Raw genomic sequence first — 72,089 nt, forward strand, 5'->3', positions numbered from 1 at the left:
GTGTTTAGACACTAAAAAAGAATCCCACCGCACCACTCGAAAGTAGCACTGCCTTGCTCATTTTCCCATTTTTCATTTTGTCCTTTTCTGTCCTCTCTTATCTGGTTCTCTTGGTTAGTTATTACAACCAATTACAACCTTGCCATGTGTCCCCCCTTCCAACCTCCCCAATCTACAAATAACTGTTGTAATGTTACTTGTGTTCAAATATCTAGACTACCTCACTATTGTTCTGCTGTGTTTTATTTTTTGTTGTTTTTTCCCCCAAGATGGCGGTGCGTGCATACGCAGAAGCTGCTCTCTGTCCCAAACAAACGGTTTTTCGTGTTTTTCCTCTTATAAATCAGTGTTTTAGTCCGTCTTTGTCATGTCTAAATGTTTCAGGACGCAGATGCAAGCTTTTGCTCCACATCGGCAGAACTACTTTCACTGAGTTAAACTCTACTCTCACTGAGGAGCTACGGAACTGCGGGTTGCTGTGGGTGCATACACCAGCTGCAACCCCCACTCCTGAGTCACGCCCAGAATGGAGGCGCCACGAACGGCGGAGGAGGAAGCCGAAACGGGGTTAGGGTTAGTTTATGGCTTTGAATTGCTGGTCCTTTTATTTACCGAGGGAATTCACTGCCATACTGCTTGTGACAGTCTATATTCCCGCAAACTCCAGCAATAACAGGAGTGAGTCGCTAAATGAGCTATACCATCATATCAGTGAACAGCTGATGGCCCACCCAAATGTTAGTCTCCCAACCAGTTAGGAAACAGGTACGTGTGGCCAGAAGGGTCCCTTGAGGCACTTAAAGACCAACAGTTCAATGTGCAACTGGCTGCTGGACCTTCTGACAGGGAGACCACAGGCAGTATGGGTCGGCAGCAACACATCCAGCACCTTCACTCTGAACACAGGGGCCCCTCAAGGTTGTGTGTTTTGCCCCCTCCTCTTCACCCTGCTGACCTATGACTGCACACCAACATACAGCTACAATCTCTTCATCGAGTTTGCAGATGACTGTAGTATATTTAAATAGTACCGAAGTCAGAATTCCTTTTAGAGGACCAAGTGTTTTGAGATCAGTATTCAGGCCAACCATCTTTTCTTTGTATTTCTAGATCAAAGGAATTCCTTCAGCCATTTGTATGTTTATTAGGGTTTCCTTCCTTTGTCAGACAGTAACCTGTCTTGGGTTTACAACAGCCATTCCGGTCTTCAAAGAGGACTGTTTTTCATCTTATAAGATAAGGGTACCCTTTGTGGGCCTGGCCAGTCTGTTAGACGCCAGCAGGCGGGTGTGGGTAATTCACGGACACAGAGTGCCACCTTGTGGCCAGCAGAACACTCCAAATATGGTCATGTGGAGCGACCAGATTCCGGGTAAACCCAGGGGCTTTATCCCACGCCCAGATAAATAAACCTTTATAAACTGGCATCCAAGAGTTTCAATAAATCGAATTAGCCCAAAAGCCAAGTGTCTCAAAGTCTTCATTCATTCCTGCCCAACGGAAGCCGGTTTTCTCCCGGGGGACCATGGACTCAGAACCACAGGCGAAAAAATCCACCTCACGACACAACTGTGGTGGGTCTCATCAGCAACGGGGACGAGACAGACTATAGGAGTGAGGTGAGCTGCCTGGCCGGGTGGTACACGGACAACAATCTCTCCCTGAATGTGGAAAAAAACAAGGAGATTATTGTGGACTTCAGGAGAGTGTACTCCCAGCATGCTCCCCTGAACATCAACGGTGCTGCGGTGGAGAGTTCCTGGGAGTGCACATCACCGAGGACCTCTCCCTGGACCAGCAACACCTCATCACTGGCCAAGAAAGCTCACCAGCGTCTTTAGTTTCTGCACAAGCTGAGAAGAGCCAGAGCCCCGACCCCCATTATGTGCTCATTCTACAGAGGAAACATAGAGAGCATCTTGACCAACTGCATCCCTGTGTGGTACGGTGCCCGCACCGCATCCTGCCGCAAGACTCTCCATCGCATAGTGAGGGGAGCTGAGAAGATCATCGGAACCTCTCTTCCCTCCCTGCAGGATATTTACAGCACCCGCAAAGCCCTCCGCATAGCGGGGAATGCCACCCATCCGTCACACAGCCTCTTCAGTTTGCTGGCATCAGGCAGGAGACTGGGGCACTCCGGTTTCCTCCCACATCCCAAAAACATGCGTGGTAGGTTAATTGACAACTCTACATTGCCCGTAGGTGTGAATGTGAGTGTGAATGGTTGTTTGTTTATATGTGCCCTGCGATTGGCTGGCAACCAGTTCAGGGTGTACCCCGCCTCCTGCCCAATGACAGCTGGGATAGGCTCCAGCACGCCCGCGACCCTAGTGAGGAGAAGCGATTAGGAAAATGGATGGATGGATATAAAAATGACCATTCCATTGTAAGTGACAACGACAACAAGCAAAGCGATGTTACTCTCTTTAATGATGTGTCGATGTCACAAGAATCCGGGTAGTGATAACATTTACGCTTGTAAAGAATATCGACCTCCATTAGAAGACAAAGACTGGCCTATTGCTTGAGTAAGACCCCATGTCACAGGATGTCTGTGTCAAATTAAATGAACACTTAACCAGATAAAACTCGTTCTTTCCCCCTTGTAAAGCCTCTAATTGACAAAGGCTTCATTGTGGAAGACTCCCGGATGGCCAGGAGACCTACAGGTCCTCTCACGATCCTCACCCTGCAACTGGGGGGAGAAGGAATGGCTTGATGACCGTGCAAAAAAAAGGAACAGGGGCCTCATGTGCAAAAGGTGCGTACGCACAAAAACGTGGCGTCCTTTGAATTTACTTTATTTGAACATGTACATCGGTTGCACATGATTAAAATGTGTTTAAATATACATAATTTACCCCTCTTTTTTCAGCATGTGTGTCCACTCCAGTATATTAAAATAATAAATGGAGTAATCAAAAAGGAGTCCAAGTTTTTGATATCCTCTTTGATATGCTGAAGTGCTTCTATTTGAATTCAAAATATTGATTACAAATACCACACATACAACATTTACGCATGGACCTTTATCTCACAGGGCTGAGTGTAGGTTCCTGTATGAACACATTTGTTATGAGTCTTAAAAATACATGGTATTAAGCTTGTGGGGTGATCATAGTGAGCCACATGTCCTCCCATCACCCCTGAGAGAGCAGCGTCACCCGCGATCGCAGCGCTTCTCTCCTCGAACGGGGTGAGGCTCTCTGCGCCGGTTCTTCTGCCTTTTGTTGGCCACACTTCGGGGGTGGGCAGCTGTCCTTCGCTTCAAATCCACCGTAATGTTTGACCACTTCTTTTTTAGTTCAGCATGTGCGCGCTGTTCTGTCTCCACAGCATTGACAGCCGCACACGCGCCGTCCCATTCACTCCTCTTTCGTGTGTTGTTAACGCCAGAGGACAGCGTGCCAAAGAGGATTTTCTTGCGTGTCTCCACTTCATTGAGCAACTTCACATTCAGAAAAATTATTTTACTTCATTACCTTGCTCATTTTATTTTTTTTTGTGATCATGCAGAGATCGGAATTTCAGGTGCAGGGTTCAATTAAATGTGATTTGTATATTCAAATGTGGGCGTGGACAGGGAGGAGTCGGCTCCTCCATGTGCGCTCATTTCCACGTTGATTGGAATGTACGAAGGAAATGTGCATGGATTCATGAGTACGCAGAGTTTCATACATCTGAATATTTTTGTGCGTACGACGCTTTCTGGATTTGAGCGTACGCCATGTTTTAGGAGGAAATCCACGCAAGTCTTTGTACACGAGGCCCCAGGTCCGAGGGGATGCCGTGGATCCTGAAAACGTGCTCAACCAACAGCTTAGCAGTCTCCAGGGACAAAGTGAGCCATCTTTGAAATCCTGTCCACCACACTTAGGACCACAAAGATGCCCTGACAAAATCCACAGCAATATGGGACCACAGGCGGGAAGGATTGGGGAGCGAACAGAGAAGGTCGCTGGGGATCGATGAGAAGTCTTGCAATGGGCACAGACTGGGCAGGTAGCAACAAATTATTTAATGTTTTTGTGAAGACCTGGCCACCAGAATCTCTGGGAAACCAAAAAACTTGTCCGACTGACTCCCGGGTGACACGCCAACTTAAATGCATGCCCCCATTGAAGCACCTCCGGGCCCAACGCTGCCGGGGCAAAACGTTTGTCGTTCGGCCAACAGTCAGGAACCTGTACCATTTGTCAACCCCTTGGCCACCCATTTCTCAACTTCCTATTGGAGTCATCCCACAATATGGACCACGGGTATGATCGTTTCCAAAGGTTGGCCCTCAGATGACGACTCGTGGATTCTAGAGAGTGCATCTGGCTTGATATTTCTCAAACCTGGCCTGTAGGTGAAGACGTTTAAGTGAGTTCGGAACAGGCCCCATCAAGCTTGATGGGAATTTTGTCTGCGTGCAGAACAGAGGTAGGCAAGGTTTTTATGGTCCATGAACACCTGGAACGGAACAGCAGCCCTCTCCAGCAAGTGCAAGGACAATAGCCAGCAGCTCCCTATTATCCAAATCATAACGCTGCTCAGCTACACTGAGGTGAAGAAGAAGAAGGCGCAGGGGTTAAGTCTGTGGTCGACCGGTGATCTCCGGGACAGGACAGCTCCCACAGCTGAATCCGAAGCATCAACCTCAACAAAAAAAAATTGCAATTCGGGGTTAGGGTAAATCAGAATGGGAGCACTAGCACACAACGGGTTAAGATCATCAAAGACCGATTCAGCTTCTCAGGTCCACCTAAAAGGGACTTTTGAGGACGTAAGCTTTATCAGCGGTTCCGCCCTGCTATTGAAGTCACGAATGAATCGCCTATAGAAGATGGCAAAACCCAGAAATCTCTGCAGTTGCTTCCTTGGCCACGTCACCACAGCCTGTATTTTGTTTGGATCAGCTCTAAATTGGCCAATCTCTAAAGTGAACCTCAGAAACTGAACCGAGGTAGAATCTAAGTCACATTTCTCAGCTTTTACATACAACCGGTTTTCAAGGAGGCGTTGCAGAACTAGGCGGATGTGCTGGATATGTTCACGACGGTTCCTGGAACATATCAAAATGACATTGAGATAAACAAAACAAAAGCGGTTGCTCATGTCACAGAGGACATCAGAATCAGAATCAGAATCATCTTTATTTGCCAAGTATGTCCAAAACACACAAGGAATTTGTCTCCGGTAGTTGGAGCCGCTCTAGTACAACAGACAGTCAATTTACAGAACACTTTGGAGACATAAAGACATTGACAAAAACAATTGTGCAAAAAGATGCAGAGTCCTCTAGCACTTAGAGCTGTTCGAATGACTAATATTGCAATAGTCCGGTGCAATGACCATTGTGCAAAGGGCGCCGAGACTTCAAGGAGTGTATGCGGTTTAAAGTGACGAGTAGTGCAATCATCTGGGACAATGATGGTTGTGCAAATGTTACAGATACTCCTCAATCGGTGTGCAAATGGAGCAGATGCTACTCTGGCATGAGTGGCCAGTATATGCAAATAGTGCAGCATGGCGAGACAACTACAGTGAGTGCACGAGTAATACATAATTGGCCTTGTTGTAATGGAATTATAGGTTAGGTGTTTAAGAAGTTGATCGCAAGAGGGAAGAAGCTGTTGGAATGTCTACTAGTTCTAGTTTGCGTTGATCGGTAGCGCCGACCTGAGGGTAGGAGCTGGAAGAGCTGGTGACCGGGGTGTATACGGTCCGAGAGGATTTTGCACGCCCTTGTCTTAGTTCTGGCAGCGTGCAAGTCCTCAATGGTGGGTAGGGGGGTACCGACAATCCTTTCAGCACTTTTGATTGTCCGTTGCAGTCGGAGTTTGTCATTTTTTGTAGCAGCACCAAACCAGACTGTGATGGAAGAACACAGGACCGATTCGATGACCGCTGTGTAGAACTGTCTCAGGAGCTCCGATGGCAGACCGTGCTTTCTCAGAAGCCGCAGGAAGTACATCCTCTGCTGGGCCTTTTTGAGGACGGAGTTGATGTTGGTCGCCCACTTCAGGTCCTGAGAGATTGTAATTCCCAGGAACTTGAAGGTCTCGACGGTTGACACAAGGCAGCTGGACAACGTGAGGGGCATCGTTAATTAAGCTCTGAAAAACAGCAGATCCATTAGTCGGCCCAAACGGCAAAACGAGGTATTCAAAGTGGCCCAATGGTGTGTTAAATGCGGTTTTCCACTTCTGTCCTCCTCTAATTCTCACCAGGTGGTATGCAACGTGGAGATAGAGTTTTGTAAAAATAGTCGCCGAATGTAATAAAGAGAAGGCAAAGTCCATGAGCGCACATGGGTATGTGTTTTTAACAGTAATGTTAAGACAACGGTAGTCAATACATGGACATAGTGTGTAATCTTTCTTGTCTTTAAAAAAAGAACCCTGCACCCACGGGAGAAGGTTAGGGACGAATGAACGCCGAAGCCAGAGACGAGGAGATATATTCTGTTCAGGAATAAGGTCAATCGCGCCATCAAATGGGCGGTGTGACGGAAGTGACTGAGCCTCATCCTTTCTAAAGACCTTTCGCAAATCATGGTACTCAGCAGGTTCATTGGCCAAATTAATCTGCTCTCTCACCTTGTTAGGTGAATGACAAGATCCTGCGGGCCAAAGGCAGGTAGCGTGACAAAAAAACACTCACATTTTCAATCCTTGGTTTCTACTAATTAATATATGGATTATGAAGTTTCAACTATGGGAGACCTAAAACTACCGGCACACAATGTGAGGGCATCACATTCAAGCGCATGGCTTCGTGGTGATTGCCCAACAGTCTAAGCGATAAGGTATCAGTACAATGAGTGACCACGCCAGAGGGTGTCCATCAAGGGCAGTAACCTCCTTGGGAACATCCAGAATCAGAATCATCTTTATTTGCCAAGTATGTCCAAAAAAAACACACGAGGAATTTGTCTCCGGTAGTTGGAGCCGCTCTAGTACGACAACAGACAGTCAATTGACAGAGAACACTTGTGACATAAAGACATTGACAAAAAAAAAACAGTCACTGAGCAATAAAGGGTTGCTAGTTGTCTGGTAATGCTGGTACATTTATTTATTTTTTTGACAATTGTGCAAAAAAAAAAAGTCCTCTAGCACTTAGAGCAGTTTCAATGACTCATATTGCAATATAGTCCGGTGCAATGAACATTGTGCAAAGGGCGCCGAGACTTCAACCGAGGAGTGCGATAATCTGGGACAATGTTGATTGTGCAAATGTTGCAGATACTCCTCAATCTGTGTGCAAATGGAGCAGATGCTACTCTGGCATGAGTGGCCAGTATTGGTCAACAACAGATATGCAAATAGAGCAGCGTGGCGAGACTACTACAGTGAGTGCACGAGTAATACATAATTGGCCCCACAGAAAAGTGACAACGAACTCATGTCAAAAAATTGCCAGCATGTTGTAATGGACTTGTAGGTTAGGTGTTTAAGAAGTTGATGGCAAGAGGGAAGAAGCTGTTGGAATGTCTACTAGTTCTAGTTTGCATTGATCGGTCGCGCCTCCCTGAGGGAAGGAGCTGGTAGAGCTGGTGACCGGGGTGCGGAGGGTCCAAGAGGATTTTTGCACGCTCTTGTCTTGGTTCTGTCCTCAAGGGTGGGTAGGGGGGTACCGACAATCCTTTCAGCAGTTTTGATTGTCCGTTGCAGTCGGAGTTTGTCCTTTTTTGTAGCAGCACCAAACCAGACTGTGATGGAAGAACACAGGACCGATTCGATGACCGCTGTGTAGAACTTGCCTCAGCAGCTCCGGTGGCAGGCCGTGCTTTCTCAGAAGCCGCAGGAAGTACATCCTCTGCTGGGCCTTTTTGAGGACGGAGTTGATGTTGGTCGCCCACTTCAGGTCCTGAGAGACTGTAATTCCCAGGGAAACTTGAAGGTCTCGACGGTTGACACGAGGCAACTGGACAACGTGAGGGGCAGCTGTGGCGAAGGATGCCTCCTGAAGTCCACGATCATCTCTACAGTGTTGAGCGTGTTCAGCTCCAGGTTGCGTCGGCCGCACCGCAGCTCCCGCCGCTCCGCTTCCTGTCGATATGCAGACTCGTCACCGTCCTCGATGAGGCCGATGACAGTGGTGTCATCTGCAAACTTCAGGAGTTTGACAGTCGGGTGCGCTGAGGTGCAGTCGTTCGTGTTCCAATTTAAACAAAGGACAATTCAGTGTTTTAACGATAGAAAGGTCCACAAAATGTGCCTAAAAATGTCCAAGTCATGTATTGTATTTAATGTAACAGCGTTACATTAAAATATTTTTATGAACAAGCGAAATAGTCCTAAAATTCTGCAGATGCAGAATGACATGACACTATTTCACAAGTAGTCTCTGGCAATGAAATCATCACTTCAAAATCTCTGCATCTTTAATTGTGTGCTATTGTGAATGTCAACAAAAAAAACTTACTGGACTTTGAAAACAATAGTAAGACAAAGCATTAATGTGGTACTATCAGTAAACCAACAGAAAGGACCATGTGCTTTTTTTTATAAAATATTGCTCTCGCATCAAACCAGAGTACCATTTATCCTACCTTTTACAATGCAAGTCCTCCTTTTGTTGGTCTCAGTAGCAAACTGGCTTGATCAGACTTACTGTGGAGTAAAATACAACACATTTTGCTTTCAGTTCAATAAATCACACTGTCTTGTAAACCACCAACTTTCAACAAAACACTGGTCACAAAACATACTCAGAACAGAACAGAAAACTGTTTGAAATGTTTATTTCTAACAGATCTGCTTGAAGTTCCTGTAATGGAGATTTTTTTGTAAAACAGCGATGTATTTGAGTGACTCGGTGTCGCTGTTGTAATATTGAAATTAATGAGCTGGCAAATTATGTTATTATTGTCATTACTATTATTATTATGCTTGATGTCATGATCTGATGTTAACGGGACCCAGAAGCAAGCGGAGGCTGAAAGGGTTGCGGTGAAAGGTTTATCGGAGCGGATATTAAGGACGGATCCACGGGGCCTATTGGCAGGTCGTCGAGGCGGGGAACGTGCAGCAGGCGGCGGCGTGGCGGAGGAGGTCAGCGCAGCAGGGAACACGGAGGCAGTACTGAGGAGATGGAAGAACACGGGGGGCAGCAGGGAAGCTGAGGCTGGCATCTCTTACGTGCAAGTGGAGAGCTGTTGTACCGCAGGAGGGAGGATTTCGGCCACCTGGCAGGCTTTAATGCAGGCTGATCGGCGACAGGTGCCGATCACTGCGAAGAGAGCGATACTGGTGGGGCAAGGTCAGGACACTTTATGGTAGATACAGGACAACACAGCGTCCGGAGAAAGCGTGCAAGAGCAGCGGCAAAGACGAGGGTTACATTATCAACAAATACGAGATGTAACTTAGTTCAAGTTCAATTAAACTACCTGGATACGGAGCTACGCATGGCGTTTCAAACACGGACAAGAACATTCCAGTACCCTGACCTGATAAGGGGGCGACAGAATAAGTAGCATCCGGGCATCCAATAGCAATCTTGGTTACCTGAGCATACACGTTCGCCACAGTGTTACTGCAACTTATCGAAACAACGAGTTTAAATGTCCTCATCGGTATCAGCTACAAAGTCAGCAAATTCAATTTCCAAAAGCCAAAATCGATCAAGTCATCGTTCGGTCTTACCTGTGAAAGGGTCATCACATAAGGTTTGGCACATCTCCAAGCAGCAAATAATTGAGCTCCGCTTTGCCACATCCGATATGGAGGCGAGGTCGACGTATCATTCAGCGCTCAATGGGACAACTATGGCACATAATGCTACATGGCTATTGCCACACTGCCAATAAGAACGCTAGTACTCAAGAGGAGAGGACGTCTGATACCCGTCGCTTCCCACACACGGAAAAAATATGCCATTTGTTGACTTGCAGAGCAACTTACCAGCAAGCTCATTCTCCGAAGAGTTTCTGAAAAAGCTGTGCTCATTTGCTGCGGCTGTTTTGGGAAAGCCAGTTGACGTAAGTAAATTCACTGCGGTCAAGCCAGCCGCCGCAAATTGTGTTCATACGAGGCATTACGGTAATATGTCGCCAACTCGCTGCGAAAGCCACCTTCAAAATAAAAGTCTGCCAATAGTACGGACGTCAATGCTCTTCGGTTAAGGAATGCAACCAGCAAGGTTCATTTGAATCTTGAGATGCATTACAAAATGTAGTTTATTTAATATCTTTGGAAAAATAAATGGTTTTATATAGCGCTTTATCTACACCGTCACAGTGCCCAAAGCTCCAACGACCGGAGACAAATTTCTTGTGTGTTATTTGGACATACTTGGCAAATAAAGATGATTCTGATTCTGATGCGAGGCGCTGCCAGGCCCACTGGGAGAGAATTAGGGTTCAGTGTCTTGCCCGAGGACACTTCGACATGCGGACAGTCGTAGCAGGAATTCGAACCTGTTCTACCTAATGAGCCAAAGCCACCCCAACATAATCCCATTGGTATCGCAAGACAAGTCCAGCTCTGTGTGACAGACCACCGAGGACTCCACTAAAAGAGGTTTGATGAAGATCTGATATTGTATTTCAAAATAAAAGTCTCTGAAAACTGCATATTTTGCTGTCATTACCCCTGACGGAAAAAAATCTGTTTAAAAAAAAAAAATCGCAACAACAGTCCAGTTCTGGGGGGACACTACACCACCTCAGGTCTCCAACAAAAGAGGTCCCACCCAAATCTGATGTGGCATTTCAAAATAAAAGTAGCCTGAAATTGGTCTCGCCTCCACGCACCTCCACGCACAGCTTGGGCTCTAGAACCAGTCCTCTCGAGAGGGGTTGGACTCTCTTCCACTGTGGAGTTGCCCGTGGTGAGAGGCGCCGAGCAGGTGTGGCTATACTTATTGCTTCCCGGCTCGGCGCCTGTACGTTGGGGTTCACCCCGGTGGACGAGAGGGTAGCCTCCCTCTGCCTTCGGGTGGGGGGGACGGGTCCTGACAGTTGTTTGTGCCTATGCACCAAGCAGCAGTGCTGGAGGTGCTGGAGAGCGCTCCGGCTGGGGACTCCATCGTTCTGCTGGGGGGACTTCAATGTTCATGTGGGCAATGACAGTGAGACCTGTAAGGGCGTGATTGGACAATCCCCGAACCCGTTGGTGGACACCAACGGTGAGGGATGCCGTTAAGCTGAAGAAGGAGTCCTATCGGGCCTTTTTGGCCTGTGGGACTCCTGAGGCAGCTGATGGGTACCAGGTGGCCAAGCGGAATGCAGCTTTGGTGGTCATTGAGGCAAAAACTCGGGCATGGGAGGAGTTCGGTGAGGCCATGGACTTCCGGACGGCTTCGAGGAAATTCTGGTCCACCATCCAGCGTCTCAGGAGGGGGAAGCAGTGCACCACCAACACTGTGTATAGTGGGGATGGGGCGCTGTTGACCTCGACTCGGGACGTCGTGAACCGGTGGGGAGAATACTTCGAAGACCTCCTCAATTCCACCGACACGCCTTCCCATGAGGGAGCAGAGTCTGGGTTCTCTGAGGCGGGCTCTCCTATCTCTGGGGTTGAGGTCACTGAGGTGGTTAAAAAGCTCCTCGGTGGCAAGGTCCCGGAGGTGGATGACATTCGCTCTAAAGGGTCCGGATGTTGTGGGGCTGTCCTGGTTGACACACCTCTGCAACATCGCGTGGACATCGGGGACTGTGCCTCTGGATTGGCAGACTAGGGTGGTGGTCCCCCTTTTTAAGAAGGTGGACCAGAGGGTGTGTTCCAACTACAGGGAGATCACACTCCTCAGCCTCCCTGGTAAGGTCTATTCAGGGGTGCTGGAGAGGAGGGTCCGTCGGGAAGTTTAATCCCAGATTCAGGAGGAGCAGTGTGGTTTTCGTCCTGGCCGTGGAACAGTGGACCAGCTCTACACCCTTGGCAGGGTCCTCGAGGGTGCATGGGAGTTCACCCAACCAGTCTACATGTGTTTTGTGGACTTGGAGAAGGCATTTGACCGTGTCCCTCGGGTGGTCCTGTGGGGGGTGCTTCGGGAGTATGGGTTAACGAACCCCCTGATACGGGCTGTTCGGTCCCTGTACGACCGGAGTCAGAGTTTGGTCCTCATATCTGGCAGTAAGTCGGACTCGTTTCCGGTGAGGGTTGGACTCCGCCAAGGCTGCCCTTTGTCACAGATTCTGTTAATAATTATAATAATTTAATGACTGCTGTGTAGAACTGCCTCAACAGCTCCTTTGGTAGACTGAGCTTCTTCAGAAGCTGCAGGAAGTACATCCTCTGCTGGGCCTTTTTGAGGATGGAGTTGATGTTGGTCTCCCAATTCAGGTCCCGAGAAACAGTAATTCCCAAGAGTTTGAAGGTCTTGACGATTGACACAGGGCACTTGTACAGCGTGAGGGGCAGCTGTGCCGAAGAATGCTTCCTGAAGTCCACAATAATTTTTACCATCTTGATTGTGTTCAGCTCCAGGTTGTGTTGGCCGCACCAAAGCTCCAGCCGCACCACTTCCAGTCGATACGCGGACCCGTCACCGTCTTTGATAAGGCCGATGACTGTGGTGTCGTCTGCAAACTTCAAGAGTTTGACAGCCGGGTGCATTGAGGTGCAGTCATTTGTGTAGAGACAGAAGAGCACCAGAAAGAGGACACGTACTTGGGGGGGCCCTGGTTCTGATGGTGCATGTGGATGAGGTGGTGTCCCCCAGCCTCACCTGCTGTGTCCTGCCCGTCAGGAAGCTGTAAATCTTCTGGCAGATGACAGGCGAGACATTGAGCTCGAGAAGCTTGGAGGAGAGGAGTTCGGGAATGATGGTGTTGAACGCAGAGCTGAAGACCACAAACCAGATCCTCGCGTAGGTCCCTGTGCTGCCTAGGTGTTCCAGGATAAAATGCAGTCCCATGTTGACTGCGTCATCTACAGATCTGTTTACTCAATAGAGAAACTGTTGGGGTTCCATCAGGGGTCCTGTGATGGGTCCAGCACGAGGCGGTCAAAAGACTTAATGACCACAAATGTCAGGGCGACAGGTCTGTAGCCATTCAGTACTGCAATTGCAGGTGTCTTGGGGACTGGGATGATGGTGGAGCGTTTGAAGCAGGATGAGACCTCACCCAGTTCCAAAGATTATACTTGCGGGTATAAATACCCGCAAGTATGATCACTACATGTCGCAGTCTGCTCTGTGTAGTTGGAAGCCGGGAAGCATTACGCCGTCGTTGGAGATGCGTTCACAAGGCCAAGCCTCCCTGCAGCAGAGGGCGGCAGCATGTCCAAAGTATTTACTGGTCTTTGTGTGGAGATGAAACGTGTCCATTTTCTTAGGAGAGAGAGACCGTAGAGTTTTGCGGTGAATCGATGGAAGTGGCGTTCAAAATTTACCATGTCGAAGCTTAACCTGCACTCTGGCATGCTTTCCTCTGTGGCGTCATCTTCTCCTCCTCCTCCATGTGCCATAGAGTGCGGCCACTTTACTCCAAGAAAAAACTTTGTGGATTTGTGAAAGTTGGCAAAAGAAGGTTCAGAGTAGACTCCCTAATGTTTAGCAAGTCTGCCCTAGTGTATGTAAGTTGCGTAATGTCTCCAAAGACGAACGAAAAGAACAGAAACATGGTCAACACTAAAAAGCGCTTCACCGAGGTTTCCACCAGTGTTGGCGCCATCTTGGTTATAATAGAGGACAAATTTCATGAAAATGCATGTGTTCATGACAATAAAGATGATTCTTCTGATGTGCTAGTTATCAGAAGCTAAAGCTGATAACGTCTTTAGTGTTAAAGATAACGTCTCTAGTGTTAATCTTTGCATCCAACAATACTGCAGCCCTGCTAAAATTGTGGCCTTGACAATATAGTGGTTCTGTGTAGTCCGGTCGTTGCTCGTGAGGAAAGAAAATGGCGGCTCTTCGTCCTGGTAGTTTCCAAGTCTTAGGTGGAGAAACTTGATGTCAGGACAGTAAAATAAACCAAACTGTGACAAAATCTGAAATGCTTCCTTAAAGACACATATTCTGTTACTGGCAGCTACATTAAAAAAAACACAAAAAGAAAAACGAAATATCCATCCATCCATTTTCTGAGCCGCTTCTCCTCACTAGGGTCCGCGGGCGTGCTGGAGCCTATCCCAGCTATCATCGGGCAGGAGGCGGGGTACACCCTGAACTGGCTGCCAGCCAATTGCAGGCCACATACAAACCAACACCCATTCGCACTCACATTCACAACTAGGGGCAATTTAGAGTTGTCAATTAACCTACCAAGCATGTTTTTGGGATGTGGGAGGAAACCGGAGTGCCCGGAGAAAACCCACGCAGGCACGGGGAGAACATGCAAACTCCACACAGGCGGGGCTGGGAATTGAACCCCGGTCCTCAGAACTGTGAGGCAGACGCTCTAACCAGTCGTTCACCGTGCCGAAAAATTTCCTTCCATCATATAAATATGGGGAGAATTCGTAGAAAAGTGAATGTCTCAGTAACAGATATTTCAAGTGTGAGAAAGGAAGCGTCTACCACAAGTAACGCCTTTCTCCTTGGGGTTTGATACATCTTGATACATCTTTTTAATTCACTTCGGAATTCTCCTAACAGTTCTTTCGGCGTGTACTGAAATATTGTTTTTTAAATTTATAGTGTGATAATTGAGATCTTTCAAAATATCACTCCCATATACAGACATACAGAATTACTTCTAATTCTCTTAGACAAGCTGTAGGCAGTTAATATTACTTTACGGTTTTTGATTGACAATGTTATTCTCTTACAGAGAATGCACTTGATTGTGAAGCCGGGGTTACCAATGATGATAGCGGGGTCTTGCTCTCCTTGCGTGGTGATGTCGATATCTGCTATTGGTGTAACTGACACTGCTGACAAGAATAAGGACCACAGTGCCAAGCTCTTTGAGTTTCTTACCCGAGAGCTTGCTCTGACTGAAGACAGGTGAGTACCTGAGCTTACTGTTTTGTTGTACATGCTATACCTCACCATACCTTCACCGCACGATCCCTGGCAAGGATTTCATTTAAACCAAGGAGGTAAAGCAGGGAGATTAGCAATGTGGTTTTTGAACACAAACAACATTCTCTGAATCAATTCACCTCATGCCCAGTGGGGGGCACTTTGTGTGTGATTCACATAATATGGACAGAAGCCTCACGCTGTCAAACAACAATTGAGTGGTGACCATTTTTGATTCCCGTGTAAATCCGGAAAACTGGAAATGGACAAAAGTACTGACTTTTTTTAAGCAACAACCCATGGTTAAACTTGTTGTGTCAAAACGGTCACAATGCCGCAAACACGTCTCAGTGATTGAGTGATTGTAAAAATGTCCCTTTGAGTCATTACACTTTGGCTGCTTTGCCCAAATACTCAATTTGGCTTCACGGCTGCACTTAAAAACCCTGCAGTCACGCAGCTTGTCGGCACAGTGAGGTCCGTCTCCACTTTTCCAAAATGTTTTTGTGCAAATTTCTTCTCAGCAAAATTTCCAAGAGGAAAGAAATAAAGTTGACATGAACTCTACTCCCCTCCTTTAACCGTCAACTTATTGTGGTGGATGGGGTTTGTGTGTCCCAATAATCCTAGGAGCTAAGTTGTTTGGGGCTTTATACCTCTGGCAGGGTCACCCATGGCAAACAGGTCCTAGGTGAGGGACCAGACAAAGCACAGCTCAAAAGACCCCTATGATGTTTAAAAATATTGGAAGACGTTTACCCTTGCCCGGACGCAAGTCACCAGGGCCACCCTCTGGAGCCAGACCTGGAGGTGGGGGTCAAAGGTGAGTGCTGGTGGCTAGGCCTGCATCCATGGGGCCTGACCGGGCACAAAGTGTAACTTGGGTCCCCCTTCCCATAGGCTCACCACCTGTGGGAGGGGCCATAGGGGTCGGATGCAGGGACCTTGGCGATGTGATCCTGGGCTACAGAATCTGGCTCGAGGGACTTCGAACATCACCTCTCTGCCAGGGAAGGAGCCAGAGTTCGTGTGTGAGGTTGAGAAGTTCTGACTAGATATAGTCTGGCTCGCCTCCACACACAGGTTGCGCTCTGGTACCAGTCTTCACGAGAGGGGTTGGACTCTCTTCCACTCTGGAGTTGCCCACATTGAGAGGCGTCAAGCAGGTGTGGGTATACTTATTGTCCCCCAGCTCGGCACCTGTACATTGGGGTTCATCCCGATGGACGGGGACTTCAATGCTCACGTGGGCAATGACAGTGAGACCTGGAAGGACGTTATTGGGAGGAACGGGCCCTCCGATCAGAACCTGAGCGGTGTTGTGTTCTTGGACTTCTGTGCTCATCACGGATTGTCCATAACGAACACCATGTTCAAGCATAAGGGTGTCCATACCTGCACTTGGCACAAGGACACCCTCGGCCGTAATTCGATGATCGACTTTGTGGTCGTGTCCTCGGACTTGCGGCTGAAAGTCTTGGACACTTGGGTGAAGAGAGGCGCGGAGCTGTCAACTGATCATCACCTGGTGGTGAGTTAGGTCTGATGGTTGGGGAAAATGCCAGTCCGACCTGGCAGGCCAAACATGTTGTGAGGGTCTGCTGGGAACGTCTGGCAGAATCTCCTGTCAGAAGGAGTTTCAACTCCCACCTCTGCCAAAACATTATCCACATCCCGGGGGAGGCGTGGGACATTTAGTTTAAGTGGACCACGTTCCGTGCCTCCATTGGTGAGGTGGCCGACAGGAGCTGTGGCCTGTCGTGGCGGCAACAATCGAACCCGTTGGTGGACACCAACTGTGAAGGATGCCGTTAAGCTGAAGAAGTAGTCCTATCAGGCCTTTTTGGCCTGTGGGACTCCTGAGGCAGCTGATGGATACCGGTTGGACAAGCGGAATGCAGCTTTGGTGGTCGCTGAGGAAAACACTCGAGCATGGGAGGAGGCCATGGAAAATGACTTCCGGACAGCCCAGATGAAATTCTGCTTCACCATCCGGTATCACAGGAGGGGGAAGTAGTGTACCATCAACTCTGTGTGTAATAGGGATGGGGCGCTGTCGGTGGGGAGGATACTTTTGAAGACCTCCTCAATTCCACCAATGCGCCTTCCCATGAAGAAGCAGAGTCTGGGATCTTTGAGCTCTGCCATCTTTAAGGTTGAGGCCACTGAGGTGGTTAAAAAGCTCCTCGGTGGCAAGGCCTCGGGGGTAGATGAGATTCGCCCGGAGTTCCTAAAGGCTCTGGATGTTGTAGGGCTGTCCTGGTTGACACTCCTCTGCAACATTGAGTGGATATCGGGGACAGTGCCTCTGGATTGGCAAACTGGGGTGGTGGTCACCCTTTTTAAGAAGGGGGACTGGAAGCTGTTTTCCAACAACAGGGGGATCACACTCCTGGTAAGGTCTATTCAGCGGTGCTGGAGAGGAGCGTCCGTCGGGAAGTCGAATGTCAAATTCAGGAGGAAATTCAGGTTTTCGTTCTGGCCATGGAACAGTGGACCAGCTCCACATACTCGGCAGGGTCATCAAGGTTGCATGGGTCAACCAGTCTACATGTGTTTTTGTGGACTGTGTCCCTCTGGGAGTCCTCTGGGGGGTGCTTTGGGAGAATGGGGTATCAAACCCCCTGAGATGGGCTGTTTGGTCCCTGTTTGACCAGTGTCACAGTATGGTCCGCGTTGCTGGCAGCAAGTCGGATTCCTTTCTGGTGAGGGTTGGACTACGCCAAGGTTGCCCTTTGTCACTGATTCTGCTCATTTTATGAACAGAATTTCTAGGCGCAGCCGAGGCATAGAGGGGGTTGGTTGATGTGCAGATGATGTGATTCTGTTGGCTTCATCAAGCCGTGATCTTCAACTCTCACTGGAACGGTTCACAGCCGTGTGTGAAGCAGTTGGGATGAAAATCAGCACCTCCAAATCTGAGACATAGTCCTCAGTCAGAAAAGGGTGAAGTGTCCTCTCCAGGTCGGGATGAGATCCTGCTCCAAGTGGAGGAGTTCAAGTATCTTGGGGTCTTGTTCACGAGTGAGGGAAGAACGGAATGGGAGATCGACAGTAGGATCGCTGCAGCGTCTGCAGTGATGCAGACTTTGTATCGGTCTGTTGAGGGGAAGAAGGAGCTACGCCGAAAGCCGAAGCTCTCAATTTACTTTTTTCATCTCGGAGGGGCTTAGAGTAGAACCCCTGCTCCTCCACATTGAGAAGAGACAGATGAGGTGAGGGCCATCTGATTAGGATGCCCCCTGGTGAGGTGTTCCGGGAATGTCCCACCGAAAGGAGACCCCGGGGACAACCAAGAACACGCTGGAGAGACTGTCTCCCAGCTGCCCTGGGAATCCCTGGGTTCCCCCCGGAAGAACTGGATGAAGTGGCTGGGGAGAAGGAAGTCTGGGCTTCCCTGCTAAAGATGGTGCCCCCGCCACCGGGACCTTGGATAAGCGGGAGAAAATGGATGAACCTTTTCAGTGTTTATGCAGAACTGTGATGTTTTTACTTTCATACTCCATGTGCACAACCAAAACGTTGTTGTGCAGTTTTTTTTTTCCAGATGTTAATTGCAAAAAGTGTGAGGTGATATACCACATATGTTCCCATGTCCATGAAAATATAAAAAAATTGTCAACAGGTACTTTCATTCAATGTGGACAGCAAACAGCCGCATATTTGCAGTTCGGCACCTGCGGATTCTCCTATTCACAGATTATTATTATTATTTATGAGGATGCAAGGGCCACTGACATTCTTCGGATCCTATTTATGAAATGCACTAAACCATCAAGCACTTATGTTGTTTTATATATATTATCATTATTTAGAAAAACTGCTGCATCACCATGGCCCAGATTTTAGACACTCCTGCCCTACAGTAGGAAAAACATGAGGAAAAACTTGCTTGCATTGTCTTTTTTATGAGGAACTAAAACAAAAACTGTAATCCTTAATGTGCAAACACAAACAATCTGAGATGGGACGCAGGCTGAGGTAGAAAATTTGGCATCACTGCAGCTATGTCCAGTGCGGATTTCCTGACTGACCTCTCCATAGATATGAGCAATAGGAAGATACGACATGCCTCTTTGAGCTTTGTGCCTATAGCAACTCAAAGCTAGTGGGGGTAAAGTGTCAGCGCATTCTAAGTTGGTGGTCAGCAAGAAAAAAAACACCAGTTGACTAACATGCATGTGATATGGTGATCATTCACGAATACGTTTGATAGACACACTATAGGCTTTAATTCCTTGTGCTGGGACCACAAAAACAACACAGGTTATACTAACATCAACTCACAGGTTCTTACAGGTGTTTAGACACTAAAATAGAATCCCACCGCACCACTCGTCAGTAGCACTGCCTTGCTTTGTTTCCCCACATCCTGTCCTGCCCTTTTCTGTCCTCTTATCTTGGTTAGTTATTGCATGTCCTCACTGGGTGTGTCACCCCCCCAATCCACAAATAATAACACGATTTGACTGTTGTAATGTTACTTGTGTTCAAATATCGAAACTGTCTCACTATTCTTCTGCTGCGGTTCTCACCCCTAGTCCCCTTGTCCACTCTGTCCCTTTGTCTGTCCCCTAAAACCCTTTTCTGTCCGGCTGCGTTTTCAATAATCATCAGAATAATTGAAAAAATAAGGAGAGGGAGTATTTCAAACTCCCATGTTGCACAGCAAAACTGTTAAAAACTGTGAAAAAAAATAATAAAAATAATAATTAGGCTACTGGTGGTGCTCAGCCCAAACTAAAACAATAAACTAAAACAAGAAAATCTTCTGCATCTTCTATGTTGGCATAGGTTCAGCCTGGATAATTTTACTTGGAGTGGGATGCTGCACTAGTCTCAACAGCAAAATCTATTTGTATAATCAATCTAGGGGTATAACCACATTCTTGCAGAACGAGGACTGGTAACCTGTCATGTGCAAAAAATGTGTGCAGTGCGGTAAAATGGCTTGACCTATTTAAGTTGATAAAACTGCAAATATTTGGATGAAAAAACAAGCATGTAGGGTTGGACAATATGGCCTGAAATTCATATCACTATATATCACGATATGAACATAAGTGTAAATTGATTTTTAACTGAAGTATTTCTGCATGCGTTGTGTGGTCCTTTAGCAAAGAAGTAGAAGTAAAATAATGTATAATGTGAACATTTATTGTGCAGAGCTCTTAAGTCAAAATCTTGTGCAAACACACAAATACCATTGCTGATATTATAAATATTTAATACACTGTATGTTAATCAGTGGCAGGCAGTTTATAATTGGGGATTTATAATGGGACCTCGGCCCATCGTGGAGATTTAAGTGACCTAATCCAGCCCTTAATACCACCACTATCGTGTCGCAATTTTACAAAATACACAAAAACATTGCTGCACGGCATCTTTCACTACTTGATGACGAATTAAACACTAATAACACACACGTACTGGCTATTGATAACAGGGTACTTATACATGTGTACATCTATGCCACCATTCACTTGTCATTAAAGCACACAGCCAAACACATTTAGAATCCTGGACACACACTATCTTCTACCAATTGCATCACAAGTTTCGCTCCTCCAGCCACTATTACGTTTACCACCCAATGTCCAAATCACGTGACAGCTCAAATAAAAATAACGCATAAGTAAACATGAAACAAAAAAATTCTCAAGGTACCCAAATTTAATAGATTAACCCTTTATAGGGGCGGCACGGTTGTCAACTAGTTAGCACTTCTGCCTCACAGTTCTGAGGACCAGAGTTCAAATCCCGGCCCCGCCTGTGTGGAGTTTGCATGTTCTCCCCGTGCCCGTGTGGGTTTTCTCCGGGCACTCCGGTTTCCTCCCACATCCCAAAAACATGCATTAATTGGAGACTCTAAATTTCCCGTAGGCATGACTGTGAGTGCGAATGTTTGTTTGTTTGTATGTGCCCTGCGATTGGCTGGCAACCAGTTCAGGGCGTACCCCGCCTCCTGCCCGATGACAGCCGGGATAGGCTCCAGCACGCCCGCGACCCGAGTGAGGAGAAGCGGCTCAGAAAATGGATGGATGGATGGATGGATGGATGGACCTTCATATGTCAACCCAAATAAGTGAATGTTCCATAAAGAGTTCAAAAGTCAGGACATTAAATGTTTGTAGAACAATCATCATACAGTGGATGAAAAACGTATTGCAACACGTCACCATTTGTCTCACTAAATATACAACCCCAATTCCAATGAAGTTGGGACGTTGTGTTAAACATAAATAAAAATAGAATACAACAATTTGCAAATCATGTTCAAGCTATATTTAATTGAATACACTACAAAGGCAAGATATTTAATGTTCAAACTGATAAAAAAAAAAAAAAAAAGCTTTTTTGGAATGTGTTGCAGCCATAAAATTCTAAGTGAATGATTATTTGCTAAAAACAATCAAGTTGATCAGTTTGGCAGCAGATTTCTGTCAAGAATGTCTCAGTACATTTGCCCATTCTTCCTTCCTCCAATAATGTAAAGTTTATCAGTACGATGTGCTGAAAAGCAGCCCCACACCATCATGTTCCCACCTCCGAACTTCACCGTTGGTGTGGTGTTTTTAGGGTGATGTGCAGTGCCATTTTTCCTCCAAACGTGGCATCGAAAAAGTTCAACGTTGCTCTCATCAGACCAGACTATATTCTCCCAGTATTTAACAGGCTTGTCCAAATGTTGTTCAGCAGACAAACAAGCTTTGATTTGCTTTTTCTTCAGCAATGGGGTCTTTCAGCAATGGGGTCTTCCATGGTGAGCTTGCATACAGGCTATGGCGGCGGGGTGTTTTCTTTGTGACAACAGTACCTGCTAATTCCAGGTCTTTTTGAAGCTCTCCACAGGTGGTCGTTGGCTCTTGGACAGTTTTTATGATTATTCTTTGCACAACTGTGTCAGAAATCTTGCAAGGAGGACCTGATTGAGTCAAATTCATGGCGGTATGATTGGCTTTCTTTTCGGTATCTATTCTGGCCCCAACTGTGCTCACTGGAACATTCTGAAGCTTAGTTATGTGCCTGTAACCAATGCCATCATTATGTTTTGAAACAATTAGTTAGCGATGAGACAGCTCTCTGCTCTTACCCATTATGAGATGTGTCTTGACTCACACCTTGGCAAGGAGACTTTTTTGTAGGCCATCTATTAGAACTGAACCAACTGATATTCATTTGCACTGACAAGGGATTGCTGTTGGATTATTGATAGGTTTTAGGTGTTGTCTTGGCTTTCCATATCCTTTTGCCACCTCCCTTTCTTCATGTGTTCAATAACTTTTTCCTGTGTCATTTCACATTCTTAAAGAGAACTTAATTTCTGATCTTATTTGTTCTACCTTCTTTGTATGTATGGATTACTTGGGTTGTTCCCAACATCTGGTGAAAATTTCAATGTGTCAATAGCACCTTTCGAAATATATTTAGTGAGAAAAATGATGATGTTAAAATATTTCAGCCGCTGTATCTTATCACTATGATAATGCTAATAGTGGTGTTGTATTTGCAGTCTGTCGGATTGGCTCTAAGTAAATCGATAAATTCAGGTTTTGTGGCAATCAGTTATGTGTCAAACATAATAATAATGTAACGTGTGATGCGACTTGTGCTGCCAGGCACAAAAATACAACAAACCACTCCAAAAAACAAACATAAATCAGAATCAGAATCATCTTTATTTGCCAAGTATGTCCAAAACACACAAGGAATTTGTCTCCGGTAGTTGGAGCCGCTCTAGTACAACAGACAGTCAATTTACAGAACACTTTGGAGACATAAAGACATTGACAAAAAACAATTGTGCAAAAAGATGCAGAGTCCTCTAGCACTTAGAGCAGTTCGAACGACTAATATTGCAATAGTCCGGTGCAATGACCATTGTGCAAAGGGCGGTGAGACTTCAAGGAGTGGATGCGGTTTAAAGTGACGAGCAGTGCGATAGTCTGGGACAATGTTGGTTGTGCAAATGTTACAGATACTCCTCAATCAGTGTGCAAATGGAGCAGATGCTGCTCTGGCATGAGTGGCCAGTATATGCAAATAGTGCAGCATGGCGAGACAACTACAGTGAGTGCACGAGTAATACATAATTGGCCCCACAGAAATGTGACAACGAACTCAAGTCAAAAAGTTGCCAGCTTGTTGTAATGGAATTATAGGTTAGGTGTTTAAGAAGTTGATCGCAAGAGGGAAGAAGCTGTTGGAATGTCTACTAGTTCTAGTTTGCGTTGATCGGTAGCGCCTACCTGAGGGAAGGAGCTGGAAGAGCCGGTGACCGGGGTGCAGACGGTCCGAGAGGATTTTGCACGCCCTTGTCTTAGTTCTGGCAGCGTGCAAGTCCTGAATGGTGGGTAGGGGGGTACCGACAATCCTTTCAGCAGTTTTGATTGTCCGTTGCAGTCGGAGTTTGTCCTTTTTTGTAGCAGCACCAAACCAGACTGTGATGGAAGAACACAGGACCGATTCGATGACCGCTGTGTAGAACTGTCTCAGCAGCTCCGATGGCCGGCCGTGCTTTCTCAGAAGCCGCAGGAAGTACATCCTCTGCTGGGCCTTTTTGAGGACGGAGTTGATGTTGTTCGCCCACTTCAGGTCCTGAGAGATTGTAATTCCCAGGAACTTGAAGGTCTCGACGGTTGACACAAGGCAGCTGGACAACGTGAGGCACAGCTGTGGCGAAGGATGCCTCCTGAAGTCCACGATCATCTCGACCGTCTTGAGCGTGTTCAGCTCCAGGTTGTGTCGGCCGCACCACAGCTCCAGCCGCTCCGCTTCCTGTCGATATGCAGACTCGTCACCGTCCTTGATGAGGCCGATGACAGTGGTGTCATCTGCAAACTTCAGGAGCTTGACAGTCGGGTTCGCTGAGGTGCAGTCGTTCGTGTAGAGAGAGAAGAGCAGCGGAGAGAGGAGACAACCTTGGGGCGCCCCAGTGCTGATGCTGCGTGTGGATGAGGTGGCCTCCCCCAGCCTGACCTACTGTGTCCTGCCCGTCAGAAAGCTGTAAATCCACTGGCAGATGGCAGGTGAGACGCTGAGCTGGAGAAGCTTGGTTGAAAGGAGTTCAGGGATGATGGTGTTGAACGCTGAGCTCGAGTCCACGAACAGGATCCTCGCGTAGGTCCCTGCACTGTCGAGGTGTTCTAGGATGAAGTGCAGTCCCATGTTGACTGCATCATCCGCAGACCTGTTCGCTTGGTAGGCAAACTGCAGGGGGTCCAGCAGGGGACCTGTGACACTCTTGAGGTGGTCCAGCACGAGACGTTCAAAGGACTTCATGACCACAGATGTCAAAGCGACAGGCCTGTAGTCATTCAGACCAGAGATTGCAGGTGTCTTGGGGACTGGAATGATGGTGGAGCGTTTGAAACAGGATGGAACTTCGCACATTTCCAAAGATCTGTTAAAGATCTGAGTGAAGACTGGAGCGAGCTGGTCCGCGCAGACTTTGAGGCAGGATGGGGACACATGGTCCGGTCCTGTCGCTTTGTTAATCTTCTGTTGTTTGAAGATGCGTCTCACATCCTGTTCATGGATGGTTAACGCAGAAGTCAGAGGTGTGGTTGTGGTCGCGGGTGCGGCCGGGTGGGTGTGTGGAGTGAAACTGTCCTTTTCAAATCTGCAATAGAAGGTATTCAAGTCGTTGGCTAGTGTGCTATTGTTCTCAGCTTGGGGGGATCGTCGCTTGTAATTAGTCAGCGATTGGAATGCACGCCAGACTGATTTCGAGTCGTTCGCGCTAAACTGTTTTTCCAACTTTGCTGCATAGATCCTCTTTGCAATGTTAATTTCTTTAGTCAGCTGGTTTCTAGCTCGATTATACAGGGCCCTGTCCCCGCTCTGATATGCATCTTCCTTACCTTGGCGAAGCTGCTTAAGTTTAGCAGTGAACCACGGCTTGTTGTTGTTGAATGTCCGAAATGATTTTGTTGGTACACACACCTCTTCACAGAAACTAATATAGGATGTAACAGTGTCCGTATATTCATCCAGGCTGCCAGCTGAATTTTCAAAGACACTCCAGTCTGTGCAGTCTAAACAGCTTTGAAGTTCCATCTTTGCTTCATTGGTCCACTTTTTGACTGTTTTCACTGTAGGCTTCGCACATTTAAGTTCTTGCTTGTACGTCGGTATTAAGTGAATTAAGCAGTGATCAGACGAGCCCAGGGCTGCACGAGGTATAGCACGGTATGCGTTTTTTACCGTAGTGTAGCAGTGGTCTAAAGTATTATTTTCCCTGGTAGGACAGTCGATGTGGTGCTTGTATTTAGGGAGTTCGTGGTTGAGTTTAGCTTTGTTAAAGTCCCCGAGAATAATGAGGGGTGAGTCAGGGTGTTTTTTTTTCAATTTCGTTGACTTGTTCGGCGAGCATTAGCAATGCGGCGTTCGTGTTAGGTTGCGGTGTAATATAGACTCCAGCCAGTATAAACGATGCAAACTCACGTGGCGAGTAAAATGGTTTACAGTTCAGAAACAGCGACTCCAAATGCGGGCTGCAGTGTGTGCTGAGCACTGTGACGTCCGTACACCATTTTTCGTTTATATGGAGGCATATCCCGCCGCCCTTCGTTTTCCCCGATGATTCCATGTCGCGGTCCGCTCGATGAATGTTGAAATAAAAAAAAAAAAAAAAACACTCCAGACATCACCCCTCCTTTTGATAAAGTGACGCATGGTCCCACCATGTTCACTTCAGCAAAATACAAAAGCAGAAAAACATTCTCGACAACCAAAAAGCGGCTAATACGGGACGGAATTTGGCCCACTGGGTATTGACTCAAATACTGGAAAAATACCGTCATCAGCGTCCGTGCGTAGTGTATGCTGGCAGTTTTGGTTCAATTGAATCGGCGGATTCAATTGAATCGGCGGATTGTTCCTGATTAACCCTGGTAGCTCAAGAGGATTTGACTTGGGACTTGTGAAATGTCAAGGAAGCGGAAAAGAGCATTGTGCATGAAGTTAAACAAAAAAAATGCCCAATTAGTCGTGCGCCGACAAATAAACAAAAGGCTTGCATCCTTCTAATCGTGCTGAAGTTTACTCCCCCAGAGAAATGTGGAGCGTTTTGGTGAAGAGAAGAGTCAACATAATAAAAGAAAAATCATAAAATATTCTCAAAATATTGTAATGAAATGCAGTTTGCAGCACTTAACATTAAGGATTAAAATAGCTTTATGTTGAAAATGTTAAAATTGTACTGTTTAACTTTGAATGCACACTGATAATTATCCCAATCTAATAATTTATCCATCCATCCATCCATCCATTTTCTTCCGCTTATCCGAGGTCGGGTCGCGGGGGTAACAGCTTTAGCAGGAAAGCTTCCTGGTCCCCACCCACTTCCTCCAGCTCTTCCGAGGGGATCCCGAGGCGTTCCCCGGGGTGTCCACCCGGTGGGGAACCTCTCACCAGAAGCGGCTCAGAAAATGGATGGATGGATATATATGTGGATATATATATCTCAAGACAAAGGTTAATTTAGTTTGGAAGCAGCACCTTTTAGTCTGTTCAGTGACAGTTTTGTTGTTACATATTCATCTCAAAGGAATTATTTTAATGTTACATTGTTGAACATTTGAAATGTTTTGTTAAAATGTTTGTAGGGTAGTCTTTAAAGGGTCATTGTCATTTGATTTGTCTTGATATTGAAGGAGATATAATTTAATTGAAATCTGAATTTCGATTTGTTCTTTTTGGGGGGTGGGGGGTGGAATCAGTGATTTTATTGTAAAACCATATCACCTAGCCCTGTGATTGGCTTATGTGTGAGAAGGGAGGGGTCTGTTTCTGGGATAAGTCTCTGTTTCAGTGAAAGAGGAAAAGGAAGTGTGACTATTCCGCAAGTCTGTGTACACTCTGCGTCCTTAAATGTTCTGCTTGCACCCCTAAAATGTCAAGTTAGGGGGCACTGTTCTAGTAAAAAAAAGCTAGGCTGGAGCCCTGGGGAGCATACCTGTAACCCAGCCAGCTGGGTGGTACACACCACTGCAAATGGATTCCAATCCTGTGGGAAACTCATTTAGGGCCCAACACTGACCTTTGGGGGACGCCACAAACATGATGAAGAGCAGATGATGAACATCACCCAACTTGACATATTTGTTGCTTCTGTAATTAGCTTTTGAGCCAGTCTAAAATGCCTGTAATTCAATACCTTTGCAGTTTTTAATCATGGTTGAGTGTATCAAGCTTTCTTAATATCAATAAATGTTCCAATAGCATGCTTACTCTGATCACTATTGTTTATTTCTTCAGTAGCTTCTGTTTTTGCCAGTGATGTTGAGCTGCCGGAACTGAAACCATATTGACTGTCGGAGAGTAATTTCTGCTTCACTCTGAACATACACAGTATATTATTGAATAGTTTTACAAATAGTCTGAACCTGTACCCAATTGGAAGGGTACATGACCGCAGAATACATTATTTAATACTTATTAGCGACTATACAATACAAACCTGACAACTTATTTTCCCCATCTTTTTTAAAAAATTTATGGTTTTGGTGTTCCACTGTTATTTATCACACTTATTTTTCTACATAAGAATACTCTTGTATTTTAACAGGGGTGTGTTCACTTTCATGCTCTCTGAGGCCTCATCAGACCTCATATGCATTTAATAGCTGGGTATTTTCATTATTTAAAGTTTTGGTAAACGCTTGACAGCTTTTTTTTCTGATTCACAGGATTTCCCTTCAGTTCTACAATTTGCAGCCTCACCAGGTTGGGAAGAAGGGAACAGTTATGAGCTTCCTGTAAAGCATATTTTGTAAATATGTGAGAAAGAAAGGGGAAAAAAAATAAAAAGTTTCAATCAGCTGCAAATTTCCTGAATTTTATTCAAACATACTGTTGTGTGTGTGTGTTTTTTTTTTAACATGACTGCATTGGCTCTTCTGTCGAGTTAAAAATCTAGCCCTTTTCAAATCATTTTTCATTATTATTATTTTTTTTTACACATCAACACATTACAACATAAGACAAAGATAATGACATTCAAACAAACAAATCTTTGTTGTAAAAAAATAATAAGGGACAAAGTTTTGTAAAACATTCAAATGTTCTGCCGGTAATTCATGTCCTTGTAAGAATTATGGGAACAAGAAAGAAGAATTTTATTCATTATATACTTTTTAAATGAATTGGTTAACTTTATTCTGTCAAATATCAGAATCGGCATCAAACAATCAGTATTAGTCGGGCCCTCGTTTTTACATTTGAAAATCTAGAGTGCCTTTTGTTTTTAAAAGGAAAAAGTAGAGTATTTCTGTGTTGTGAACTCGGCAAACCATGAATCTCTGACCACTAGCCACGAGTGCTGAGGCCACCTCATTAAGCGGTTCACGTCGGGCTTCAAAGATGATTATATTTGGAATCAATGACTCTTTTTGAGGCGGCACGGTGGCGGACCGCTTAGCACATCTGCCTCAGAGTTCTGAGGACCGGGGTTCAAATCCCGTCCCCGCCTTTGTGGAGTTTGCATGTTTTCCCAGTGGGTTTTCTCCAGGGACTGCGGGTTCCTCCCACATCCCGAAAACATGCGTCGTAGGTTGATTGAAGACTAAATTTCCCGTAGGTGTGAATGGTTGTTTATACGTTCGCTGGTATCGGCTGGTGAACAGTTCAGGGTGTACCCCGCCTCTCGCCCGAAGATAGCTGGGATAGGCTCCTGCACACCTGTCACCCTCGTGAGGATAAGCGAAGATGGATGGATTGTTTTTGATGAAATCGGGGAAAACAGCATTGGCAACATGCAAGGTTTGCAACTCAGAGACACAACATAAAAACGGTTTTATTTATATTGCACTTTTCATACATTAGAAATTCAACACAAAGTGCTTTACAACGATAAAAGCAGACAATTAAAATAGCAAGACATACAAAAACCGACATCGCCCATCCCCACATACAAACGCGAACGCATCCATACGAACACACGCACACCCGCACGTACACACACACAGCACATATTGACTTATAGTGTAGAGACATGACAAAGCACTGAGGATCCAGGTGTTGAAAAACAACCTGCAGGAGCCATCCACGCTGATAGGTGCTACAGCCCGTAGCCACAGAGGATGCCACCACAGAGACCACCACGACCAGGGTAGACTGGGGGGAACATTGTGCAGGGCCCCCCTGTTCCCCAGGTCAGGCGAATTTGCAGGCGGGCAGACCGAGCGGACGTCCCAGCATGGGGGCTCCAATGAGGAGACACTGGAATTATAGCACAGGATAAAAACTGAAGGGTGATAGGAAATACAGTAAAGAGGATAAAAATAAATACATTAATGAGTCGTTAAATGTGTAAAAGAAGATTCAATCTAAAGGTTTGCTCACTACATTTTGAGTTAGTTATTACGATGCAGAAGCTGTGTTACGTCAATCACGCAGGGACATGGAATCAAGTTTTGTGATAAGCATTTATTTTATTAAAGTTTAAAAAAAAAAAAAATGGAAGAATTCGGACCAAAAAAAAAACAAAATACGAAGAATGGAACACAGAATTTAAACTGTGAAGCATAATTGAGGGTAAGGAAATAAAAGCCAAGCTCAAAAAATGTGAAGCATAATTGAGGGTTAGGAAATAAAAGCCAAGCTCAATACAATAGCTAAGATGGAGGGAGGCAACCTTTCCCCGAAAGTTAGTTTCATCCATCCAAAATATAAATATTGCATCAAAAAACTATAGAATACACCTTTTGTCAAACTCTTTTGATAGGTTATGTTTTGACAGCTTTATGCCCTTGACCTTTGACCTTTAGGGGTTTGTTTTGATCACGTGACATCGTCACGTGATTCACCACATCTACCAATGAAACAAACAGTTTTACATCGTATGTTTTCAACATTACAGCTATTCACTCGTATTGATGAAGGTCGAAAACAGAGAGCTTACCATATCAGCATGAAGAAGGAGAGCTTTGGATGGCTAACGTTCCAGTCTGCATTAAGATTAAGAAGTCAACGAAGTCTGCATTAAGACTAAAACACATAGCGATACAGTTTAAAACACTACAAAATTGGGTGTTTTCTTATATACACTACGTGATGAATTGTTGTGCTGTTGCAATCATTGAACAGACCTATCCCAGACTTTTTGGTTTCAAAACTATATGCGGTAATATTGTAAGTCAATTACACGACTGATTGAACCGATACTTTAGTTGTGAAGCGGGAAAATGGCAGTAGTTTTCACAACACCATAGGAATATTACAATATGCTGATTTCCCAAATATTATGGATGAACAAATCTAAACATTTGAACTCAAATGACTAGAATATGGATTCATGATTACATTTGACTCGCAATACAATTGTAAAGACAGAACACATAAAACACTATAAAATGTAAATAGTGAGCCTCAAGTCAGACAAAATCCAAGGGGGGAATCCAACAAAACATTTCTCGTTTTAATTTGACTGACGAAAGCCAATTTTATGTCGACAGCTGTAATTCCTGTTAAAATCTGTCCCATCATTCCCAGATGTGTCATAAATTATTGCGCTTGTGCAATCATTTTGGTTTCGAAGGTTACCCTCCAGGTATATTTCTATGCTGCTGCTTACAGGACACTGGGACAGACACGCTAGCTTTGTTTGGTCAAACTGACCTCACTACGTTATGAACACACGCACTACAGACATAAAGATAACATTCAGGTCGAGAACAGGCGAGAACTGGTTTGATAGGAACCGGCTGAAGGAAGGGACTGTTACCTGGAAAGCAGGGCCACTCGGCTTCCGGATCCCGTGAGAGAAGGAAGAGAGATCAGCATGCTCTGTTTTTTTTTTTTTTGCATTCAACATTTAAAAGGCAAGTAAAACTGACACATTCAATATGGCGGATGTACTGACGCATCCCTAGCAATAGACAAACACGTTCAGTAGTAAAGTTATAGAAAGTGGAGCGCGCTCTGTCTCTGGGTGCCACGGTCTCGTGGCGCGGTGGGAACATCGGACTGAATTGCCAAACGGACCCCAAACACGAGGCTGGAGCTAGGATTGGTCGACGACTACACGACGTCACGGCGAGAAGCAGTTTCCCCCACAAAACAAGCGAACTCGAACTTTTGCGGTCTCTGTCTTCCATGGGCGTTGTTGTGAACCAAGTGGACGAGAGGCCAGCGCTTTGTTTGACTTTGTGTTTTCGACTAAATTGTTCCACTTTTGTTCCTTTTGTTCCTAATCATCGAAGTGCGACCTCGACCAGAATAAAAGAACCGGGCAAGAGAGGTTTGTACGGCCGGCAGGTTATACCCGGGCCGTGACTTTTATTTGTTCCCTTTTCCTAACCTCTAACAGTACTCACCATTGACTTCAAGGATTTCTCTGTAAGTTTGTTAGCTTCATACAGCATTAAAACATAAAAAAAAAAAAAAAAATGCATATACCAGCAAAAATGGGGTCTCTCGAAGAAACCTGTCCTTTTTTTTTTTTCTTAAACAACAAACTTCTGTGTTTTATTTTTACTTTATTTTTTTTAGTCGGACGGCTCTTTACGGTAAAAATACGTGATGGTGAATGTAAACAATAGAGCTCGCTGTATTTCATGCTGGAATTGTTTTAATAGCAAATACGGTGTATTGTAAGACGGGGGATTCTTACATTCTTATTACAATAATGTGTTCATCCTGTATCTGATATGACTGCAGCTACGAGACAGCATTTCTAAAATGCTCCAAGTTGCCACAAGATGCGTAACTCCTGAAGTTTGCAGATGACACCGCTGTCATCGGCCTCATCGAGGACGGTGACGAGTCTGCATAGCGACAGGAAGCGGTGCGGCCGACGCAACCTGGAGCTGAACACGCTCAAGACTGTAGAGATGATCGTGGACTTCAGGGAGCATCCTTCGCCACAGCTGTCAACCGTCGAGACCTTCAAGTTCCTGGGAATTCCAGTCTCTCAGGACCTGAAGTGGGCGACCGACATCAACTCCGTCCTCAAAAAGGCCCAGCGGAGGATGTACTTCCTGCGGCTTCTGAGGAAGCACGGCCTGCCATCGGAGCTGCTGAGACAGTTCAACACAGCGGTCATCGAATCAGTCCTGTGTTCTTCCATCACAGTCTGGTTTGGTGCTGCTACAAAAAAGGACAAACTCCGACTGCAACGGACAATCAAAAGTGCTGAAAGGATTGTCGGTACCCCCCTACCCACCATTGAGGACTTGCACGCTGCCAGAACTAAGACAAGGGCGTGCAAAATCCTCTCGGACCGTCCGCACCCCGTTCACCGGCTCTTCCGGCTCCTTCCCTCGGGTAGGCGCTACCGATCAACGCAAACTAGAACTAGTAGACATTCCAACAGGTTCTTCCCTCTTGCGATCAACTTCTTAAACACCTAACCTATAATTCCATTACAGCAAGCTGGCAATTTTTTGACTTGAGTTCTGTGGGGCCAATGATGTATGACTCGTGCACTCACTGCAGTTGTCTCGCCATGCTGCACTATTTGCATATACTGGCCACTCATGCCATCTGCTCCATTTGCACACTGATTGAGGAGTATCTGTAACATTTGCACAACCAACATTGTCCCAGACTATCGCACTGCTCGTCACTTTAAACCGCATCCACTCCTTGAAGTCTCGGCGCCCTTTGCACAATGGTCATTGCACCGGACTATTGCAATATTAGTCGTTCGAACTTTCTCTAAGTGCTAGAGGACTCTTCATCTTTTTGCACAATTGTCAAAAAATAAATAAATAAATGTACCGGCATTACCAGATAACTAGCAACCCTTTACTGCTCAGTGACTGTTTTTTTTTTGTCAATGTCTTTATGTCACAAGTGTTCTCTGTCAATTGACTGTCTGTTGTCGTACTACAGCGGCTCCAACTACCGGAGACAAATTCCTTGTGTGTTTTTGGACATACTTGGCAAATAAAGATGATTCTGATTCTGAATGCTTCGGGTGTCAGAAACTGCCAACTTTTCAAAAATCACTTCCAGAATCATTTGTCCAATTTTGTCTGAATTTCTATATTTTTAAAATGGTGTCAAAAACATTAGAAGGGACAGTTGTTGCAGTCTACCTGTATGATCTAATGGGATGAAAATGATTCTGCATCATGTTAAATTGCAAAACATAATCATTACTCTGTTCTTTCTAATTGTAAATAAATGATGGCTTCAATATTTATTTTATAAAGTAAACAAAATATGATAAAGTGACTCGCGTGTCGCATTTCATCACCACACATGATGTGAGCATAAAAGCGGTTGAAATAGTAAGCTGTATTAAATGTTCATATTTTTTATCAGTTACAGTAAAAATGTTGATATGATTCACTTGATCGAGAGTTTAATGCCTAACAAGCCTTTAACAGTTTCACTGTCGTGCTGGCTCAGCATCAGCCTGCAGGTTTTCGTATTTCAGCCTTGCTGCCAACAGCAGTCAACAGCTTTAGACAGACAACATTTAGGTTTTCTATACTGATATATATATATATATATACTTTGAAGACCCAAAATCCTGTTGTAAAACAAAGACAGGTTATTGTTCAAAAAGACAAAGATAACCCGAATAAACGCACAAATGGCCGTAGGAATTTCTTGGATGGAGAAATACAAAGAAAAGATGGTTGGCTTGATAACTGATCAAAACAGTCAAAAGAATTCTGACTTCAATAATGCTTAAATATACATTATGACTTATCATTTGTAAATATTCAAGTCTGCTTGTGAGTTGGTTACCTGGTAGGCTGGTCTGTCAATAAATCCATATCCGCTTTTGGGTACTTCAGCCACCACAGTTTCCATAGCGTAGTGGTTGTCATGTCCGCCTAACACGCGAAAGGTCCCTGCTTCGAGACTGGGTGGGAACAGCTTGTTTGTTGTCTTTCTTGCATGTCAGGGAGCTGATGTACGTGTTTTGCTGGTCACGTTGTAAATCTCAAGTGGAATAGAAGTTACCAAAACGTAGTGTGAACAAGGCCTGTTTTTTTTTTTTTTTAATTATTATTTTAATTAATGGCGGCACGGTGGGCGACTGGTTAGAGCGTCAGCCTCACAGTTCTGAGGACCCGGGTTCAATCCCCGGCCCCGCCTGTGTGGAGTTTGCATATTCTCCCCGTGCCCGCGTGGGTTTTCTCCGGGCACTCCGGTTTCCTCCCACATCCCAAAAACATGCGTGGTAGGTTAATTGACAACTCTAAATTGCCCGTAGGTGTGAATTTGAGTGCGAATGGTTGTTTGTTTGTATGTGCCCTGCGATGGGCTGGCAACCAGTTGAGGGTGTACCCCGCCTCCTGCCCGATGATAGCTGGGATAGGCTGCAGCGCGCCTGAGGAGAAGCGGCTCAGAAAATGGATGGATGGATGGATTTTAATTAATCTGCCTTGAAAAACTAAAACCTTGAAGCTCGAGTTCCTGCGCGGACACCATGAATAGTGCTGCCAGTGAAGTGGAATCAGGACAGAGAGACTGTAGACCAAATATGTCGAACTCAGGCCCACAATTTAATTATATTTGGCCGCAAGACCATATTAAATGTGTATTAGAGCTGGCCCGCCAGTATATAGCACATGCGCCACAAATATTACAAATCCCAGAATGCTTCGCTAGTTGGCCCCTCAGTCTAGACCGGGAAGCGCCCCTTCCTTTTCTGTTGCAGTCGTTCACAACTATGCTAACAGTGTCCTCAAGCAAATTTACACTCCTTTTTTTACCCTCTTCCATCTCCTCAGACAAGGCCTTCAACCCTGTTCCTCTACCTGCACCTGACCATGACACCAAGAGACGGACCTGCTCTTAACCCCAAGAGACGTGGATGAAGACATAGCCGCCGGATCTGGGGCCGTGGCCGGGATGTCACCCGGTGCGCAAGAGCGGGCAACGCCGCCGCTTGACGAGCAGCTCTCGTAGAACTCTCTCACCGCCGGCCGGCGTTCCGGCGGTGAAGATGGAGCCGGCCGTCACGTGCGGAAACAAGGACCCGACGGCCCTCGCTTTCACACGTGCAAGTACGTTTATTCCCCAACCTACAGTGGAGACTCTGTATCAGGACATGGACAGGGAGAGGACCTGGTTCCAATTTCAGGCATCCGCCGTAAATGACTGTCTGCATGTAAGCATTTTGTGTGTCTGTGTGTGTGTGTGCATATTTTAAAATATTGTGTGTGTCTTTGTAATACTGTAAAAAAGAGTGTGTAATTTTGTAAATTCTGTGTGGCTGTAATGTTCTTTTTTTGTTCATTGTCGAATGTTTTTTTCTCGCGTTAATTTGTTTTTCATGTGAAGGTGTGTCTTTGCATCACAGAGGAATGCCTTTTCATGAGGGTTTTATTTAAAAAAAACTTTTCACTCATCTTTTTTAATCATTTACTTTTACTTATCATTGTATTTACTTTTTGTATATCAAAACCGGCGGCACGGTGGACGACTGGTTAGAGCGTCTGCCTCACAGTTCTGAGGAGCAGGGTTCAATCCCCGGCCCCGCCTGTGTGGAGTTTGCATGTTCTCCCTGTGCCTGTGTAGGTTTTCTCCTGGGCACTCCGGTTTCCTCCCACATCCCAAGAACATGCGTGGTACGTTGATTGACAACTGTAAATTGCCCGTAGGTGTGAATGTGAGTGCGAATGGTTGTTAGTTTGTATGTGCCCTGCGATTGGCTGGCAACCAGTTCAGGGTGTACCCCGCCTCCTTCCCGAAGATAGCTGGGATAGGCTCCAGCATGCCCGCGACCCTAATGAGGAGAAGCGGTAAAGAAAATGGATGGATGGATGGATGGATGGATGGATATATCGAAATCTTCACCCTACACTTAAATTGTGGTTAAATGTCATGTTCATCGAGGAAGAGTGAGGCAAAGTGGATATCCTGTGTAAATACAAATTTGTGTTTTAACTTAAATTTAATTTTTCTCAGTTTTCTTTTTTATGTGCAACCACTTTAAGCCTACCATAAAGGCGATTAGTTGCAATGAAGCCGAGATAGAATAAAGACGTTTAATTACAATGAAGTCTAGAATAAAGACTAAAAAAAAAAAAAAATGTTGGAAAAAGGTTGATGCACTTCCCATGGGTTCACCACCTGTGGGAGGGGCCATAGGGGTCAGGTGCAGTGCGAGCTGGGCGGGGGCCAAAGGCGGGGACCTTGGCGATCCGATCCCCGGCTACAGAAGCTGGCTCTTGGGACGTGGAATGTCACCTCTCTGTCAGGGAAGGAGCCCGAGCTGGTGTGTGAGGTCGAGGAGTTCCGACTAGATATAGTCGGACTCGCCTCCACGCACAGCTTGTGCTCTGGTACCAGTCCTCTCGAGAGGGGTTGGATGCCGGTCCAACATGGCAGACCCAACCGTATTGTGAGGGTCTGCTGGGATTGAGATTGAGATTATGGATGTCCTTTGATGTTGAGTTTGTCACATCAGCAAAGATGAAAGAGCAAAGGTACATTTAAGCTTGAACGTGGGCTCAAGTCAGGCAGTCTGTGTGTGGAGTGCCTGGCGTGAGTAGTAGTTGACAGCAGCTCTTGAATGAATGTGGATTCTGTTTCCCCTCATGGAAAGTGTTGTGAAAATGTGTGGAAGGACAGCAGAGTACGAGGAGGAACTTTGGGGACTGAAAGAGGAGAACGAGCCACAACGTCAACAACTGGACGCTGTTTTCATTCTGCAGCCTGTCATTGTGCTGCACAGAACAGGTTGGTTCACTTCTCTCTGACTTGTTTAGGAAATGCTCTCCATTTTGAACAGTGTGACTGTGTTTATTTATGGGCACTGTGTGATGTTACATTCAGTGTAACATTGTAAACATCCAATACTGTGACCGATATTTATAATTGTTTTAACATTTTTATTCATATAAATGTAAAAGGGTTGTGGGCAATGCTGCATTATCAAAGTTCAACAGTCTCAAAGTGTGTGCACGATTTTTGGAGGTTTATAAAACAAGGGGGGCTTCCCCATTGAACTGGGAAGTCATCCCCATTCAGTTCACACAGATGATGCGACACACAACATGTTAAGACCATAGACTTCAGTTTGCTCAGGTGGCAGTCAGTGTGTTTTAACAGGCATCTCCACCTGCCCTTCAATCTTCCAAATGCATGCTCAGCTGTTCTTCTGGCTCTGCTTGATTTGTTATTGTACATGAACTGGTGGGTGGCAAGGCTGCAATTGTCAGTCAAAGGTTTAGGCAGCCATCTGAGAGCAGAGATCATCAAGTGTCCTCGGATACGCCAAAATTGTTCATCCACTGGCTCGGAAATACTGCTTCCCACATTCCGATGCTCTAATGTGCTTCCAGACGCTGCGGGGAACACGAGCCGATCGGTAGGAAGTGCATCTCGAAAACAGAAAACGTTGGCAGAATAAGTTCAGCTCCTCCACAGTTAGTCTCTTCATATGTTTTGTGTAACTACCAGTATTGGGTAGATAGATCAGTACTAAGTGCCTATCCAAAACACAAAATGGTAAAGAAAAATTAAACTGTCAATATTTTGTCCATCAAACCTATTCATCCATCCATCCATCCATCCATTTTCTGAGCCGTTTCTCCTCACTAGGGGAGTGCTGGAGCCTATCCCAGATGTCATCGGGGAGGAGGCGGGGTACACCCTGAACTGGTTGCCAGCCAATCGCAGGGCACATACAAACAAACAACCATTCGTACTCACAGTCACACCTACGGGAAATTGAGAGTCTCCAATTAATGCAAGGTGTAGCCGGCCTCTCGCCTAGAATCAGCTGGGAGAGGCTCCAACTCGCCCGCGACCATAGTGAGGATAAGCGGAAGGGAAAATGGATGACATTCCATCATATCGTATATGCTGAATAAAAGGTTCATAGCAGGTTAAAAAAAAACAGGGGCAGCGATCATGTACTGTATACGATGAGATTGTACTTTTATATTTTACTGTGTTTATTTTGTATTTACCTATACACACAATCACAGCCAAACACACGCACACTCAAACAGGCACACAATCACACACACACGCACACACAACAATCTTCTGATTTCTGCCATGGAAGTTCAGTTGAGTGGATAAATAGTCTCAATTCAAGAGATGCTACAATACAATAAATATCATGCACACAGTAGACTGCATTTTGACATGAAAATATCTAGAAATGACATTTTTTGCCACATACTGTAACGGTCACAGTTTACAATAGGCACTTCTTTCCATGCGTAACCAAGGATAGGCACCTCAAAAAAAAATCCAGATATAGATGAATTTGCAAATGCCGAACTGCGAGGACGCAGAGTCCACTGTCTTATTATTATTGAAACTTGTTTCATGCACGTTATTATTTTTAAATTGTTCACATTTTATTGTTGTTGTTGACCTGCCTATTTTTATTATTTCCAATAAACCTTAACTCATCCGACTCTCCTAATAATCTTGAGTATGATTGTAAACCATAATAAACAACATTTGAGAATTGACTTGACCAACCCATGTGTGTTTGTCTTCTTGTGTCTTGCAGACATCGCTGAAGAGCTTCGTCCTGAGGGGCAGGAGTTCGAGCCCCCTCACATTAAAGAGGGTGTGGAGGATGAAGCGGTCCACCGCATCAAAGAGGAAGAGAAATTTGAGCTCACTCCCATTAAAAAAGAGGATGCGGAAGAGCACCCCTATATCAAACATGACGTGGAGGAGGACATCACCAAATTTACATCTACTGGTGTCCCTTTGAAGAGTAAAGATGAAGGTCAAAGTGAGGAGAACAGAGGGCCGGAGCCTCCAAGCAGCAGCTCAAGTCAACACATGACAACAGAAAGTGATGGAGACCACTGTGGAGAATCACAAGCAGACGGACTCTTAGCTCCACTGTCAGATTGCGATGATACAACATCACACCCTCCTCACACTGATGAGGATGATGATGGACAGTGTGAAGGTGATATAACATGTCACATTGAAAACAAACGATGGAAAAGTTCTCAGTGTGGGAAAATATTTGCTTTTCAGAGCAATTTGAAACGACACATGAAAATACACAAAGGAGAGAAAGATTTAGCCTGCTCAGTGTGTGGTGAAAGATTCTCTGAAAAGGGAAAGTTAAAAATACACACAAGAACCCACACTGGTCAGAAACCTTTTTCCTGCACAGTTTGTGGTCAAAGATTTTTTGAAAAGGGAAGCTTAAAACGACACACAAGAACCCACACTGGTGAGAAACCTTTTCCCTGCTCAGTTTGTGGTCAAAGATTCTCCATAAAGGGAAGTTTAAAAATACACACTGGAATGCACACTGGTGAGAAACCTTTTGCATGCTCGGTTTGCGGACAACGATTCTCTCGTAAGTCTCAGGCTAAAACACACAAGTGTGCTGGTGAGAACAGCAGTGATGAAGAAGCTTTAACTGAAAAAGTAAATGTTTAATATCAAAGGAAATTACGATCATACTGATTTACAACATTCTACAATCTTGTATTCTGTCTACCATCTTTTATTTTATCAATCTTTTAATTTTGTTTGGATCTTCTAAAAGCCTCCTGAGGGCACATGTCGAGAATTACCACTGGTGCCAAAATGCTTTTCTCCAATGTTTAAAACGAGCAAATGATTGATCAAACTAGATTGTGAAGAGATTTTTAACTTTTGGTGAAAATATTAAAAAGTGTAAATGGGATCCTTAACAAAATAAAATTATTCAAACATTGAGACTCACTCAATTGTCTGGTGTATCAAATCCATTTTTCACATTGAAAAGAATCCGATCCGCCTGTCGATCTCCCGTTCCATTTTTCCCTCACTCATGAACAAGACCCCAAGATACTTTAATGCCACCCTTTTCCGACTGAGGAACGTGGCCTCAGATTTGGAGGTGCTGATTCTCATCCCAGCCGCTTCACACTTTGCTGCGAACGGCTCCAGTGAGAGTTGGAGGTCACGGCTAGATGAAGCCAACAGAACCACATCATCTGGAAAAAGAAGAGATGCAATACTGAGGGCGCCAAACCGGACCCCCTCTACGCCTCGGCTGCGCCTAGAAATTCTGTCCATAAAAGTTATGAACAGAATTGGTGACAAAGGGCAGCCTTGGCGGAGTCCAACCCTCACCGGGAACGAGTCCGACTTACTGCCGGATATGCGGACCAAACTCTGACTCCAGTCGTACAGGGACCGAACAGCCCGTATCAGGGGGTTCGGTACCCCATACTCCCGATGCACCCTCCACAGGACTCCCCGAGGGACACGGTCGAACGCCTTCTCCAAGTCCACAAAACACATGTAGACTTGTTGGGCGAACTCCCATGCACCCTCAAGGACCCTGCCGAGGGTGTAGAGCTGGTCCACTGTTCCACGGCCAGGACGAAAACCACACTGCTCCTCCTAAATCTGAGATTCAACTTCCCGATGGACCCTCCTCTACAGCACCCCTGAATAGACCTTACCAGGGAGGGTGAGGAGTGTGATCCCCCTGTAGTTGGAACACACCCTCCGGTCCCCCTTCTTAAAAAGGGGGACCACCACCCCAGTCTGCCAATCCAGAGGCACTGTCCCCGATGTCCACACGATGTTGCAGAGGCGTGTCAACCAGGACAGTCCCACAACATCCAGAGCCTTTAGGAACTCCGGGCGAATCTCATCCACCCCTGGGCCCTGCCATCGAGGAGCTTTTTAACTACCTCGGTGACCTCAAACCCAGAGATAGCAGAACCCGCCTCAGAGAACCCACACTCTGCTTCCTCATAGGAAGGCGTGTCGGTGGAATTGAGGAGGTCTTCGAAGTATTCTCCCCACCAACTCACAACATCCCGAGTCGAGGTCAGCAGCGCCCTATCCCCACTATACACAGTGTTGGTGATACACTGCTTTCCTCTCCTGAGACGCCGGATGGTGGACCAGAATTTCCTCGAAGCCGTCCGGAAGTCTTTCTCCATGGCCTCACCGAACTCCCCCCATACCCGAGTTTTTCCTTCAGCGACCACCAGAGCTGCATTCCGCTTGGCCAGCCAGTACCCATCAACTGCCTCAGGAGTCCCACAGGCCAAAAAGGCCCGATAGGACTCCTTCTTCAGCTTGACGGCATCCCTCACCGTTGGTGTCCACCAATGGGTTCGGGGATTGCCGCCACAAATTGAGTCACGACAGGCACCGACCACCTTACGGCTACAGCTCCGGTCGGCAGCCTCAGCTCCGGTCGGCCGCCTCAGCAATGGAGGCGTGGAACATGGTCCACTCGCACTCGATGTCCCCCGCCTTCCCCGGAATAAGCGCAAAGTTCTGTTGGAGGTGGGAGTTGAAACTCCTTCTGACAGGGGATTCTGCCAGGCGTTCCCAGCAGACCCTCACAATACGTTTGGGCCTGCCACGTCGGACCGGTATCTTCCCCCACCATCAGAGCCAACTCACCACCAGGTGGTGATCAGTTGACAGCTCCGCCCCTCTCTTCACTCGAGTGTCCAGCACATGCGGCCGCAAGTCTGATGACACGACCACAAAGTAGATCATCCAACGACAACGTACAGGTGCCAAACCGGGGGGCAATAAGTATACCCACACCTGCTCGGCGCCTCTCACCGTGGGCAACTCCAGAGTGGAAGAGAATCCAACCCCTCTCGAGAGGACTGGTACCAGAGCCCAAGCTGTGTGTGGAGGTGAGTCCTACTATATTTAGTCGGAACTTCTTGACCTCACACACCAGAGCCAGCTTCTGTAGCCGGGGTTCGGATCGCCAAGGTCCCCGCCTTCGGCCACCGCCCAGCTCACACTGCACCCGACCCCTATGGCCCCTCCCACAGGTGGTGAGCCCATGGGAAGGGGGACCCACGTTACCCTTTCGGGCTGTGCCCGGCCGGGCCCCATGGGTGCAAGCCCGGCCACCAGGTGCTCGCCTTCGAGCCCCACCACCAGGTAAATTGCTAACCTAGTTGAGAACTGGGCCGAAATGACGTCTATGGGGATTTGGTGGAGTTTGAAAACGTGATTCAATTGCTAACCTACTTGTTAATCACGTTTTCAAACTCCACGGAATCCCCATCGACATCGTTTCGGCCCAGTTCTCCTCCCTGGTCTGAAAAGAATTCTGTAAGGCAGTGGGCGCAGAAGCCAGCCTGTCGTCAGGGTATAAGCCACAGACCAACAGCCAGACGGAGCGGCCCTTCGCTGCGTTGCTGCACGCAACCCCATCTCCTGGAGCTCATTCCTCCCATGGATTGAGTACGCCCACAACTCCCTCACCAGCTCTGCCACAAATATGTATCCGTTCATGGCCTGCTACGGTTTCAAACCTCCTTCGTTTAAGGAACCGGAGCATGCAGTGGGGGTTCCCGCAGTGAGGGATCACCTGAGAAGGGTCAAGTCCGTGTGGAAGGACGTCAAGGGCGGCCTTAGTCCGATAAAAATAAACGCCTTGCGGACCTTCGTTGTTCTACTGCACCTAAGTACAAGGTGATGTCAGTCCGTTTGGCTTTCCTCCCGCGACCTCCCACTCCAAACAGAATCCCACAAACTCACTCTGTGCTTTATCAGTCAGTTTCCCATCACTAAAATAATCAACCCCACGTCCGTTCCACTTCAACTCCCGCAGTCTCTAAAAATTCATCCAACCTTCCATGTGTCATTGCTTAAGCCTGTCTCCACCTGCGCCCTGAGCCCTCTGGCCGTATCCCCTCCGCCCCATGTGGTATTTAAAACGATCTGGCCTTCACGGGCCTTCTTCGCGCATCGTTGACGTGAAGCCTAGGGGGAGGGGTTACCAGTACCTGGTGGACTGGGAGGGGAACTGAAGGCTGAAGGCTAAAAGAGTACAAATTATTTACTTATTCAAAAAAATATATATATATATATATTGTTTTTTTTTTTTATAAAAGGCCAATACATTTTAAAAAACATGGATATTATGTTTGTGTGTTCATTGAAGTTTCGGGCCAATTATACATTACTCGTGCGCTCACTGTAGTAGTCTCGCCACCCTGCACTACTTGTATTGCAGGGTGTTGTTGACCAATACTGGCCACTCATGTGTTTCAGAAGTATCTGCACCATTTCCACAATTGACATTGTCCCAGATTATTGCACTACAAGTCACTTTAAACTGCATACATTTATTGAGGTCTCTGCGCCATTTACACAATTGCACTATTAGTCATTTCAAACTGCTCTAATTGTGAGAGGACGCTGCATGACTTTGCACAAAAACATTTACCAGCATTACCACATCACTGGTAATCTTTTATTGCTCATTGACTATGTTTATATGTCTCAAACGTATCATCTGTCAGTTGACTGTCTGTTGTTGTACTTGAGCAGCTCCAACTACCAGAGACAAATGCCTTGTGTGTTTTTGACATATTTGGGGAATGGAGGAAAGGTGTGCTGGTGCCCATTTTTAAGAACAAGGGTGATGTGCAGAGCTGTGGGAGCTATAGAGGAATAAAGTTGATGAGCCACAAAATAGATTTATGGGAAAGAGTAGTGGAGGCTAGATTCACAACAGATGTGAGTATTTACGAGCAACAGTATGGTTTCATGCCCAGAAAGAGTACCACAGATGCATTATTTGCCTTGAGGATGTTGATGGAAAAGTACAGAGAAGGTCAGAAGGACCCATAGAGGAACTGTGGTACTGCATGCAGAAGTCTGGAGTGGCAGAGAAGTATGTTAGAATAATACAGGACATGTACGAGGGCAGACAGCTGACTGGTTAGAGCCTCACAGTTCCCGCCTGTGTGGAGTTTGCATGTTCTCCCCGTCCCTGCTTGGGTTTTCTCCGGGTACTCCGGTTTCCTCCCACATCCCAAAAACATGAAAGGTAGGTTAATTGATGACTCTAAATTGCCCGTAGGTGTGAATGTGAGTGTGAATGGTTGTTTGTTTGTATGTGCTCTGCGATTGGCTGGGAACCAGTTCAGGATGTACCCCGCCTCCTGCCTGATGATAGCTGTGATAGGCTCCAGTACTCCCGCGACCCTTCTGAGGATAAGCGGCTCAGAAAATGGATGGATGGATGTATGTATGAGGGCAGCAGAACAACTGTGAGGTGTGCTGTAGGTGTAACAGAGGAATTTAAGGTGGAGGAGCAGCCCTGAGCCCCTTCCTGTTTGCAGTGGTGATGGATAGGCTGACAGATGAGGCTAGACTGGACCATGATGTTCACAGATCACATTGTGATCTGCAGTAAAAGCAAGGAGCAGGTGGAGGAACAGTTAGAAAGATGGAGGCATGCACTGGAAAGGGGAGGAAGGAAGATTAGCCGAAGTAAAACAGAATATATGTGCATGAATGAGAGGGGTGGAGGGGGAAGAGTGAGGCTACAGGGAGAAGAGATAGTAAGGGTGGAGGACTTCAAATACTTGGGGTCAACCGTCCAGAGCAATGGTGAGTGTGGTCAGGAAGTGAAGAAATGGGTCCAAGCAGGTTGGAACGGGTGGAGGAAGGTATCAGTTGTTTTATGTGACAGAAGAGTCTCTGCTTGGATGAAGGGCAAAGTTTATAAAACAGTGGTAAGGCCAGCCATGATGTACGGATTAGAGACAGTGGCACTGAAGAGACAACAGAAAGCAGAGCTGGAGGTGGCGGAAATGAACATGTTGAGGTTCGCTTTCGGAGTGACCAGGTTGGATAAAATAAGAAATGAGCTCATCAGAGGGACGTCAAGTTTAGATGTTTTGGAGACAAAGTTAGAGAGAGCAGAATTCGATGGTTTGGACACATCCAGAGGATAGAAAGTGAGTAAATTGGTAGAAGGATGATGAGGATGGAACTGCCAGGCAAGAGAGCAAGACGAAGACCAAAGAGAATGTTGATGGATGTCGTGAGGAAAGACATGAGGGCAGTGGGTGTTAGAGAGGAGGATGCAGGAGATAGGCTTACATGGAAAAAGGATGACACGGGCAGCAATGCCATAAGGGCAGATCCCAAAAAAGAGACTCTAGGTAAGAGGTCCAAACAATTTTTATTCAATGACAGAGCATGTGATGGCGAGACATACGAAACTAAAGGGACTCACCACCAGAGAGAAACAAAATACAGATAACGCAGGGAGACACGACAAAAGGTCCGTGTGGTATAATCGTATAGAACCTAAATTTGGACAGCGGTCAGAACGGCGGAAAACACGGGGCAAAAACGAATGAATATTCCGACACCCACACACTGCCACGGTGCGCCCTAAAAAGGCTGATGATTACAATGCCTGACAGGTGCGTCACTCATGTCAACGTCCACATTCGCTCACCCAGACACTGCAACACAAAGAAAAACAACTTGAAACACAGGGCCATGACAAAAGGAAAATAAGTTTTTGACATAATTGGCAAATAAAGATGATTCTGATTCTGATTAAATTTAAGCTATACTTGGCGGTGAAGAATATTTGATTTCTATATCGATGTCTGGAAAAAACATTTTCATTCTTGGGAGGTTTTGTGTCATTGGCCAGCGACGGCAGCCTCCTCAGGCGCAATCACCTGATGCTGTTCCAGGTGTTTGTCTATCAGTGTTGCCATAGTTACCTTGAAAAGTAACCTAGTTACTTTAGTGATGACTTGAGCTTAAAATTCATTTAGTTACTTTGCTGAACTATTCACGGTTGTCAGCTTCACCTTTTGGTGAGGCTGTTTTTACTGGCAGATTTAAAAAAATCAAAAACAAGCAGGCTAAGATCACACCCAGTTTTGAACCAAGCACTTTTCACATTGGAGGCACACATGATCACCAACAAACTATGGTAACTTCCACTCCACTCAAGATTTATGTGACCAGCATATCACGTACAACAGCTGCCTGATAAGTAAAGGCACGCTGGAGAGACTATATGTCTCTCGGCTGGCCTGGGAACCCTTCGGGATCCCCTCGGAAGAGATGGAGGAAATGGCTGGGGAGCAGGAAGTCTGGGCTTCCCTGCTGAGGCTGCTGGCCCTGCGACCTGACCTCGGATAAGCAGAGGAAAATGGATGGGTGGATGGATGGATGGACGGATGGATGGATGGATGGATGGAATTTGAATTTTGAGCACTGAACCCAGATAGAAAAATCGAACTGGCCCGGATGTTCATGTAAGGCCCAAATACGGCCCACATGCATTACCCAGAAATTAGATCCGAATCAGCTCTAGACCACATCTGGTCCAGATTTGTACCAAAACTGTTTTAGTATTGAAATATTGGTCTTTTTTTAAAAATATATACAGCTGGTAAATATGTTCAAACAATGACCATACTTCATTGAAGTTTCATTAAAGTGACATTTATTTACAACACCATCATTACATTGCACACATTAGCATGATAAATGCTAAAACCCGTAAACAGCATATTTGAGGAATATGGTATTGCAATAGTAACAAAAGTTTTAACTTTTTAATTTGTAAACATGAAAATTCAAGTGGTGCAAGTAAACTCAATTCTGCATGCATTCATTGCAAAAACTGAATCTTGCTAAGAATATTTGTCAGTCTGTGGAACAAGTTTTTTGTTGTTGTTGTTACAAGCAAAACCAATAAAAAAAATTAAAAAACACCACAGATTTTCTATCTCAAGTAAAAACTTTTTTACTTTTTAGATAGCAATGAATCTTATTTTAAATGTAATGAGATAAAAAACAAATATTCCCCCCCCCCCAAAATTAGGTCTTATTTCATTAAAAATATCACCTAAAAAGTAACTTGATACATTTCACTTGTTTCGAGCAAATTTTCACTTTTAATGTGACTAACACTATTCTGAACATTAAATGCTGCATCGTGCATGTTGTAGAGTGGAACAAATAATGATCCATCAGCTTCAAATATTTGCTTAAATAAACCGATCAAAAATAATAATGACAGTGCTTTATTTAAACTGACCTTGTTAAAACACTGCACACGTGGCTTTGGTATGGTTCTGGGTTGTCATAGAGCAGCCTCCGGTTCTGAGGTGCAGACAGAAAATATTTGTAATTACAAATCATTGATAAAAATCAAAAAACACTCTCCACTGCATGTAAGGGTGCCACATCACAAACACATCATGAGGAAACACAAAAAAAATCAAAAGATGTTAAATTCGAGGATCATTTAAAAAAGTGTCTACATGGACCATTAAAAAAAAGCTGTACTACATTAAAATGAATGTTAAATATGCATATTAAATTTGTAAAGTTATTTGTATGTCTGATTGCTGAAATGCAAAACAAAAATTTCCGCTCAGAATGCTGCACAGTCGAAGAAATAATTTGAAAATTGTTAGAATAAATGTACATTAGTTATCCCATATTTACTCTTATAGTATTGGAAAGCATTTTTTCAGCAATATAACCTTGTTTGTATCATGTAAGTTGATGTTGACTCTGAAGATGGTTTACACGTTGCTGCTATGTGCTCCCCCAACTTTATAGCAGCAACAGCTGTGTAACTGGGAACCGCCCTCAGGAAATAAAAAGAAAGGGTTCGGCAGAGTGGGCTCCGAGCGGTACGAGATTGTAACTGCGAACAACTCTGTCCATTGTCATCGCGAGTAAAAGAACCATCTTTTGTCTTCCTTCCTTGTTTATTGTTTATTAAATGTTCTAGGTTGTTTGAACCTGACATTAACTTGGTCCTTCGAGCCAGTTGCCAAAATACCTAAGAATTCCAGCGGGTGTGGTGGACTCCAGAAAGACCGTGGCCACGGCAGGGTCCCTAGAGTGAGCCTGAGATTCTTTTCCAGGACTGGACCTCGACCCGCCAGCTGGGATCTGACGGTTGACGGCATTCCGACGGAGAGAAGACAACAGTGGTGAGTTAAACTTCCTTAAAGGGAGAAGTGAATGACTGGATGTCATTGTGCGTTAATGACTGGAGGTCTGTGCGTTAGAAAACCCTGTGAATACAAGTAAATGGCAGGTAAATGAGGGATGGCGGAGTCCGATAAATTCCGTAGAACAAGGATGGCGGAGTCCTGTGTACACTTAAATTCCGTAAAATCGCAGTTATAAAGCGCTTGTGTGTCTGAAAAGTGAATGAATGAAGATTAAATACCACTAGGTATTCATCAAATATAAAACAGCAGAGTGGTGTGGATGCAAAGGCAAGAATTCTCCCTTATTCTGAAAATGTCATGGGTGTGCGTTCCAGCATTCTTTGTTTCCACGTCAAACACTCACAGTAAGACTGGTCCCTGTTCCCCTTTTTTTGGATTGCCTGCCTGTGTACCGACCTCTGCCCGTATATTAAACCTCTCTTTTTTGAAACTGTCCATTTGTTTTGGAGTCGTGCATTTTTGGGTCCTATCCTTTGTTCCGTTTATGACAGAACAAACTGGCCATAACATGGACCCAGTAGACTCAGACCCGGTGCACAAAGCTCTTCAAGCGCAGGGTCAAAGCCTCTCGAAGCAGCATGAGCAGCTTGCTGCCCTCCACCTTCATCTAGAGGGACTATCAGAACATCAGGAAAATATGATGAGACAGGTGGCCTCACAGTTTGAAGTTCTTATGAAAATTATTCAAAAGAAGGAACCAGTTGGCACAGCACCCGATGCCGCCACGGTACCAACATTTCCATGTGAAGCAGTCACCATTCAGCCACCTGCCACCTCCACTGCTGTCTGCCCACAGCTCTCTCTGGAGATTCTGGGAACATTAAGCTGTTCATCACTCAGTGCGAACTCCACTTTGAGCTGCAGGCAGCTGCCTTCCCGGCGGACAAAAATCGCTTTCATTATTTCCCACCTGACTGGTCGTGCGGAGGCGTGGGCTACTTGTGAATGGAGCCACAATTCCGCCGCGTGTCATTCGTGGGCTTTTTTCGTAAAGACCATGGAGCAGATTTTTCAGTTTTCCACACCAGATTGTGAGGCAGCTCGCTCCCTTGTCACTTTACAACAAGGCAAGCGCAGGGTGTCAGATTACGCGATTGAGTTTCGCATTCTAGCATCTGAGAGTCAGTGGAATAATAGGGCACTGCTCGATGCGTATTTTCAAGGACTATCCCCCGCCGTCAAGGATCATTTAATCCCGCTAGACCTGCCGACCGATTTGGACACTCTCATCTCTCTCGCCGTAAAAATCGATGAGGCTTTTGGATCGCGAGCTGGATGGAGATCGGCGGAGGGATGCATCACCGTGCACTTGGAGGAGGAGCCTCGGTGACCAGCCAAACCAAGGCAGATTCCCTGCTGCCAGTCTCAATCCACAGGCTAGCATCACCACGGAAGAACCCATGCGACTGGGCAGGTTCCGCCTCTCCCCTGAGGAACGTCAACGCCGGCTGAGGGAAGGGTGGTGCTTCTACTGCGGGCAGCTGGGTCATTCAGTGAGCAACTGTCACATCAAGGTTGCCGGTGCCTGTAACAAGGGTACAGGAGCGGTGAGTCTAAATTTAATTAAGGAAGACCCTACCCGGGTTACATTCAGGAACGTGGGACGGCGTCTGGAGACGGCATCTGGAGCCAGCGGCAAATGGTCATCATTCTGCAGAGCAACGATGACGTCAGATCAGACCATGGACCAATCAGACGACAGCGATTCCATACTTTCACGTTTGAAACATTGTATAAGCCTGGGGTAGAATCAGATAGTTTTGTTCGACTACTCTATCTGCAAAGGATAAGATAGGGAGAGTTACGAACCCAGAGCTCTGCAAAATGTATAGACTCCTCTGTCAGGAATAAATTGGTTGGTTTTTTAATACATTGTTATGAACGTAGTTCTTTCACGAAAACGAGCACGCTAGGAACCACGAGAGGAATAGGAGATTTTAAACACAGGTTCCTTCAGTAGCATCTGCTCCATTTGCACACTGATTGAGGAGTATCTGCAACATTTGCACAATCAACATTGTCCTAGATTATCATGCTACTCGTCACTTTAAACCGCATCCACTCCTAGAAGTCTAAGTGCCCTTTGCACAATGGTCATTGCACCGGATTATTGCTATATTAGCCATTCGAACTGCTCTAAGTGCTCGAGGACTCTGCATCTTTTGCACAATTGTCAAAAAAATAAATAAATAATGTACCGGCATTACCAGATAACTATTAGTCCTTTATCGCTCAGTGAGTGTTTTTTTTTTTTTGTCAATGTCTTTATGTCTCAAAAGTGTTCTCTGTCAATTGACTGTCTGTTGTCTTACTAGAGCGGCTCCAACTACCGGAGACAAATTCCTTGTGTGTTTTTTTTGGACATACTTGGCAAATAAAGATGTTTCTTTTTTCTGATTCTGATTAACCAGGTATTCAAGTTTCATGGTTTTCCCAAGAATTGGTATCTGATAGGGGCCCCCAATTCATTTCACGATTTTGGAAGGAGTTTTGCAGTCTAGTAGGTGCTACCGTCAGTCTGTCATCTGTGTTTCATCCTGTAACCAACGGACAAACTGAGAGGCTGAACCAGGACCTGGAGACTGGGCTCCGATGTCTTGCTTCAAAGGAGCCACAATCCTGGTCTCAGAAGCTGGTTTGGGTCGAGTTCTCTCCTAATTCCCTCCCCTCTGCATCTACTGGTCTATTGCCTTTTCACATTGTGCATGGTTACCAACCATCTCTATTTCCTGCCATAGCCCCAGAGTCCACAGTTCCAGCGGCATTGACCTTGGTGAGATGCTGCAGGAGGACCTGGGAGCGAGCCTGCCAGATGCTGCTGCGCCAGGGACGGTCCTACAAGACCGCAGCTGACCGTAGGAGGACACCGCCCCCGAACTACAAAGTGGGTCAGCGAGTTTGGCTCTCCACCAAGCATATTCCACTCCGGGTGTAGTCCTGGAAGCTCAATCCCAGGTTCGTTGGGCCCTTCCCCATCACAAAGATAATAAACCCTGTCACCGTGAAGCTTAGGCTCCCTAAGTCGATGCGGGTCACCCTGCTTTTCACGTCAGCCTGGTCAAGCCCGCCCAGGAGTCCCCTCAGGATCCTGATCAAATTTAATATTTATACACATGGATAACTGAACACGGCTTTAGTGGTTAGTTAAATACACACAAAATAGCCGCGTTGCAGGAATCAATCATAAAAAAGAATAAGGGGAAAAAAAGAAAAACCTTAAAAAGATGAAGAAAAATGGTTTTGAGGAAACAGAATACTGGATGAGAATAGCCTCAAAAAGTGAAGAGGAAGACAGAGAACGAAAAGAGAATGAAGACAAAATAAGAGGAAAAGGAATGTGAAAAGAAAGAGAGAATGCGTAGAAGGAAAAAGAACAAATGTTACATAGAAAGGAGGATGATGAAACAGGACCAGTGTCGAGGAGAAGAGAGAGAGTTGTTGAAGAGAAAACGTGGGGGGGGGGGGGGGGGGGTCAACTGCCCCCCCCCCATCCTAAATTACCAACGCCTCCACATTAGAAAGACTGACACCACATCAGAATCATCTTTATTTGCCAAGTATGTCCAAAAAACACAAGGAATTTGTCTCCGGTAGTTCGAGCCGCTGTAGTATGACAACAGACAGTCAATTGATAGAGAACACTTTGAGACATAAAGACATTGACAAAAAAATACATAAAGCAGACATAAACCAGTTTGTCGAGAAAATGGAAAATTGATGGCGCTCATATAACTTAAATGGTGCAGAAGTCCAAGAAGAAGAATCATTTTTTATTGTCATGGACATGCATGCATGCACACGAAATATGTTCTCTGCATTTAACCCATCAGAGTGAACACATACACGTTAGTGATGACAACAAGTGTGGATGCCAGCCATGGGTCCAGATTGGCATAATAATAGAGGACCATGGAATCCAAGAGATGCAAATGGGATTTTGGCCCATGATAGTCGCGAATTGGGACACCGGGTGCAAGGATTAATTAACAGAGCAACCCAGCGTTTCAGACAGAGAGCAAATTACACTGTAAAACAAAAGGATGATGAGCCTTTTGAGGAATACAGAGTAAGAATGACAACTGTATTCAACACTCACAGCAGCCTGCAGGAGGATGGAGATCTAAATGAACCATTTCAACAGCAGTTGCAGCTGGGTTAACAAACATTACATTGGCCTGCCTAGAGGCACCTTGGAGGAGTATGTAAATCACGCCCTCCATGCAAAAAAAAAAAAAAAAAAAAAGATAAAAAGAAACAGAAGTCTACAGACACCGTTTACCGAGATGAAGGACAGGAAGTTTTCTACCAAGGTGGAAGAGGCAGAGGTGGTTTTTGAGGATGAGGATGAGGATTTAAAGGCTAATCAGGAAACAGACGAATTTTTGGAAGAGGTCCTCTTAGATTTATAGGATTTATTGGCATTAGATGGGATAAAACCTGAAATAAATTTAGTGGTAAATGGGAAACCAATTACTTTCTTATGTGACACAGGTGCATGTAGGACCACTTGTAATGAATCAATTCCAAATGTTAGACCAAGCGAGCATTGTGTTATAGTCAGATCTGCAAGTGGAAGATTGTCTAAAGTAATAGAATCAGAACCTGTGTGGCTGAGGGACCCTGAAGGACAATCGTGCCAATTGTCCATCTTAATGTTTCCTGATTGTCCAGTAAATCTTTTAGGTGGAGATGGTTTGCTTTTGCTAGGATTAGCATTAGTACCGACAGCCGAAGGACACATTGCAGTAAAATGAAAAGCTGACTTGCAAAAAGGAGACATTTATGTTAATGACTGAAGGGAGAAAGGTGATCCCCAAATTACAAGACAAAATCTCAGGGAATTATTTTAATATTACACTCTGGTACAAAGGTACACCAGGTCCAGAAGTGGAATATGAGAGAAAATTGGCAAAAATAACACCAGCCAGAGTCACTGTGACTTATTTGTACACTGATACAGAAAGCACAGCAGTTGCAGAAGTGACATTAAATGAAAAGACGGAAGCACTGTTTAGAATGTGGACTCCACCCCACATCTTTTTGTACAAAAAAATTGAAAGATTTAGGGAGAATAGTTGAACAAGGTGAGAGAGCAACTGATTGGGTTACCTTTTCAAACCAATACATGTCACGTACGTGGTGAGGGCGAAGGCGAGCAACGCAAGGCAAGAACATGGTGGACCCAATTGCAGGGAAGCAGGGAGGCAAGGCAGGAGTGCGGGAGTCTCAAAATAATAATATTTAATCTTCAAAAAAGAAAAACAAGGATATTGGATAAAGCAAAACTGAATGAAGTCCCACAACAGATAAAAACCAAACCAAAGTAACAAAGAAACACTTGAATATCTAAAACTGGAAACAAACTATGACCTGTGAGTAAGATGTGGAATAGATAGGAGAAATGACACCTGACAATGACATACCACAATGAGAAAGACAACTGGCGACTATGACATGGCAAAGACATGTGACAATGAACCGACAAGAACTGAACGAAACCAGGGAACTAAATACAAACATATTGACGAAACAACGAGGAACACCTGGACAAGACACAAGTGGCTGGAGAGAGCTGATTGGTTGACACAACGTAGACGAGAACAGGTGGACACGACAACCTCACTTAATACCGACGTACAAGCAAGAACTTAAATGTGCGAAGCCTACAGTGAAAACAGTCAAAAAGTGGACCAATGAAGCCAAGATGGAACTTCAAAGCTGTTTAGACTGCGCAGACTGGAGTGTCTTTGAAAATTCAGCTGGCAGCCTGGATGAATATACGGACACTGTCACATCCTATATCAGTTTCTGTGAAGAGGTTTGTGTACCAACAAAATCATTTCGGACATTCAACAACCACAAGCCGTGGTTCACTGCTAAACTTAAGCAGCTTCGCCAAGCTAAGGAAGATGCATATAAGAGCGAGGACAGGGCCCTGTATAATCGAGCTAGAAACCAGCTTACTAAACAAATTAACATTGCAAAGAGGATCTATGCAGCAAAGTTGGAAAAACAGTTTAGCGCGAACGACTCAAAATCAGTCTGGCATGCATTCCAATCGCTGACTAATTACAAGCGACGATCCCCCCAAGCTGAGAACAATAGCACACTAGCCAACGACTTGAATACCTTCTATTGCAGATTTGAAAAGGACAGTTTCACTCCACACACCCACCCGGCCGCACCCGCGACCACAACCACACCTCTGACTTCTGCGTTAACCATCCACGAACAGGATGTGAGACGCATCTTCAAACAACAGAAGATTAACAAAGCGGCAGGACCGGACCATGTATCCCCATCCTGCCTCAAAGTCTGTGCGGACCAGCTCGCTCCAGTCTTCACTCAGATCTTTAACAGATCTTTGGAAATGTGCGAAGTTCCATCCTGTTTCAAACGCTCCACCATCATTCCAGTCCCCAAGACACCTGCAATCTCTGGTCTGAATGACTACAGGCCTGTCGCTTTGACATCTGTGGTCATGAAGTCCTTTGAACGTCTCGTGCTGGACCACCTCAAGAGTGTCACAGGTCCCCTGCTGGACCCCCTGCAGTTTGCCTACCAAGCGAACAGGTCTGCGGATGATGCAGTCAACATGGGACTGCACTTCATCCTAGAACACGTCGACAGTGCAGGGACCTACGCGAGGATCCTGTTCGTGGACTTCAGCTCAGCGTTCAACACCATCATCCCTGAACTCCTTTCAACCAAGCTTCTCCAGCTCAGCGTCTTACCTGCCATCTGCCAGTGGATTTACAGCTTTCTGACGGGCAGGACACAGCAGGTCAGGCTGGGGGAGGCCACCTCATCCACACGCAGCATCAGCACTGGGGCGCCCCAAGGTTGTGTCCTCTCTCCGCTGCTCTTCTCTCTCTACATGAACGACTGCACCTCAGCGAACCCGACTGTCAAGCTCCTGAAGTTTGCAGATGACACCACTGTCATCGGCCAACCTGGAGCTGAACACGCTCAAGACGGTAGAGATGATCGTGGACTTCAGGAGGCATCCTTCGCCACAGCTGCCCCTCACGTTGTCCAGCTGCCTTGTGTCAACCGTCGAGACCTTCAAGTTCCTGGGAATTACAATCTCTCAGGACCTGAAGTGGGCGACCAACATCAACTCCGTCCTCAAAAAGGCCCAGCAGAGGATGTACTTCCTGCGGCTTCTGAGAAAGCACGGTCTGCCACCGGAGCTGCTGAGACAGTTCTACACAGCGGTCATCGAATCAGTCCTGTGTTCTTCCATCACAGTCTGGTTTGGTGCTGCTACAAAAAAGGACAAACTCCGACTGCAACGGACAATCAAAAGTGCTGAAAGGATTGTCGGTACCCCCCTACCCACCATTGAGGACTTGCACGCTGCCAGAACTAAGACAAGGGTGTGCAAAATCCTCTCGGACCGTCTGCACCCCGGTCACCGGCTCTTCCAGCTCCTTCCCTCAGGTAGGCGCTACCGATCAACGCAAACTAGAACTAGTAGACATTCCAACAGCTTCTTCCCTCTTGCGATCAACTTCTTAAACACCTAACCTATAATTCCATTACAATAAGATGGCAATTTTTTGACTTGAGTTCGTTGTCACATTTCTGTGGGGCCAATTATGTATTACTCGTGCACTCACTGTAGTTGTCTCGCCATGCTGCACTATTTGCATATACTGGCCACTCATGCCAGAGTAGCATCTGCTCCATTTGCACACTGATTGAGGAGTATCTGTAACATTTGCACAACCAACATTGTCCCAGATGATCGCACTACTCGTCACTTTAAACCGCATACACTCCTTGAAGTCTCGGCGCCCTTTGCACAATGGTCATTGCACCGGACTATCGCAATATTAGTCATTCGAAATGCTCTAAGTGCTAGAGGACTCTGCATCTTTTTGCACAATTGTTTTTTGTCAATGTCTTTATGTCTCCAAAGTGTTCTGTAAATTGACTGTCTGTTGTACTAGAGCGGCTCCAACTACCGGAGACAAATTCCTTGTGTGTTTTGGACATACTTGGCAAATAAAGATGATTCTGATTCTGATCTGACCTAATGAGCACACGACAAACATGGAACACAGAAAAACATGGAACAAAACTAAACACAACCCAAACCAAAACACAGACCATGACAGATGCAAACACCAAAGGTATGAAATAGGTGGGAAAAAAACATTGCAGAGGGGTTTAGGGGATCCCCGCGCGAGAATCTTTCTGATTTTGACATAAATTAAGCAATCTGGAACACTCTGAAAAGTTCCTTAAGGCAAAATACACAATTTTCTTCAAGCACAAATTTTTTTTTACACTGATAAATTACATGATGTACAAATCTAAGAATGAAATGACATTTGCCTTATTTCTTTGCTTTTTTGGCCTGGACAAGCCTCTCAGAAGCCAGCTTTTTTTGCTGATTCATGTGTCTTTTACGAGCCAGCCTTTCTTTCTACACTGCTTTTGCTTTGTTCTGAGCTCCACTCGTGGACGTCTGGCAGTCAAAAGCACTCGTCCTCTCCACCCTTTCCAGCATTGTCTGCTGTCTCTCGGCTTTGTTCCTTCTCGCTGGAGATCTCATGTTTTCACACAGACTCGTCCACTGCCCCAAACTTCGCATCTTCCTGCCTGAACATGTCTATCTCTGTTTGTTTTCTGCACATCAATGCATATTTGGTGGTTTGAATCGCACTGAATGACTTACCACTGGGGGTGTGACGATTCTTTTCGGCAGTGATTGGATTCATATCACGATTCATGGTTGCTGATTTTATTCAAGGACTTGGCTCATCTCGAACGATCAATATCATTTGTCTGTATTTCATTTTTTATTTGGTTTATCCTTGGACATCGTTTCAGTTCCACACTCAATCTGTTCCAAAGTCTCACTCCATTATTTGATATGCAGATTTTTTTTCATTGTGTTTAAAGTCAGCCAAGTAAAGTGTTACCTTGATGTACCAGTGCCCCAGCTTAGCAATTTCCCACTTGGGCCTCGTCGCTTGGGCCATTTTTTGCTTTCTTTTGCCAGCATTTGTTATTGGAGGCTTTCGAATGGATTAAAGGCATTTCAATTCTTTTTCATGTGTTTGATATTGAAGACAATTGAGCTGCTCTCACTGTTTGAAGAATTGTATTTTATTAAGGATTCCATTTATTCTTTTCAACCTTTTCACCAAAAGTAAAACATCTAATCACAATATAGTTCAATCATTTGTTCATTTAAAACATTTGACAAAAGTATTTTGGCACCAGTGCTCATTCTCAACATTTGTCCACAGGAGGCTTTTAGATATACTAAAATATTATAATAAAATATATAGAATACAAGCATGTAGATTTTTGTAAATCAGTATGATAGTAATTGACTTTGATATTAAACATTTACTTTTTAATTTAAAACTTCATCACTGCTGTACACTTGTGTGCCTGAGCCTGATACTTATGAGAGAACCTTAGACCACAAGCTGAGCAGAAAAAAGGTTTCTAACCAGTGTGTGTTCTTGTGTGTCTGTTTAAGACAGGGGACTACAGATGAAAACTAGCCTTCTGGCTAATTGTGGCTTTTTTAACCATGTGTATTTCATTTCCTTTCAAAATAAACTGATTAACGATTAAGCTTCCCATTTTCAGAAAATCTTTGTGGCTTTTTTAACCATGTGTATTTCATTTCCTTTCAAAATAAACTGATTAACGATTAAGCTTCCCATTTCAGAAAATCTTTGATCACAAACGGTGCAGGAAACCCTGGGCCAGTGCCAGCTGGGCCCCCACCTCTGCTACCTGCGCCAACATCACTGCCAACTGGGCCTTCACCTCGAGCAGCCGGGCTAACACCACCGTTAGATCAGCTAACATATTTGCTAGCTGGGCCTCCACCACTGCTAGCTGGGCTTCCGCCTCTGCAGGTTGGGCTTCCGCCACTGCTGGCTGGGCCTCCACCTCTGCTAGCTGGGCCTCCACCACTGCTAGCTGGGCCTCCACCTCTGCTAGCGGGGCTAACACCTCTGCTAGCTGGGCCTCCACCACTGCTGGCTGATGTAGAAGCTGGCAGCGTAAAGCTATATGCAAACATTGCCAATAAAAGAAACAGGGGGCTGCCAAACCCCGCAATACTAAAGCACCGGAAATACAGGGTGTTCCAAACTGTTAATAACTCTAAATGAATATGGGACTAACACATAAACCAAAAGACATTATTTGTGCACACTTAAATATACGACGCATTTTAACGAAAAGTGATCAGGTTCATCACCTTCTCACTGACTCAAATATTGACTTCCTCCGCCTATCTGAGACATGGCTCCATTCCATGAATCTTCGCCCTCAGCAATACTATCTGTACCTGGTTATAAAATGTTTAGAAAAGACAGACAGGGTTCTAAGGGAGGAGGTGTTATGATTTATGCCAAGGACACTTTTAATTGTAATGAAATGTTGCAGGTGAGAATGGATTAGAATTTCTTGGACTAACTGTTTCTTTGTCACAACAAAAGTCTTTTATTCTTGTAGTTATTTGTAGGCCTCCCTCATCAAATGCAGATTTTTATGAAAAGCTGGAAATTTTACTGATACAACTCAATCTTGCAAAAGAGGTGATAATAATGGGTGACCTAAATGTTAATTGGGAAGTTAACAAAGTTAGGAACAAATTGAAAAGGGTTATGGATGATATGGATATGACTCAGGTAATTAATGGCCCTATGAGAATTACAAACTACACCCGCACTCAGATTGATCAAGCTTTTACTAATAGGCCAGAAAGGATCTTGAAGCCATACAATTTGCTCACAGGATTGTCTGATCACAATCTTATAATGGTCACAAGAAAATTAAATAAAAAGCTGTTGGATCTATCTCACCCAACACCTATAAAAAATAGACACAAAGGAATGAAGACGCTTGTTTATTTTTGCTCATGAGGAGGACGTATGGGAGTTCAATTTCATTCTCCTATCACGTTCTAAACAATCTCCCCCGTTGCTCCTGAGACATCTTCCTTTCCACCACGGTCAGCAAGCAACCATCAAAATCGTCCATAATACTAATGCAAGCTAAGCAAATAAATGATAACTTCTACAATTTATTTAACATTTCCCTCCTGTTTATCATATATTTGCACAAATTCTCATATCATCTTACAGTCACTTCATTTCGATTTTTAACTGTAGAATCATTTTTATGAAACAAATACATTTACACTCAGAGTAATCTTGTCATACATGAATGTTGTAGTTTAAACATAGTAATCACCTGGATCAGGAAACAAATCAGGTAAAGCAAAATCATCATCATCATCGTCATTATCAACAACCAGTAAAGGATACATCTGCTCCATACGGTTCTCCATGGGGGTAATGGCTGTGGTTATTAATCTACTGATTAAAGCCCGAACAACATCCACACAATGTCAGAAGGGCTGCAAAAACAGCAATTTATTGGTGAAATATATTGGTGAAATTAGGGTTTTGTATTTAGCAAAAACGTCCATCCAGCTGTCCCACAAGGAGGTGTCTACACCAGAGTGGTTCTTCAGCTTGTGATTGAGGGTCCGTAGACCATCGATGGCTCTGGTCAAGCTGCCATCTGAAGCAGTATTGTTTGGAATGTATGTACAACATTGTTCTCCAAACATACCGCAAACACCTCCCTCTCTTGCGAGGAGCATGTCGACAGCTATGCGGTTTTGGAACGTCATTATAGAGGTAGCCTTGAGCTGCTCATGCACAGCTTCCAACCCACTCTGAGTCCAATTTCCTAATCTCTGTACATTGAAGTGGATATAGTTTATCCCATCAACATTTTTATTAATCGTACACCACCAGCATATGAGGGACTCAAATCCTCCTGCAACTTGGTCAGCTAATTTGTATTGATTAGGAACCCCACGAGGAACACCTATGGCGTCGATGTATGCTTTATGTTGGATCATTTTGCCCCTGCCAGGATAAATCTCTTTTTTGTCTATGTTCTAGATTTGACAACAACATTGGTGCTTTTTTTTTGTTACGGGATATATAGGATCCCATGATTTACACCTCTCAGTTGGTATCATTTAGGGTGGGACTTCCCATATACCACATAAACAAAACCAACACCATAGTAGCTAAAGTTGCTACGTAACAACCTATCGAATCTCGTAACCAACGCGAGTGTGCCATTCTGCTGGGATCTCACTCAACGGGTTGGTGTCTTTTTTCTTCACTGACCAGCAAGCGTTTTCAGAATCTTCACATCTGCTCCCGTTCCGTTATCAGACTTTTGCTCACCTTCCCTATTTGAGTACTCAGCTCTCACACTCTAAACAATCTCCCCCGTTGCTCCTGTATTTATTGGAAATAGGGCGGTATCTAAGTTTCAAGACATAACATACTAAGTTACAAGACATAACACACTAAGGGGAGGGTTTCAAGGTGAAGACATGAGACCAACACCCGGCCACATCCTTGGTCAAGGCGCCCTTCTCTGACGTCTTCCAGAAGGCGAGACATCTTCCTTTCCACCACGGTCAGCAAGCAACCATCAAAATCGTCCATAATACTAATGCAAGCTAAGCAAATAAATGATAACTTCTACAATTGATTTAACAAAAGCGCTTCAAATCCTTGGCCACCACTGAATCCTATAGGATACCAAAACATGAACAACCAAATTTCCAAGATTCTATCCAAGAAGTAAACTGGGAGGAATTACTCGCTGGCAAAAAGTTGGATGAGGATTGTTCTAAATTTGCCCAAAAAATACAAACAATTATTATACAATTTACACGGATAATTAAACTAAAAGCTAGAAAGAATGGCCTTCCTTGGTTAAACAAATTTATTCTGAAACTGATGAAAGAAAGAGATCATTCCTTGAAGTTGTCGGTCAAATCAGGATACAATAGACACCAATTTATTTCAATGAGAAATAGGGTAGTGAAAGAAATAAGAAAATCTAAAGCTGACTTTTTCATTACTGCTTTGAATAGTGCAAAGGGAAATTCTAAAATAACCTGGAATTATTTTAAAAAACTATTGGGTGATACACAAAATAACAAAACAAAACTAATGCAAATTAAATTAAATGGAAACATCCTGACGGAACCTCAAGTGATGGCTGATGCTTTTAACAACTATTTCATTGAATCTGTGTCAATAACCTCTGCTATGTTTGCAGTAAAACAAAGGAAGGAATACCCTGCATTGTCTGCAACGCAGTTCTTTACTATTACAAATATTAATGAGACCAAAGTTATCGATTTAATTCATTCACTCAAACCATCTAAGGCAAAGGATGTTTTTGGAATGGTCACGAACATGCTCAAAGATCTTGGTTCAACTCTTGCTATTCCTATTGCCTCAATCATCAATCTTTCAATTTCATCTGGTCACCTTCCAAAGGCCTGGAAATCTGCTATTGTTACCCCTGTCTTTAAATTCGGTGACTCAACTTCTCTGAACTAGAAGCATTCTTCCGGCCATTTCCAAAATTGCAGAAAAATGGGTGTCAGAGCAGATTGTCCATTACTTAAACAGCAGCTCCCCCTCTCTCCACGCCATGCAGTTTGTTTTCAGATCCAAGCATTCCACTGAAATGGCTACATGCCTCTTCATTGAGAAAATAAAATCTTCTCTCGACAAGGGTGGAGTTGTAGGGGCGGTGTTCTTGGACCTCAGTAAGGCTTTCGATACAGTAAATCACTCTGTTCTTCTTACCAAGCTCTCAAAATTTAACTTCTCTCGCAAAGCTGTGAGCTGGATTGAATCATATCTGCATGATCGAACACAATCGCTTAGGCTAACCTCTGGAGTCCCCCAGGGATCAATATTAGGCCCCCCTTTATTTAGTCTTTATATCAACGATTTGCCCATTGTTTGTTCCGAAGCTGAGTGCGTAATGTATGCAGACGACACGGTTTTCCTTGTTCATGGTCGCTCCAAATAGACTGTTGCTGCTAAACTCACTAATACAATGTCCTGTGTCACAACTTGGTTGCAGGACTGCTGTCTACAGCTAAACGTTTCTAAAACTGTAGGCATGTATTTCACTAAAACAAATAGCGTATCACCTGACCCCGACATACATGTTAATGGAGGAAAAAATGCAAATTGTCAGCCAATACAAATATATTGGGTTAATAATAGATTCACAGCTTTCCTTTAAAGCCCATATTGACAAATTGTGTAAAAACATCAAATTAAACCAAAATTTAAAAAATATTTTTTTTGTGCAATTCGAAATGAAATGTCAACAGAAGCCGCAAAAATGTATTGGATTCAATGATTCTTAGTCACTTCAACTATTGCATTACCACTTGGTCCCAGGCTGGTCAGAATGCAAAAAAAACCATTGGAAGTTTTGTACAAACAAGTAATTAAAGTAGATGGATAAATAACCAAGGCACTATCATCCATCCATCCATTTTTGAGCCGCTTCTCCTCACTAGGGTCGCGGGCGTGCTGGAGCCTAACCCAGCTGTCATCGGGGAGGAGTTGGGGTACACCCTGAACTGGTTGCCAGCCAATCGCAGGGCACATAGAAACAAACAATCATTCGCACTCACAGTCATGCCTACGGGCAATTTAGAGTCTCCAATTAATGCATGTTTTTGGGATGTGGGAGGAAACCGGAGTGCCCGGAGAAAACCCACGCAGGCACGGGGAGAACATGCAAACTCCACACAGGTGGGGCCGGGGATTTAACCCGGGTCCTCAGAACTGTGAGGCTGACGCTCTAACCAGTCGGCCACCGTGCAGCCAGGCACTATCATCACAGTGCAATTTAGTCTTTTAAACAGGGACAGTCTTCACATATTTGCAGATTTAAATTTGATTTATAAAGTACTGCATGATTTGGGTCCATCTCCTCTGGCTGAGTTCATCAGTCAAAGAAACAGCTCTGAGCGTGTCACTCGAGGCTCTGTCAGAGGTGACTGTATCATTCCTTTGCTCAGGAGCACTTTCAGTAAGTCAGCCTGGTCAGTGAGGAGCGCTGGTGAGTGGAAGGAGGTTAAACTGCTTACAACATACAAGGCCTTCACAAAAAAAAAACTGAAAATGTGGCTAGTTAACACCTATACCTGCCAACACTAAAAGACAAGTATGTTATGATGAATTTTTGTTATGATCAATTGATTTGTGGTTTTATTCTCTCTTAATAGTATAGTAAGTCTTTGATTATGTATCCTGTATTATTTTGTCTTGTAGATGTGTTTTACTGCTTTTTTACATCATGGCCAGGGGACTACAGATGAAAACTAGCCTTCTGGCTAATTCTGGCTTTTTTAACCATGTGTACTTCATGTGTTTTATGAAATTGCATTGTACCCTTTCAAATAAACTGATTAAAAAAAATAAAATATAAATATATATTTTTTTTAACTTTCCCTTTTCACAACATCGTTGACCGCAAACTGCACAGGCAAAGTCTTTCTCTCCTGTGTGTATTTTCATGTGTTGTTTCAAATTGCTCTGAAAAGCAAATATTTCCCCACACTGAGAACATTTCCATCGTTTGTTTTCAATGTGACATGTCATATACCTTCACACTGTCCATCATCATCATCAGTGTGAGGAGGGTATGATGTTGTGTCATCACAATCTGACAGTGGAGCTAAGAGCCCGACTGCTTGTGATCCTCCATAGTGGTGTCCATCACCTTCTGTTGTTATGTGTTGATTTGAGCTGCTGCTTGGAGGCTCCGCCCCTCTGCTCTCCTCACTTTGACCGTCATCTTCACTCTTCAAAGGGACACCAGTCGATGGAAACTTGGTGGTGTCCTCTTGTTCATGTTTGATGTGGGGGTGCTCTTCTGCATCCTCTTTTTTAATGGGAGTGGGCTGCAATTTCTTTTCCTCTTTGATGCGGTGGACCTCTTCGTCCTCCACTTCCTCTTTAATGTGAGGGGGCTGTGGCTCCTGCCCCTCAGTACGAATATCTTCAGTGATGTCTGCAAGACACAAGACAAACACACGTGGTTTGGTCAAGTCAATTCTCATGTTTGACTTAAATGTTGTGTATTATGGTTTACAATCCTACTCAAGATTATTAGGAGAGTCGGATGAGTGAAAGGTTTATTGGAAATCATATATTATAGGCAGGTCAACAACAACAATAAAATGTGAACAGGTGCAAAATAATAACATGCATGAAACAACAAGTATGAATAATAATAATACAGTGGACCCCTGTATTCTCGCGGTTTGGCATTTGCAAATTCATCTATTTGTGGATTTTTTAAAAAACTTTTAATTCACCATATACTATGATTGAATGTCATATTTCCATCCATTTTCCACACCACTTATCCCCACAACGGTCACGAGCAAGCTGGAGCCTCTCCCAGCTGACTCTCGGCGAGAGGCCGGGTACATCCTGAACTGGTCACCAGCCAATCGCAGGGCACATAGAAGCAAACAACCATTTGCACCCACATTCACACCTAAGGGCAATTTAGAGTCTTCAATCAAACGACCATGCATGTTTTTGGGATGTGGGAGGAAATTCAATTCAATTCAATGGGGAAGCCCCCTTTTTTTAAAAACCTCTAAAAATCGTGCACACACTTTTTCAACCAAATCATCTAAGTTGAGTAAAACTGCAGCCTTGCTCACAACCCTTTTATATTTATATGAATAAATGTAAATGATAAAAATTGGTCACAGCATTGGATGTTTACAATGTTATATTGAATTTAACGTCACACAGTACCTGTAAATAAACCGAGTACAAGTGAGAGAGAGAAGTGAACCAACCTGCTCAACAGCACAATGAGAGGCTGCAGAATGAAAACAGCGTCCAGTTGTTGACGTTGTGGCCTGTTATCTTCTTTTGGTCCCCCAAAGGTCTTCCTCGTAGTCTGGTGTCCTTCTTGCACACATTTTTGCAACACTTTCCATGAGCGGAAAACAGAATGCACATTCATTCAAGAAGCTGCTATCGACAACAACTCACGGCAGGCTGAAGGACAGGACTCCACACACAGACTCTCAGACTTGAGCCCACGCTTGTGTCCCTTTGCTCCTTTGTCCTTTCAGCTTTGCTGACATCACAACAGCCAATCACCAGGCACAAAAACACTCAACATCAATGGACATCCATAATCTTAATGTCGCAATAATCAAAGTAAAATAATAATATCATAAAAAAGTACCAGAATCATCGAACAGAACCCATTCCGCATCTTCTTAACCTTTCAGTACGATCAAAGGAATTCCCACAAATGTGGAAAATGGCAACTAGAGGCCCATTGCCATCCTTCTACTTGTCTCCAAAGTGCTTGAAAACTTTATTGCTGAGCAACTAACGCTCACCCTATCGACCTCCTTGTATTTTTTCGACCTTCTAATTAACCTCCTGCGTAGAAGTGATCATAATTAGCACTCATGCTAAAACACTGAAAGCAATGCATCTGGTTCATTCAATGTTTTTCGTGACATACATATCAAATAAATTAATTCTACTGTATCCTAAGTCCAATTTTTCCTCCCAACACAAAGCAAAACAAATCAACCGACTGGTAATTACAATAACTCGTTCATAAATTAGGACATTCTTGAGTCAAAGTTCCGCTGAATGGTAAACGTGGATCAATGCTTGTGAACGTGTTTCGTCCTCGCAGGCCCTGATGGCTCACCGCTGCTTCAAAGGCACCTCCACGTCAACATGGTGGACATCTTGGATGCCGCCATCAATGGAAGTGAGTCAGTCAAGTCCACTCGTCATGCCAGTGCATCATCATCATTTTGTGCGTACGCACCTTTTCTACATGAGGCCCCTGGAGTGGTCTCGTGCAAGATTCTCAACTGGTGGGTCGGGACCCAAAAGTGGGTCTTGGATTCATAATGGGTGAGTCGTGCACAAATAGGAAACAAATATAGGGGGTCCTTGGTTTATGACTGTAGCGCCATATATCTCATATATGAACATAGTTTTTCACTCCATAAATATTTGATTTGGACTAACAAGGACATTTTGTATTAGCGCAAATCTCTCTTTTTTGGAATATTGGCTTCAGAACAACATCATATGTGTCAGGTGTGGGAAGTAGCTGAACCCAAGAGCAGGCGGGGACTGATGTAAAATGATGAACAGGTGGCAGGCAGTGGACAGAACAGGGGGCTGGCAGGAATGGCGTGAGTCAGGAACACTGGGAACGAGGAGACAAGAGTTAACAAGGGAACAAGGAATTGGGTAGCTTACATGAGTCTGGTGGGCCGTGGTCCCACTAGGATAGGCTGCAATACTTTGGCGAGGATTTCCGGGAACAAGCAGGCTTAAATGTAGGTGGTGATGAGGGTTGATTGGAGGCAGGTGCGTGGCTTGAGGAGAAGATGAAACAGAGAGGGGAGGTTAGGGAGAGGACGAGAGGGCGCCATCCATCCTCCAAAACGGTACTGCAAGGCAGTACATGACAATATGGGTAGATCAATGATTTAATATTGAAGGGATTTTGTTCACATATGATGAGTTTCTTAGAAAATAATTTATCCCTGTAACTCCTGGAGACTATGCGCAAGTGTTTGGGGCCATCCCCTCTGGTGGATGATTTTCAAAAGCCAACAAAGACTTGATACTCACAAACTTTCTCATTTATCTTCAATAGACACCACTGTAGGGAGGGTATGTTTATCTAATCGTCCAGCAAATAATAACAGACATATAAGAACCATGTTCCAGAAAGATATTACAACATTGCCTTATGTTATTCCATATTGGAATAGGTTTGTGGATGATATAGCATGGAAAAAGGTCTGGCTCCTACCAAATAGACATCTAATTAGGAACAATGTTAGAGAATCATCTTTTAAGCTTATCCATAAATTATATCCAGCTAAATGTTATATCCATCCCATCCATCCATTTTCTGAGCCGCTTCTCCTCACTAGGGTCGTGGGCACGCTGGGGTCCATCCCAGCTATCATCGGGCAGGAGGCGGGGTACAGCCCGTACTGGTTGCCAGCCAATCGCAGGGCACATACAAACAAACAACCATTCGCACTCACATTCACACCTACAGGCAATTTAGAGTTGTCAATTAACCTACCATGCATGTTTTTGGGGTGTGGGAGGAAACCGGAGTGCCCGGAGAAAACCCACGTGGGCACGGGGAGAACATGCAAACTCCACACAGGCGGGGCCGGGGATTGAACCCCAGATCTCAGAACTGTGAGGCTGACGCTCTAACCAGTCGACCACCGTGCCCACTATATATGGCATGACATAAAATGAATTGGGAATGGTGTAATTTCTATAAGAATGGGTGCCGTAGTATGTGGTTCAGTTATTGGCCCAGGGCTAAACCATATCAGGAGTTAAGTTTTTCAAGTATTTGGAGTCACCGAAGAACTGGCCGATTGGTAATTAATATTCTACATGAATGCTACACTATAAATGTCCATGAGATGTCACCAGAGTTGATGCACCGAGCCTTATGCTGAGATCAGACTACAGGATTTTAGGCCCAATATTGGCCCGATAAACTACCGCGGTCGATTTCCCAGATCGCTGTCGTCAGGTGTTAATGCTGTGACATTATGTCACCGACAACAAGGGTAAGTTGACTTGTGTGCTTATTTTTACGATTATAATAGCCATTCATTTTTTAAGTTCACCCTCCTAACGTGATTTTACATCGTAGAAGCTATCACCCCCTCAGTACGTTTACTTCCATTTGGCGCATCCATTCGACACGACCACAGCGCCTGTGAGTTGAGAGGTGGCCCTTATTATTCGAGTTTTGAAACTTGAATAATAAACTTTGTTTTATTCATTCAAATTTGCCAGGCTTGTTAACATTTCTCTGCAGTGCGTTGAATTTACATGACATTTTGGGGGCCTGCTTAGTGCCACTTTCAAGGCATTTCAATTATTTTCAATGGGGAAAATGGATTTGAGATACAATTAAATTGAGTCACTCTCACTGTTTGAAGAAGCGTATTTTATTATGGATCACATATACTGTGCACTTTACGGTTTACCGTGAAAAGTCAATGCCTTTTTACAGTCTAGTTCAATCAATCATTCATTTATTTCATAGGGACATCACTAAATTATGGAAAAAAAAGGCATGCATTACTTTGTGTATTCTGGCACCAGTGCTAATTCTCAACATTTGTCCAGAGGAGGCTTTAACAAAAGACAAAGACGACATGAAGATAAATGTGGTGGATAAAATACATGAATATAGATTTTTGTAAATCCGTATGATAGTCATTACTTTGGATATTAAAAATGTACATTTTAAATGATAGCTTCTTGATCACTGCGATTCTCACCAGCACACTTGTGTGTCTTAGCTTGATACTTATAAGAGAATCTTTGGCCACAAACTGAGCAAGGAAAAGGTTTCTCACCAGTGTGCGTTCTTGTGTGTATTTTCAAATCTCCCTTCTGAGTGAATCTTTGACCACAAACTGAGCAGCCAAAAGGTTTCTCACCAGTGTGCGTTCTTGTGTGTATTTTTAAGCTTCCCTTCACAGAGAATCTTTGGCCACAATCTGAGCAGGAAAAGGGTTTCTCACCAGTGTGGATTCTTGTGTGTATTTTTAAACTTCCCTTTTCACAGAATCTTTGACCACAAAGTGTGCAGGAAAAAGGTTTCTCACCACTGTGGGTTCTTGTGTGCATTTTTAAGTGTCCCTTCTGAGTGAATCTTTGACCACAAACTGAGCAGGAAAAGGGTTTCTCTCCAGTGTGGGTTCTTGTGTGTAATTTTAAGCTGTCCTTCACAGAGAATCTTTGACCACAAACTGAGCAGGAAAAAGGTTTCTCTCCAGTGTGGGTTCTTGTGTGTCTTTTTAACTCTCCCTTCTGAGTGAATCTTTGGCCACAAACTGAGCAGCAAAAAGGTTTCTCACCAGTGTGGATAATTGCATGGATTTTTAAGTGTCCCTTCTGAGTGAATCTTTGACCACAAACTGAACAGGGAAAAGGTTTCTCTCCAGTGTGGGTTCTTGTGTGTAATTTTAAGCTGTCCTTCACAGAAAATCTTTGACCACAGACTGAGCAGGAAAAAGGTTTCTCACCAGTGTGGGTTCTTGTGTGTCTGTTTAAAACGCCCTTCTGAGTGAATCTTTGGCCACAAACTGAGCAGGAAAAAGGTCTCTCACCAGTGTGGGTTCTTGTGTGTAATTTTAAGCTTTCATTCACAGAGAATCTTTGACCACAAACTGTGCAGGAAAAAGGTTTCTCACCGATGTGGGATTTTGTGTGTTTTTTTAAATATCCCTTCTGTGTAAATCTTTTACTGCAAACTGAGCAGGCAAAAGGTTTCTCTCCAGTGTGTATTCTCACATGTTGTTTCAAACTACTTATATAAGCAAAGGTTTTCCCACACTGCGAACATTTCCATCGTTTGTTGTCAGTGTGACATATTATAGCACTTTCAGACTGTTTATCATGATGATTTTCATCAGTGTGAGGAGGGTGTGACATGTCGTCACTATCTGATAGTGGAGCTAAGAGGCCGTCTGCTTGTGAGCCTCCACAGTGGTCTCTCTCAGCTTCTGTTCTCATGTGATGAGTTGAGCTGCTGCTTGGAGGCTCCGCCCCTCTGCTCTCCTCACTTTGACCTTCATCTTCACCCTTCAAAGGGACACCAGTCTGTGGAAACTTGGTGATATCCTCCTCTTCCTCCTCTTTTTTAATCAAAATGGGCTCCTCTTCCTCTTTAATGTGAGGGGGCTTTGGCTCCTGCCACTCAGTACGAAGATCTTCAGTGATGTCTGCAAGACACAAGAAGACAAACACACATGGTTTGGTAAATACTTACTCACGTTGTTACTTTGTTGTGTATTATGGTTTAGATTTCTATTTAAGGTTAATGTGAAAGCCAGATGAGTTTGATATATTGGAAATAATAAAATTGGGCAGGTCAAAACAATAAAATGTGAAAAAGTGTAAAATAATGAAGTTCATAAAAACAAGTATCAATAAAAGGTAATACAGTGGACCCCTGCATACTACCGGTTTTGCATTTACAAATTTTTATATGTAGGTTATTTTATGTAACAGTGGCTTCTTGTAAACAAAATTTCAGCCGTAATGAAGTAAATACAAAAAAATGGAGTGCAAAATAATTTTACAGAGCCTCACTGCATTCATTCCAACATCGCCGTTTTAAAATGTTTGTGAGGGATATTGTGCGTGATATAAATTAATGTGTCTCGCATAGATTATTTCTGGATAATTTTACTTGGAGTGGGTTGCTGCAGCAGCCTCGACAGCAAAAAACATTTGTATAAGAAATCTAGGGGTGTATCCCTATTCTGGCCGATAACGGAAGATTGTTAACCTGATGTGCATAAAAAAAAAAAAAAAAAAAATAATGTGCCCAGTGCAGTAACATTGCTCGATCGATTTACTGTACTAGTGGTGGTAGTTGTCATAGTAGCAGTGGTATTAGTAGTAGTCGTGATCGTAGCAATTGAAGTAGTAGTAGCAGTTGAAATTGTAGTGATAGAAGTAGTGGTAATAGTTGTTGTGACATTGGTGGTAGTATTGGTGGTGGCGGTAGGAGTGGTATTGTAGGAGCAATCGAAGCAGTGTCGTAATAGTCGTAGTGATCCAGAAACTTCCCGCTATATTGCAGTTCTATTTTGCTTTTTTAAAATGATTATTGCGCAATTCTTTTCTTATCCCTCTCCTTTTTAAATCGGTTAAGGCAATTGATAGTACAGCTAGTCTCTCCAGGATGCAAACACATTTTTTGTACTGTAGGTTATTAATTTTGATATTTTTGCCACTTTTTTATCCATTGCTCTTTGCCCTCGCTCTCTCTCGCTCAAAATATTCTGTTTAAATGTCTCTGGAACGTAACCCCTGTGATGGAGGGGGGTTTACTGTAGTTGTGTTAGTAGTAGAAGTGGAGAACAAACTTTTTTTTTCTAATCCCTGTAATTACAAGGGACAGAAAGTTGGTTAAAGAGTAAAGAGATGAGGCATAAAGAAAGCAGCGCTACAAGCTTAGTGAGTATGAAATGTCAACCCAAACAAATCATTGTCTCCAGTTATTCAATGAAAATCAATTTTGATTAATGACATCAGCCTGTCACGTAGATGGCGGAAGACGAGAACATTTCCCCGTTGCCTGTATTCAGTCTTGATGGGTATTTTTATACAATAGTGAGTGAAAATGGTGACTGTGAAATTTTTTGCAAGTGTTGTTCAAAAAAATAATAATCGACCGTTGAAATGCTTCCTTGAGGCAAGAAGATATAGCCACTTCCTGCCACACATAACGTGTTACGTCGCTTTATGCCCAAAAATGACAGCCGATGGTCACAAAAATTTATGAGCAAATTCCTATTTATGTCCACATACACCTGTGAAAATATTAAGGCTGGAGCTATCAAATAGTTTTGTATGAGTACTCAAATTATTAAATAACTGGGTATTCAGACAAATGTTTGCTTCGTTAAAAGAGCAATTATGAATACACAATAAATAATTGTAACCCATTTCACTTAAAAATTAACAACCAATAATTTTTCTCTTTAGAAAATCTACTTTTATTAAATTCACACTGGGCAGAAAACCTTTCATTTCTGCAAATATTTGCAGTGAGGCAATTTCAAACAAAGAAATATCTGAAACCAAATCCAGTTTCAACTGCATTTTTTCTTCTTAGCATTTCTTTTAATTATGAAAAAAAATAATAAGGCATTCGTGACGATACATTTATGAGCTTAGACCAGGACTAAAATGATGAAAATGAAAACTGCTCGACAGGAAACACACATCCTGTATTACCTGAACACACTTTTTAACATACTTTGCCACTCGCAATCATTTTTTTCCCACCGACAGTACTTGAAATGAGGATGTTACTGTGTGTCTGTGCGTGTGTGTATGTACAGCCAAAACTACAACTGCTGCTGGCTCCTCGTTGGGCCCGGTTTGGTGGCTGGGGCCCCCCAAGCTCTCCGGGGGGGTGGGGCTCGCTGGGTGGATGGGGTCGGCGGTCTGGTCCCCGTGCCCCTCCCCTTGAGACTGGTCGAGGCACTCCGGTCGTGCTCGGGACCTCTCTGGGTCCTGGGGGGTTGGTGGCGTCCTCCTGGTTAGGTCCAATGCTGGACGGGCTCGCTGACCCCCCCTTGTGGGTGGGGAGAGGGCTGGGCTCACCCTTCCCCGATGTGCCGCCTCAGCAACTCCGTACACCAGTTGACTAACATGGATGTGACATGGTGTTCATTCACTAATAAGTTCGACAGACACGCTATAGGCTTTAATTGCTTAATTGCTTGTGCTGGGATCACGAACACAGGTTATACTAACTGATCAACTCACAGGTTCTTACAGGTGTTTAGACACTAAAAAAGAATCCCACCCCGCCACTTGTCAGTAGCACTGCCTTGCTCATTTTCCCACATTCTGTTCTGGCTTTTTCCATCCTCTCTTATCTTCTCGTCTTGGTTAGTTATTGCATATCCTCACCAGGTGTCCACCCAACTCCAATCTACAAATGACTGCTGTAATGTTACTTGTGTTCAAATATCTAGACTGTCTCACTAACCCGAACCTTCTG

The 72,089-nt window shown here is 44.6% G+C and overlaps 2 protein-coding genes and 2 long non-coding RNA genes across 12 annotated transcripts in view; 1 reads left to right on the top strand and 3 right to left on the bottom strand.

Moving 5' to 3' along the window:
• Positions 1 to 7,086: 7,086 nt before the first annotated feature.
• On the bottom strand, positions 7,087 to 10,020 carry LOC133404413 (uncharacterized). The gene is made up of 3 exons (XR_009768822.1): positions 9,135 to 10,020; positions 8,546 to 8,606; positions 7,087 to 8,131 (listed from the first exon to the last, which is right to left on the bottom strand). It is a non-coding gene; the product is annotated as an uncharacterized LOC133404413 (long non-coding RNA).
• On the top strand, positions 9,791 to 27,738 carry ddt (D-dopachrome tautomerase). The gene is made up of 3 exons (XM_061680283.1): positions 9,791 to 9,976; positions 14,717 to 14,892; positions 27,606 to 27,738. The coding sequence occupies exons 1-3, from the start codon at positions 9,869 to 9,871 to the stop codon at positions 27,676 to 27,678; spliced, it is 357 nt and encodes a 118-aa protein (XP_061536267.1). The 5' UTR covers positions 9,791 to 9,868; the 3' UTR covers positions 27,679 to 27,738.
• Positions 27,739 to 28,698: 960 nt separating this feature from the next.
• On the bottom strand, positions 28,699 to 30,858 carry LOC133404384 (uncharacterized). The gene is made up of 3 exons (XR_009768819.1): positions 30,641 to 30,858; positions 29,819 to 29,864; positions 28,699 to 29,136 (listed from the first exon to the last, which is right to left on the bottom strand). It is a non-coding gene; the product is annotated as an uncharacterized LOC133404384 (long non-coding RNA).
• A 27,630-nt stretch (positions 30,859 to 58,488) lies between these two features.
• Positions 58,489 to 72,089, bottom strand: part of LOC133404404 (gastrula zinc finger protein XlCGF57.1-like) — a 16,274-nt gene continuing 2,673 nt past the window's right edge. For 2 of the 9 annotated variants that reach the window (XM_061680263.1, XM_061680262.1), the window contains exon 3: positions 67,344 to 69,288. In XM_061680263.1, coding sequence (XP_061536247.1) covers positions 67,805 to 69,288 — 1,484 coding nt within the window. In that variant the 3' untranslated portion in view covers positions 67,344 to 67,804. Of the gene's footprint in view, positions 63,513 to 64,317; positions 64,433 to 64,516; positions 65,884 to 67,343; positions 69,289 to 72,089 lie in introns of those variants that run through there. The other 7 variants (XM_061680268.1, XM_061680266.1, XM_061680271.1 and 4 more) reach the window with 7 other exon arrangements.

This window comes from Phycodurus eques, chromosome 6 (genome assembly GCF_024500275.1).
Source record: "Phycodurus eques isolate BA_2022a chromosome 6, UOR_Pequ_1.1, whole genome shotgun sequence".
NCBI lineage: Eukaryota > Metazoa > Chordata > Actinopteri > Syngnathiformes > Syngnathidae > Phycodurus > Phycodurus eques.

Excerpts from the sequence above, each read along its gene's own strand:
- ddt (XM_061680283.1), top strand. The coding sequence starts at position 9,869 with ATGCCATTTGTTGACTTGCAGAGCAACTTACCAGCAAGCTCATTCTCC. Across the intron at positions 9,977-14,716 it reads TTTTGGGAAAGCCAGTTGAC|AGAATGCACTTGATTGTGAA; the intron begins GTAAGTAAATTC and ends ATTCTCTTACAG. Across the intron at positions 14,893-27,605 it reads CTTGCTCTGACTGAAGACAG|GATTTCCCTTCAGTTCTACA; the intron begins GTGAGTACCTGA and ends TCTGATTCACAG.